Below are 72089 nucleotides of genomic sequence, written 5' to 3'. Positions count from 1 at the left end.
TGACACTAGTTATAGACTCCGATGCTTCACCTCAGGTTTACTGTATCCCTCTGACCCTCTTACTGACGGTGAAACACAGAAATTGCATCGGAATTAAATATAAAATGCACAATGCCGACTTCAGTACAAGAAGACTTACTCTTCTTACTGTCTATGCTGTGAACCATTCCTGTGACACTAGTTATAGATTCCGATGCTTCACTCCAGGTTTACTGTATCCCTTGGACCTTCTTATTGACGATGAAACACAGAAATTGCATCGGAAATAAATAGAATGGGCACAATGCCGACTTAAGTACAAGAAGACTCACTCTTCTCACTGACTATGATTTGAAACATTCCTGTGACACTAGTTATAGTTTCCGATGCTTCACTTCAGGTTTAGTGTATCCCTTGGACCTTGTTATGGACGATGAAACACAGAAATTGCTTCGGAATTAAATTGAAAAGGCACAATGCCGACTTGAGTACAAGAAGACTGACTCTTCCTACTGTCTATGTTTTGAACCATTTTTGTGACACTAGTTCTAGCTTCCGATGCTTCACTTCACGTTTACTGTATCCCTCTGACCTTCATATTGACGATGAAACACAGAAAATGCATCGGAATGAAATACAAACGGCACAATGCCGACTTAAGTACAAGAAGCCTGACTCTGACTTCTCACGATGTTTTGAACTATTCCTGTGACACTAGTTATAGATTCCGATGCTTCACTGCAGGTTTACTGTGTCCCTTGGACCTTCTTATTGACGGTGAAACATAGATACTGCCTCTGAATTAAATACAAAAGGCACAATGCCGACTTAAGTACAGGAAGACTGACTCTTCTTACTGACCATGTTTTGAACCATTCCTGTGACACTAGTTATAGATTCCGATGCTTCACTTCAGGTTTACTGTATCCCTTGGACATTCTTATTGACGATGAAACACAGAAATTGCATCGGAATTAAATACAAAAGGCACAATGCTGACTTAAGTACAAGAAGGCTGACTCTTCTTACTCTCTATGTTTTGAACCTTTCCTGTGTCACTAGTTACAGATTATGATGCTTCACTTCAGGTTCACTGTATCCCTTGGACCTTCTTATAGACGATGAAACACAGAAATGGCATCGGAATTAAATACAAAAGGCACAATGCCGACTTAAGGACAAGAAGACTGACTCTTCTTACTGCCTATGCTTTGAACCATTCCTGTGAAACTAGTTATGGATTCCGATGCTTCACTTCAGGTTTACTGTATCCCTCTGACCTTCTTACTGACGATGAAACACAGAAATTGTATCAGAATTAAATAGAAAAGGCACAATTCCGATGTAAGTGCAAGAAGACTGACTCTTCTTACTGACTATGTTTTGAACCATTCCTGTGACACTAGTTTTAGATTCCGATGCTTCACTTCACGTTTACTATATCCCTCTGACATTCTTATTGACGATGAAACACAGAAATTGCATCGGAATTAAATACAGACGGCATAATGCCGACTTAAGTACAAGAAGACTGACTCTTCCTACTGTCTATATTTTGAACCATTCCTGTGACACTATTTATAGATTCCGATGCTTCACTTCAGGTTTACTGAATCCCTTGAACCTACTTATTGACGATGAGACACAGTAATTGCATCGGAATTAAATACAAAATGCACAATGCCGAATTAAGTACAAGGCGACTGACTCATCTTACTTACTATGTTTTCATCCTTTCCTGTGACACTAGTTATAGATTCCGATGCTTCACTTCAGGTTTACTGTATCCCTCTGACCTTCTTATTGACGATGAAACACAGAAATTGCATCGGAATTAAATACAAAATTCACAATGCCGACTTAAGTACAAGAAGACTGACTCTTCTTACTGTCTATGCTGTGAACCATTCCTGTGACACTAGTTATAGATTCCGATGCATCACACCAGGTTTACTGTATCCCTTGGAACTTCTTGTTGACGATGAAACACAGAAATTGCATCGGAATTAAATACAAAAGGCACAATGCCGACTTAACTACAAGAAGACTGACTCTTCTCACTGACTATGATTTGAACCATTCCTGTGACACTAGTTATGGATTCCTATGCTTCACTTCAGGTTTACTGTATCCCTTGGACATTCTTATTGGCGATGAAACACAGAAATAGCACCGGAATTTAATACAAAATGCACAATGCCGACTTAAGTACAAGAAGCCTGACTCTTCCTACTGTGTACGTTTTGAACCATTCCTGTGACCCTAGTTTTAGATTCCGATGCCTCACTTCAGGTTTACTGTATCCCTCTGACCTTCTTATTGACGATGAAACACAGAAATTGCATCGGAATTAAATACAAACGGCACAATGCCGACTTAAGTACAAGAAGGCTGATTCTTCCTACTGTCAATGTTTTGAACCATTCCTGTGCACTAGTTATAGATTCCGATGCTTCACTTCAGATTTACTGTATCACGTGGGCCTTCTTATTGACGACGATTCACAGAAATTGCGCCGGAATTAAATAGAAGAAGCACAATGCCGACTTAAGTACAAGAAGACTATCTGTTCCTACTCTCTATGTTTTGAACCATTGCTGTGACTCTAGTTAAAGATTCCGATGCTTCACTTCAGGTTTACTGTATCCCTTGGACCTTCTTATTGACGATGAAACACAGAAATTGCATCGGAATTAAATACAAAAGGCACAATGCCGACTTAAGTACAAGGAGACTGACTGTTCCTACTGTCTATGTTTTGAACCATTCCTGTGACACTAGTTTTAGATTCCGATGCTTCACTTCAGGTTTACTGTATCCCTCTGACCTTCTTATTGACGATGAAACACAGAAATTGAATCGGAATTAAATACAAAAGGCACAATGCGGACATAAGTATAAGAAGACAAACTCTTTCTACTGTCTATGTTTTGAACCATTCTTGTGACACTAGTTACTGATTCCGATGCTTCTCTTCAGGTTTACTGTATCGCTTGGACCTTCTTATTGACGATGAAACACGGAAATTGCATGGGAATTAAATACAAAAGACACAATGCCGACTTAAGTACAAGAAGACAGACTCCTCTTACTGGCTATGTTTTGAACCATTCCTGTGACACTAGATATAGATTCCGATGCTTCACTTCAGGTTTGCTGAGCCCCTTGGACCTTCTTATTGACGATGAAACACAGAAATTGCATCGGGATTAAATACAAAAGGCACAGTGCCGACTTAAGTACAAGAAGACTGACTCTTCTTCCTGACTATGTTTTGAACCGTTCCTGTGATACTAATTATAGATTCCGATGTTTCACTTCAGGTTTACTGTACCCTTGGACCTTCTTATTGACGATGAAACACAGAAATTGCATCGGAATCAAATTAAAAAGGCACAATGCCGACCTAAGTACAAGAAGTCTGACTCTCCTTATTGACTATGTTTGGAACCATTCCTGTGACACTAGTTATAGACTCCGATGCTTCACCTCAGGTTTACTGTATCCCTCTGACCCTCTTACTGACGGTGAAACACAGAAATTGCATCGGAATTAAATAGAAAAGGCACAATGCCGACATCAGTACAAGAAGACTTACTCTTCTTACTGTCTATGCTGTGAACCATTCCTGTGACACTAGTCATAGATTCCGATGCTTCACTCCAGGTTTACTGTATCCCTTGGACCTTCTTGTTGACGATGAAACACAGAAATTGCATCGGAAATAAATAGAATGGGCACAATGCCGACTTAAATACAAGAAGACTCACTCTTCTCACTGACTATGATTTGAAACATTCCTGTGACACTAGTTATAGTTTCCGATGCTTCACTTCAGGTTTAGTGTATCCCTTGGACCTTCTTATGGACGATGAAACACAGAAATTGCTTCGGAATTAAATACAAAAGGCACAATGCCGACTTAACTACAAGAAGACTGACTCTTCTCACTGACTATGATTTGAACCATTCCTGTGACACTAGTTATGGATTCCTATGCTTCACTTCAGGTTTACTGTATCCCTTGGACATTCTTATTGGCGATGAAACACAGAAATAGCATCGGAATTTAATACAAAAGGCACAATGCCGACTTAAGTAAAAGAAGCCTGGCTCTTCCTACTGTGTATGCTTTTGAACCATTCCTGTGACCCTAGTTTTAGATTCCGATGCCTCACTTCAGGTTTACTGTATCCCTTGGACCTTCTTATTGACGATGAAACACAGAAATTGCATCGGAATTAAATACAAAAGGCACAATGCCGACTTAAGTACAAGAAGACTGACTCTTCTTACAACCTATGTTATGAACCATTCCTGTGACACTAGTTATAGATTCCGATGCTTCACTTCAGGTTTACTGAAACCCTTGGACCTTCTTATTGACGATGAAACACAGAAATTGCATCAGAATTAAATACAAAAGGTACAATGCCGACTTAAGTACAAGGAGACTGACTGTTCCTACTGTCTATGTTTTGAACCATTCCTGTGACACTAGTTTTAGATTCCGATGCTTCACTTCAGGTTTACTGTATCCCTCTGACCTTCCTATTGACGATGAGACACAGAAATTGAATCGGAATTAAATACAAAAGGCACAATGCGGACATAAGTATAAGAAGACAAACTCTTTCTACTGTCTATGTTTTGAACCATTCCTGTGACACTAGTTACTGATTCCGATGCTTCACTTCAGGTTTACTGTATCGCTTGGACCTTCTTATTGACGATGAAACACGGAAAATGCATGGGAATTAAATACAAAAGACACATTGCCGACTTAAGTACAAGAAGACAGACTCCTCTTACTGGCTATGTTTTGAACCATTCCTGTGACACTAGTTATAGATTCCGATGCTTCACTTCAGGTTTGCTGAGTCCCTTGGACCTTCTTATTGACGATGAAACACAGAAATTGCATCGGGATTAAATACTAAAGGCACAGTGCCGACTTAAGTACAAGAAGACTGACTCTTCTTACTGTCTATGTTTTGAACCACTCCTGTGACGCTAGTAATAGATTCCGATGCTTCACTTCAGGTTTACTGTACCACTTGGACCTTCTTATTGACGACGAAACACAAAAATGCGTCGGAATTAAATAGAAATGGCACAATGCCGACTTAAGTACTAGAAGACTATCTCTTCCTACTGTCTATGATTTGAACCATTCCTGTGACACTAGTTATAGATTCCGATATTCCACTTCAGGTTTACTGTATCCGTTGGACCTTCTTATTGACGATGAAGCACAGAAATTGCATCGGAATTAAATACAAAAGGCATAATGCCAACTTAAGTACAAGAAGTCTGACTCTTCTTCCTGACTATGTTTTGAACCGTTCCTGTTATACTAATTATAGATTCCGATGTTTCACTTCAGGTTTACTATATCCCTTGGACCTTCTCATTGACGATGAAACACAGAAATTGCATCGGAATTAAATAGAAAAGGCACAATGCCGACTTAAGTACAAGAGGACTGACTCTTCTTACTGTCTATGCTTTGAACCATTCCTGTGACGTTAGTTACAGATTCCGATGCTTCACTTCAGGTTTACTGTATCCCTTGGACCTTCTTATTGACGATGAAGCACAGAAATTGCATCGGAATCAAATTGAAAAGGCACAAGGCCGACCTAAGTACAAGAAGACTGACTCTCCTTACTGACTATGTTTGGAACCATTCCTGTGACACTAGTTATAGACTCCGATGCTTCACCTCAGGTTTACTGTATCCCTCAAACCTTCTTATTGACGGTGAAACACAGAAATGGCATCGGAATTAAACAGGAAAGGCACAATGCCGACTTCAGTACAAGTAGACTTACTCTTCTTACTGAGTATGTTTGAACAATTCCTGTGACACTAGTTCTAAATTCCGATGCTTCACTTCAGGTTTACTGTATCCCTTGGACCTTCGTATTGACGATGAAACACAGAAATTGCATCGGATATAAATACAAAAGGCACAAAGCCGACATAAGTACATGTAGACTGAATCTTCCTACTGTCTACGTTATGAACAATTCCTGTGACACTAGTTATAGATTCCGTTGCTTCATTTCAGGTTTGCTGTATCCCTTGGACCTTCTTATTGACGAAGAAACACAGATAGTGCACCGCAATTAAATACAAAAGGGACAATGCCAACCTAAGTACAAGAAGACTGACTCTCCCTACTGTCTATGTATTGAACCATTCCTGTGACACTAGTTATAGATTCCGATTATTCACTTCAGGTTTACTCTATCCCTCTGAACTTCTTTTTGACGATAAAACACAGAAATTGCATCGGAATTAAATACAAAAGGCACAATGCCGACTTAAGTACAAGAAGACTGACTCTTCTTTCTGTCTATGTTTTGAACCATTCCTGTGACACTAGTTATAGATTTCTATGCTTCAGTTCACGTTTACTGTATCCCTTGGACCTTCTTATTGACGATGAAACACAGAAATTGCATCGGAATTAAATACAAAAGGCACAATGCCGACTTAAGTACAAGAAGACTGACTCTTCTTACTGACTGTTTTGAACCATTCCTGTGACACTAGTTATAGAGGCCGATGTTTCACTTCAGGTTTACTGTATCCCTTGGACCTTCTTATTGACGACGAAACACAGGAATTGCATCGGAAGTAAATAGAAAAGGCACAATGCCGACTTAAGTACAAGAAGATTGACTCTTCCTACTGTCTATGTTTTGAACCTTTCCTGTGACACTAGTTATAGATTCCGATGCTTCACCTTAGGTTTACTGTATCCCTCTGACCTTCTTTTTGATGATGAAACACAGAAATTGCATAGGTATTAAATAGAAAAGGCACAATGCCGGCATATGTACAAGGAGACTGACTGTTCCTACTGTCTATGTTTTGAACCATTCCTGTGACACTAGTTCTAGATTTCGATGCTTCACTTCAGGTTTACTGTATCCGTCGGAACTTCTTTTTGACGATGAAACACAGAAATTGCATAGGAATTAAATAAAAAAGGCACAATGCCGACTTAAGTGCAAGAAGACTGACTCTTCCTACTGTCTATGTTTTGAACCTTTCCTGTGACACTAGTTATAGATTCCGATGCTTCACTTCAGGTTTACTGTATCCCTCTGACCTTCTTTTTGAAGATGAAACACCGAAATTCTATCGGATTTAAATAGAAAAGGCACAATGCCGACTTAAGTACAAGAAGACTGACTCTTCTTACTGACTATACCTTGATCCATTCCTGTGACACTAGTTATGGATTCCGATGCTTCACTTCAGGTATACTGTATCCCCTGGACCTACTTATCGACGATGAAACACAGAAATAGTATCAGAATTAAATACAAAAGGCACAATGCCGACTTAAGTACACGAAGACTGACTCTTCTTACTGACTATGTGTTGAACCATTCATGTGACACTAGTTAGAGATTCCGATGCTTCACTTCAGGTTTACTGTATCCCTCTGACCTTCTTATTGACGATGAAACACAGTAACCGCATCGGAATTAAATTGAAAAAGCACCATGCCGTCTTCAGTATAAGCAGTCTGACTCTTCTTAGTGTCTATGTTTAAACCATTCCTGTAACGCTAGTTACACATTCCGATGCTTCACTTCAGGTTTACTGTATCCCTTGGACCTTCTTATTGACGATGAAACACAGAAATTGCATCGGAATTAAATACAAAAGGCACAATGCCGACTTAAGTACAAGAAGACTGACTCTTCTTACTGACTAAGTGTTGAACCATTCATGTGACACTAGTTAGAGATTCCGATGCTTCACTTCAGGTTTACTGTATCCCTCCGACCTTCTTATTGATGATGAAACACAGTAATTGCATCGGAATTAAATTGAAATTGGCACAATGCCGACTTAAGTACAAGAAGACTGACTCTTCTTACTGTCTATGTTTTGAAACATTCCTGTGACACTAGTATAGATTCCGTTGCTCCACTTCAGGTTTACTGTATCCCTTGGACCTTCTTATTGACGATGAAACACAGAAATTGCATCGGAATTAAATACAAAAGGCACAATGCCGACTTAAGTACAAGAAGACTTACTCTTCTTACTGACTATGTGTTGAACCATTCATGTGACACTAGTTAGAGATTCCGATGCTTCATTTCAGGTTTACTGTATCCCTTGGATCTACTTATTGACGATGAAACAAAGTTAGTGCTTCGGAATTAAATACAAAAGGCACAATGCCGACTTAAGTCCAAGAAGACTGACTCTTCCTACTGTCTATGTTTTGAACCATTCCTGAGACACTAGTTATAGATTCCGATTATTCACTTCAGGTTTACTCTATCCCTCTGAACTTCTTTTTGACGATAAAACACAGAAATTGCATCGGAATTAAATACAAAAGGCACAATGCCGACTTAAGTACAAGAAGACTGACTCTTCTTTCAGTCTATGTTTTGAACCATTCCTGTGACACTACTTATAGATTTCTATGCTTCAGTTCACGTTTACTGTATCCCTTGGACCTTCTTATTGACGATGAAACACAGAAATTGCATCGGAATTAAATACAAAAGGCACAATGCCGACTTAAGTTCAAGAAGACTGACTCTTCTTACTGACTGTTTTGAACCATTCCTGTGACACTAGTTATAGAGGCCGATGTTTCACTTCAGGTTTACTGTATCCCTTGGACCTTCTTATTGACGACGAAACACAGGAATTGCATCGGAAGTAAATAGAAAAGGCACAATGCCGACTTAAGTACAAGAAGATTGACTCTTCCTACTGTCTATGTTTTGAACCTTTCCTGTGACACTAGTTATAGATTCCGATGCTTCACCTTAGGTTTACTGTATCCCTCTGACCTTCTTTTTGATGATGAAACACAGAAATTGCATAGGTATTAAATAGAAAAGGCACAATGCCGGCATATGTACAAGAAGACTGACTGTTCCTACTGTCTATGTTTTGAACCATTCCTGTGACACTAGTTCTAGATTTCGATGCTTCACTTCAGGTTTACTGTATCCGTCGGAACTTCTTTTTGACGATGAAACACAGAAATTGCATAGGAATTAAATAAAAAAGGCACAATGCCGACTTAAGTACAAGAAGACTGACTCTTCCTACTGTCTATGTTTTGAACCTTTCCTGTGACACTAGTTAGAGATTCCGATGCTTCACTTCAGGTTTACTGTATCCCTCTGACCTTCTTTTTGACGATGAAACACAGAAATTCTATCGGATTTAAATAGAAAAGGCACAATGCCGACTTAAGTACAAGAAGACTGACTCTTCTTACTGACTATACCTTGATCCATTCCTGTGACACTAGTTATGGATTCCGATGCTTCACTTCAGGTATACTGTATCCCCTGGACCTACTTATCGACGATGAAACACAGAAATAGTATCAGAATTAAATACAAAAGGCACAATGCCGACTTAAGTACAAGAAGACTGACTCTTCTTACTGACTATGTGTTGAACCATTCATGTGACACTAGATAGAGATTCCGATGCTTCACTTCAGGTTTACTGTATCCCTCTGACCTTCTTATTGACGATGAAACACAGTAACCGCATCGGAATTAAATTGAAAAAGCACCATGCCGTCTTCAGTATAAGCAGTCTGACTCTTCTTAGTGTCTATGTTTAAACCATTCGTGTAACGCTAGTTACACATTCCGATGCTTCACTTCAGGTTTACTGTATCCCTTGGACCTTCTTATTGACGATGAAACACAGAAATTGCATCGGAATTAAATACAAAAGGCACAATGCCGACTTAAGTACAAGAAGACTGACTCTTCTTACTGACTAAGTGTTGAACCATTCATGTGACACTAGTTAGAGATTCCGATGCTTCACTTCAGGTTTACTGTATCCCTCCGACCTTCTTATTGATGATGAAACACAGTAATTGCATCGGAATTAAATTGAAATTGGCACAATGCCGACTTAAGTACAAGAAGACTGACTCTTCTTACTGTCTATGTTTTGAAACATTCCTGTGACACTAGTATAGATTCCGTTGCTCCACTTCAGGTTCACTGTATCCCTTGGACCTTCTTATTGACGATGAAACACAGAAATTGCATCGGATATAAATACAAAAGGCACAAAGCCGACATAAGTACATGTAGACTGAATCTTCCTACTGTCTATGTTTTGAACCATTCCCGTGACACTAGTTATAGATTCCGTTGCTTCATTTCAGGTTTACTGTATCCCTTGGATCTTCTTATTGACGATGAAACAAAGTTAGTGCATCGGAATTAAATACAAAAGGCACAATGCCGACTTAAGTACAAGAAGACTGACTCTTCCTACTGACTATGGTTTGAACCATTCCCGTGACACTAGTTAGAGATTCCGATGCTTCACTTCAGGTTTACTGTATCCCTCTGACCTTCTTGTTGACGATGAAACACACTAATTGCATCGGAATTAAAATGAAAATGCACAATGCCGACTAATGTACAAAAAGACTGACATTTCTTACTGTCTATGTTTTCAATTATTCCTGTCACACTAGATATTGATTCCGATGCCCACTTCAGGTTTACTGTATCCCTTAGACCTTCTTATTGACGATGAAACACAGAAATTGCATCGGAATTAAATACAAAAGGCACAATGCCGACTTAAGTACAAGAAGACTTACTCTTCTTACTGACTATGTGTTGAACCATTCATGTGACACTAGTTAGAGATTCCGATGCTTCATTTCAGGTTTACTGTATCCCTTGGATCTACTTATTGACGATGAAACAAAGTTAGTGCTTCGGAATTAAATACAAAAGGCACAATGCCGACTTAAGTACAAGAAGACTGACTCTTCCTACTGTCTATGTTTTGAACCATTCCTGAGACACTAGTTATAGATTCCGATTATTCACTTCAGGTTTACTCTATCCCTCTGAACTTCTTTTTGACGATAAAACACAGAAATTGCATCGGAATTAAATACAAAAGGCACAATGCCGACTTAAGTACAAGAAGACTGACTCTTCTTTCTGTCTATGTTTTGAACCATTCCTGTGACACTAGTTATAGATTTCTATGCTTCAGTTCACGTTTACTGTATCCCTTGGACCTTCTTATTGACGATGAAACACAGAAATTGCATCGGAATTAAATACAAAAGGCACAATGCCGACTTAAGTACAAGAAGACTGACTCTTCTTACTGACTGTTTTGAACCATTCCTGTGACACTAGTTATAGAGGCCGATGTTTCACTTCAGGTTTACTGTATCCCTTGGACCTTCTTATTGACGACGAAACACAGGAATTGCATCGGAAGTAAATAGAAAAGGCACAATGCCGACTTAAGTACAAGAAGTTTGACTCTTCCTACTGTCTATGTTTTGAACCTTTCCTGTGACACTAGTTATAGATTCCGATGCTTCACTTCAGGTTTACTGTATCCCTCTGACCTTCTTTTTGATGATGAAACACAGAAATTGCATAGGTATTAAATAGAAAAGGCACAATGCCGGCATATGTACAAGAAGACTGACTGTTCCTACTGTCTATGTTTTGAACCATTCCTGTGACACTAGTTCTAGATTTCGATGCTTCACTTCAGGTTTACTGTATCCGTCGGAACTTCTTTTTGACGATGAAACACAGAAATTGCATAGGAATTAAATAAAAAAGGCACAATGCCGACTTAAGTACAAGAAGACTGACTCCTCCTACTGTCTATGTTTTGAACCTTTCCTGTGACACTAGTTATAGATTCCGATGCTTCACTTCAGGTTTTTCTGTATCCCTCTGACCTTCTTTTTGACGATGAAACAAAGAAATTCTATCGGATTTAAATAGAAAAGGCACAATGCCGACTTAAGTACAAGAAGACTGACTCTTCTTACTGACTATACCTTGATCCATTCCTGTGACACTAGTTATGGATTCCGATGCTTCACTTCAGGTATACTGTATCCCCTGGACCTACTTATCGACGATGAAACACAGAAATAGTATCAGAATTAAATAGAAAAGGCACAATGCCGACTTAAGTACAAGAAGACTGACTCTTCTTACTGACTATGTTTTGAACCATTCCTGTGACACTAGTTGTAAACTCCGATGCTTCACTTCAGCTTTACTGTAACCATTGGACCTTCTTATTGACGATGAAACACAGAAATTGCATCGGAACTAAATACGAAAGGCACAATGCCGACTTAAGTACAAGAAGACTGACTCTTCTTACTGACTATGTGTTGAACCATTCATGTGACACTAGTTAGAGATTCCGATGCTTCACTTCAGGTTTACTGTATCCCTCTGACCTTCTTATTGACGATGAAACACAGTAATCGCATCGGAATTAAATTGAAAAAGCACCATGCCGTCTTCAGTATAAGCAGTCTGACTCTTCTTAGTGTCTATGCTTAAACCATTCCTGTGACGCTAGTTACACATTCCGATGCTTCACTTCAGGTTTACTGTATCCCTTGGACCTTCTTATTGACGATGAAACACAGAAATTGCATCGGAATTAAATACAAAAGGCCCAATGCCGACTTAAGTACAAGAAGACTGACTCTTCTTATTGACTATGTGTTGAACCATTCATGTGACACTAGTTAGAGATTCCGATGCTTCATTTCAGGTTTACTGTATCCCTTGGATCTTCTTATTGACGATGAAACAAAGATAGTGCATCGGAATTAAATACAAAAGGCCAATGCCGACTTAAGTACAAGAAGACTGACTCTTCCTACTGTCTATGTTTTGAACCATTCCTGAGACACTAGTTATAGATTCCGATTATTAACTTCAGGTTTACTCTATCCCTCTGACCTTCTTTTTGACGATAAAACACAGAAATTGCATCGGAATTAAATAGAAAAGGCACAATGCCGACTCAAGTACAAGAAGACTGACTCTTCTTACTGTCTATGTTTTGAACCATTCCTGTGACACTAGTTATAGATTTCGATGCTTCAGTTCACGTTTACTGTATCCCTTGGACCTTCTTATTGACGATGAAACACAGAAATTGCATCGGAATTAAATACAAAAGGCACAATAGCGACTTAAGTACAAGAAGACTGACTCGTCTTACTGACTGTTTTGAACCATTCCTGTGACACTAGTTATAGAATCCGATGCTTCACTTCATGTTTACTGTATCCCTTGGACCTTCTTATTGACGACGAAACACAGGAATTGCATCGGAAGTAAACAGAAAAGGCACAATGACGACTTAAGTACAAGAAGATTGACTCTTCCTACTGTCTATGTTTTGAACCTTTCCTGTGACACTAGTTATTGATTCCGATGCTTCACTTCAGGTTTACTGTATCCCTCTGACCTTATTTTTGATGATGAAACACAGAAATTGCATAGGAATTAAATAGAAAAGGCACAATGCCGGCATATGTACAAGAAGACTGACTGTTCCTACTGTCTATGTTTTGAACCATTCCCGTGACACTACTTCCAGATTTCGATGCTTCACTTCAGGTTTATTGTATCCCTCGGAACTTCTATTTGACGATGAAACACAGAAATTGCATAGGAATTAAATAAAAAAGGCACAATGCCGACTTAAGTACAAGAAGACTGACTCTTCCTACTGTCTATGTTTTGAACCTTTCCTGTGACACTAGTTATAGATTCCGATGCTTCACTTCAGGTTTACTGTATCCCTTGGACCTTCGTATTGACGATGAAACACAGAAATTGGATCGGATATAAATACAAAAGGCACAAAGCCGACATAAGTACATGTAGACTGAATCTTCCTACTGTCTACGTTATGAACAATTCCTGTGACACTAGTTATAGATTCCGTTGCTTCATTTCAGGTTTGCTGTATCCCTTGGACCTTCTTATTGACGAAGAAACACAGATAGTGCATCGCAATTAAATACAAAAGGGACAATGCCAACCTAAGTACAAGAAGACTGACTCTCCCTACTGTCTATGTATTGAACCATTCCTGTGACACTAGTTATAGATCCCGATGCTTCACTTCAGGTTTACTGTATCCCTCTGATCTTCTTTTTGACGATGAAACACAGAAATTCTATCGGAATTAAATAGAAAAGGCACAATGCTGACTTAAGTACAAGAAGACTGACTCTTCTTACTGACTATGCTTTGAACCATTTCTGTGACTCTACTTGTAGATTCCGATGCTTCACGTCAAGTTTACTGTATCCCTAGGACCCTCTTATTGACGATGAAACACAGAAATTGCATCGGAACTAAATAGAAAAGGTACAATGCCAACATAAGTAAAAGAAGACTGACACTTCCTACTGTCTATGATTTGAACCATTCCTGTGACACTATTTATGGATTCCCATGCTTCACCTCAGGTTCACTGTGTCGCTCTGACCTTCTTATAGAAGATGAAACACAGAAATTGCATCGGAATTAAATAGAAAAGGCACAATGCTGTCTTAAGTACAAGCAGACTGACTCTTCTTAGTGTCTATGTTTTGAACCATTCCTGTGACGCTAGTTACAGATTCCGATGCTTCACGTCAGGTTTACTGTATCCCTTGGACCTTCGTATTGACGATCAAACACAGAAATTGCATCGGGATTAAATAGAATAGGCACAATGCCGACTTAAGTACAAGAAGACTGACTCTTCTTACTGACTATGTTTTGAACCATTCCTGTGACACTAGTTATAGATGCCGATGCTTCACTTCAGGTTTAGTGTATCCCTCTGACCTTCGTATTGACGATGAAACACAGAAATTGCATCGGAATTAAATACAAAAGGTACAATGCCGACTCAAGTGCAAGAGGACTGAATCTTCCTACTGTCGAGGATTTGAACCATTCCTGTGACACTAGTTATAGATTCCGATGCTTCATTTCAGGATTACTGTATCCCTCGCATCTTCTTATTGACGATGAAACAAAGATAGTGCATCGGAATTAAATATAAAAGGCACAATGCCGACTTAAGTACAAAAAGACTGACTCTTCCTACTGTCTATGTTTTGAACCATTCCTGAGACACTAGTTATAGATTCCGATTATTCACTTCAGGATTACTCTATCCCACTGACCTTCTTTTTGACGATGAAACACAGAAATTGCATCGGAATTAAATAGAAAATGCACAATGCCGACTTAAGTACAAGAAGACTGACTCTTCTTACTGCCTATGTTTTGAACCATTTCTGTGACACTAGTTATAGATTCCGATGCTTCAGTTCACGTTTACTGTATCCCTTGGACCTTCTTATTGACGATGAAACACAGAAATTGCATCGGAATTAAATACAAAAGACACAATGCCGACTTAATTACAAGAAGACTGACTCTTCTTACTGAATGTTTTGAACCATTCATGTGACACTAGTTATAGAGTCCGATGCTTCACTTCAGGTTTACATTATCCCTTGGACCATCTTATTGACGACGAAACACAGGAATTGCATCGGAAGTAAATAGAAAATGCACAATGCCGACTTAAGTACAAGAAGACTGACTCTTCCTACTATCTATGTTTTGAACCTTTCCTGTGACACTAGTTCTAGATTTCGATGCTTCACTTCAGGTTTACTGTATCCCTCTGAACTTCTTTTTGACGATGAAACACAGAAATTGCATAGGAATTAAATAAAAAAGCACAATGCCGACTTACGTACAAGAAGACTGACTCTTCCTACTGTCTATGTTTTGAACCTTTCCTGTGACACTAGTTATAGATTCCGATGCTTCACTTCAGGTTTACTGTATCCCTCTGAATATCTTATTGACGATGAAACGCACTAATTGCATCGGAATTAAATTGAAAATATCACAATGCCGACTTATGTACAAGAAGACTGACTCTTCTTACTGTCTAATTTTTGAACCATTCCTGTGACACTAGTTATAGATTCCGATGGTTCACTTCATGTTAACTGTATCCCTCTGACCTTCTTATTGACGATGAAACACTGAAATTGCATCGGATATAAATACAAAACGCACAATGCCGTCTTAAGTACATGTAGACTGAATCTTCCTACTGTCTATGATTTGAACCATTCCTGTGACACTAGTTACAGATTCCGATCCTTCATTTCAGGTTGACAGTATCCCTTGGACCTACTTATTGACGATGAAACACAGATAGTGCATCGGAATTAAATACAGAAGGCACAATGCCAACTTAAGTACAAGATGACTGACTATTCCTACTGTCTATGTTTTGAACCATTCTTGTGACACTAGTTATAGATTACGATGCTTTACTTCATGTTTACTGTATCCCTCTGACCTTCTTTTTGACGATGAAACACAGAAATTGAATCGGAATTAAATACAAAAGGCACAAGCCGACTTAAGTACAAGAAGACTGACTCTTCTTACTGACTATATCTTGCTCCATTCCAGTGACACTAGTTATAGATTCCGATGCTTCACTTCAGGTTTACTGTATCCCTTGGACCTTCTTATTGACGATGAAACACAGAAATTGCATCGGAATTAAATACAAAAGGCACAATTCCGACTTAAGTACAAGAAGACTGACTCTTCTTACTGACTATGTTTGAACCATTCCTGTGACACTAGTTGTAGATTCCGATGTTTCACTTCAGTTTTACTGTATCCCTAGGACCTTCTTATTGACTATGAAACACGGAAATTGCATCGGAACTAAATACAAGATGCACAATGCCGACTAAAGTACAAGAAGACTGACTCTTCCTACTGTCTATGATTTGAACGATTCCTGTGACATTAGTTATGGATTCCGATGCTTCACTTCAGGTTTACTCTATCCTTTGGACCTTCTTATTGGCGACGAAACACAGAAATTCCATCGGAATTAAGTAGGAAAGGCACAATGCCGACTTAAGCAAGAGAAGACTGCCTCTTCCTACTGTCTATGTTTTGAAACATTCCTGTGACACTAGTTATAGATTCCGATGCTTCACCTCAGGTTCACTGTATCCCTCTGACCTTCTTATTGAAGATGAAACACAGAAATTGCATCGGAATAAAATTGAATAGGCGCAATGCCGTCTTGAGTACAAGCAGACTGACTCTTCTTAGTGTCTATGCTTTGAACCATTCCTGTGACGTTAGTTACAGATTCCGATGCTTCACTTCGGGTTTACTGTATGCCTTGGACCTTCTTATTGACGATGAAACACAGAAATTGCATTGGAATTAAATACAAAAGGCACAATGCCGACTTAAGTACAAGATGACAGACTCTTCCTACCGACTATGCTTTGAACCATTCCTGTGACCCTAGTTAGAGATCCCGATGCTTCACTACAGGTTTACTGTATCCCTCTGACCTTCCTAATGACGATGAAACACACTAATTGCATCGGAATTAAATTGAAAATGGCACAATGCCGACTTAAGTACAAAAAGACTGACTATTCTTACTGTCTATGTTTGGAACCATTCCTGTGACACTAGTTATTGATTCCGATACTCCACTTCAGGATTACTGTATCCTTTGAACCTTCTTATTGACGATGAGACACAGAAATTGCATCGGAATTAAATGCAAAAGCCACAATGCCGACTTAAGTACAAGAAGACTGACTCTTCTTACTGACTATGTTGTGAAATATTCCTGTGACACTAGTTATAGATTCCGATGCATCACTTCAGGTTTACTGTATCCCTCTGACCTTCTTATTGACGATGAAACACAGAAATTGCATCGGAATTAAATAGAAAAGGCACAATGCCGACTTGAGAACAAGAAGACTGACTCCTCCAACTGTCTATGTTTTGAACCATTCCTGTGACACTAGTTATAGATTCCGATGCTTCACTTCAGGTTTACTGTATCCCTTGGACCTTCATATTGACGATGAAACACAGAAATTGCATCGGAATTAAATAGAAAAGGCACAATGCCGACTTAAGTACAAGAAGACTGACTCTTCCTACTGTCTATGTTTTGAACGATTCCTGTGACGCTAGTTACAGTTTCCGATGCTTCACTTCAGGTTTACAGTATCCCTTGGACCTTCTTATTGACGATGAAACACACTAATTGCATCGGAATTAAATTGAAAATGGCACAATGCCGGCTTAAGTACAAGAAGACTGACTCTTCTTACTGTCTATGTTTTGAACCATTCCTGTGACACTAGTTACAGATTCCGATGCTTCACATCAGATTTACTGTATCACTCTGACCTTCTTATTGACGATGAAACTCAGAAATTGCATCGAAAATAAATACAAAATGCACAATGCCGACTTACGTACATGTAGAGTGAATCTTCCTACTGTCTATGTTTTGAACCTTTCCTGTGACACTAGTTACAGATTCCGATGCTTCACTTCAGGTTTACTGTATCCCTAGGACCTTCTTATTGACGATGAAACACAGAAATTGCATAGGAATTAAATAAAAAAGGCACAATGCCAACTTAAGTACAAGAAGACTGACTTTTCTTTGTGACTATGCTTTGAACCATTCTTGTTACATTAGTTATAGATTCCGATGCTTCACCTCAGGTATACTCTATCCCTAGGACAATTCTTATTGACGATGAAACACAGAAATTGCATCGGAACTAAATACAAAAGGCACAATGCCGACTTAAGTACAAGAAGACTGACTGTTCCTACTGTCTATGTTTTGAACGATTCCTGTGACATTAGTTATAGATTCCGATGCTTCACTTCAGGTTTACTGTATCCTTTGGACCTTCTTATTGGCGACGAAATACAGAAATTGCATCGGAATTAAATGGACTAGGCACAATGCTGACTTATGTACAAGAAGACTGACACTTCTAACTGTCTATGATTTGAACCATTCCTGTGACACTATTTATAGATTCCTATGCTTCACTTCAGGTTTACTGTATCCCTCTGACCCTCTTAATGACGATGAAACACAGAAATTGCATTGGAATTCAATAGAAAAGGCACAATGCCGACTTAAGTACAAGAAGACTAACTCTTCCTACTGTCTATGTTTTAACCATTCCTGTGACACTAGTTATAGATTCCCATACTTCACTTCAGGTTTACTGTATATCTCGGACCTTCTTTTTGACGATGAAACACAGAAATTGCGTCGTAATTAAATACAAAAGGCAGAATGCCGACTTAAGTACAAGAAGACTCACTCTTCTTACTGACTATGTTTTGAACCATTCCTGTGACAATAGTTGTAGATTACGATGCTTAACTTCAAGTTTACTGTATCCATACGGCCTTCTTATTGACGATGAAACACAGAAATTGCATCGGAACTAAATACAAGAGGCACAATGCCGACTTAAGTACAAGAAGACTGACTCTTCCTACTGTCTATGATTGAACGATTCCTGGGACATTAGTTATAAATTCCGATGCTTCACTTCAGGATTACTGTATCCTTTGGACCTAGTTATTGGCGACGAAACACAGAAATTGCATCGGAATTAAATAGAAAAGGCACAATACCGACTTAAGTAAAGGAAGACTGACTCTTCCCACTGTCTATGTTTTGAACCATTCTTGTGACACTAATTATAGATTACGATGCTTTACTTCATGTTTACTGTATCCCTCTGACCTTCTTTTTGACGATGAAACACAGAAATTGAATCGGAATTAAATACAAAAGGCACAAGCCGACTTAAGTACAAGAAGACTGACTCTTCTTACTGACTATATCTTGCTCCATTCCAGTGACACTAGTTATAGATTCCGATGCTTAACTTCAGGTTTACTGTATCCCTTGGACCTTCTTATTGACGATGAAACACAGAAATTGCATCGGAATTAAATACAAAAGGCACAATTCCGACTTAAGTACAAGAAGACTTACTCTTCTTACTGACTATGTTTGAACCATTCCTGTGACACTAGTTGTCGATTCCGATGTTTCACTTCAGTTTTACTGTATCCCTAGGACCTTCTTATTGACTATGAAACACGGAAATTGCATCGGAACTAAATACAAGATGCACAATGCCGACTAAAGTACAAGAAGACTGACTCTTCTTACTGTCTATGATTTGAACGATTCCTGTGACATTAGTTATGGATTCCGATCCTTCACTTCAGGTTTACTCTATCCTTTGGACCTTCTTATTGGCGACGAAACACAGAAATTCCATCGGAATTAAGTAGGAAAGGCACAATGCCGACTTAAGCAAAAGAAGACTGCCTCTTCCTACTGTCTATGTTTTGAAACATTCCTGTGACACTAGTTATAGATTCCGATGCTTCACCTCAGGTTCACTGTATCCCTCTGACCTTCTTATTGAAGATGAAACACAGAAATTGCATCGGAATAAAATTGAATAGGCGCAATGCCGTCTTGAGTACAAGCAGACTGACTCTTCTTAGTGTCTATGCTTTGAACCATTCCTGTGACGTTAGTTACAGATTCCGATGCTTCACTTCGGGTTCACTGTATCCCTCTGACCTTCTTATTGAAGATGAAACACAGAAATTGCATCGGGAATAAATACAAAAGGCACAATGCCGACTTAAGTACAAGAAGACTGACTCTTCCTACTGTCTATGTTTTGAACGATTCCTGTGACGCTAGTTACAGATTCCGATGCTTCACTTCAGGTTTACAGTATCCCTTGGACCTTCTTATTGACGATGAAACACACTAATTGCATCGGAATTAAATTGAAAATGGCACAATGCCGGCTTAAGTACAAGAAGACTGACTCTTCTTACTGTCTATGTTTTGAACCATTCCTGTGACACTAGTTACAGATTCCGATGCTTCACTTCAGATTTACTGTATCACTCTGACCTTCTTATTGACGATGAAACTCAGAAATTGCATCGAAAATAAATACAAAATGCACAATGCCGACTTACGTACATGTAGAGTGAATCTTCCTACTGTCTATGTTTTGAACCTTTCCTGTGACACTAGTTACAGATTCCGATGCTTCACTTCAGGTTTACTGTATCCCTAGGACCTTCTTATTGACGATGAAACACAGAAATTGCATAGGAATTAAATAAAAAAGGCACAATGCCAACTTAAGTACAAGAAGTCTGACTCTTCCTACTGTCTATGCTTTGAAAAATTCCTGTGACACTAGTAATAGATTCCGATGCCTCGCTTCAGGTTTACTGTATCCCTTGGACATTCGTATTGACGATGAAACACAGAAATTGCTTTGGAGTTAAATACAAAAGGCACAATGCCGACTTAAGTACAAGAAGACTGACTTTTCTTTGTGACTATGCTTTGAACCATTCTTGTTACATTAGTTATAGATTCCGATGCTTCACCTCAGGTATACTCTATCCCTAGGACAATTCTTATTGACGATGAAACACAGAAATTGCATCGGAACTAAATACAAAAGGCACAATGCCGACTTAAGTACAAGAAGACTGACTGTTCCTACTGTCTATGTTTTGAACGATTCCTGTGACATTAGTTATAGATTCCGATGCTTCACTTCAGGTTTACTGTATCCTTTGGACCTTCTTATTGGCGACGAAATACAGAAATTGCATCGGAATTAAATGGACTAGGCACAATGCTGACTTATGTACAAGAAGACTGACACTTCTAACTGTCTATGATTTGAACCATTCCTGTGACACTATTTATAGATTCCTATGCTTCACTTCAGGTTTACTGTATCCCTCTGACCCTCTTAATGACGATGAAACACAGAAATTGCATTGGAATTCAATAGAAAAGGCACAATGCCGACTTAAGTACAAGAAGACTAACTCTTCCTACTGTCTATGTTTTAACCATTCCTGTGACACTAGTTATAGATTCCCATACTTCACTTCAGGTTTACTGTATATCTCGGACCTTCTTTTTGACGATGAAACACAGAAATTGCGTCGTAATTAAATACAAAAGGCAGAATGCCGACTTAAGTACAAGAAGACTCACTCTTCTTACTGACTATGTTTTGAACCATTCCTGTGACAATAGTTGTAGATTACGATGCTTAACTTCAAGTTTACTGTATCCATACGGCCTTCTTATTGACGATGAAACACAGAAATTGCATCGGAACTAAATACAAGAGGCACAATGCCGACTTAAGTACAAGAAGACTGACTCTTCCTACTGTCTATGATTGAACGATTCCTGTGACATTAGTTATAAATTCCGATGCTTCACTTCAGGATTACTGTATCCTTTGGACCTAGTTATTGGCGACGAAACACAGAAATTGCATCGGAATTAAATAGAAAAGGCACAATACCGACTTAAGTAAAGGAAGACTGACTCTTCCCACTGTCTATGTTTTGAACCATTCTTGTGACACTAATTATAGATTACGATGCTTTACTTCATGTTTACTGTATCCCTCTGACCTTCTTTTTGACGATGAAACACAGAAATTGAATCGGAATTAAATACAAAAGGCACAAGCCGACTTAAGTACAAGAAGACTGACTCTTCTTACTGACTATATCTTGCTCCATTCCAGTGACACTAGTTATAGATTCCGATGCTTAACTTCAGGTTTACTGTATCCCTTGGACCTTCTTATTGACGATGAAACACAGAAATTGCATCGGAATTAAATACAAAAGGCACAATTCCGACTTAAGTACAAGAAGACTGACTCTTCTTACTGACTATGTTTGAACCATTCCTGTGACACTAGTTGTCGATTCCGATGTTTCACTTCAGTTTTACTGTATCCCTAGGACCTTCTTATTGACTATGAAACACGGAAATTGCATCGGAACTAAATACAAGATGCACAATGCCGACTAAAGTACAAGAAGACTGACTCTTCTTACTGTCTATGATTTGAACGATTCCTGTGACATTAGTTATGGATTCCGATGCTTCACTTCAGGTTTACTCTATCCTTTGGACCTTCTTATTGGCGACGAAACACAGAAATTCCATCGGAATTAAGTAGGAAAGGCACAATGCCGACTTAAGCAAAAGAAGACTGCCTCTTCCTACTGTCTATGTTTTGAAACATTCCTGTGACACTAGTTATAGATTCCGATGCTTCACCTCAGGTTCACTGTATCCCTCTGACCTTCTTATTGAAGATGAAACACAGAAATTGCATCGGAATAAAATTGAATAGGCGCAATGCCGTCTTGAGTACAAGCAGACTGACTCTTCTTAGTGTCTATGCTTTGAACCATTCCTGTGACGTTAGTTACAGATTCCGATGCTTCACTTCGGGTTCACTGTATCCCTCTGACCTTCTTATTGAAGATGAAACACAGAAATTGCATCGGGAATAAATACAAAAGGCACAATGCCGACTTAAGTACAAGAAGACTGACTCTTCCTACTGTCTATGTTTTGAACGATTCCTGTGACGGTAGTTACAGATTCCGATGCTTCACTTCAGGTTTACAGTATCCCTTGGACCTTCTTATTGACGATGAAACACACTAATTGCATCGGAATTAAATTGAAAATGGCACAATGCCGGCTTAAGTACAAGAAGACTGACTCTTCTTACTGTCTATGTTTTGAACCATTCCTGTGACACTAGTTACAGATTCCGATGCTTCACTTCAGATTTACTGTATCACTCTGACCTTCTTATTGACGATGAAACTCAGAAATTGCATCGAAAATAAATACAAAATGCACAATGCCGACTTACGTGCATGTAGAGTGAATCTTCCTACTGTCTATGTTTGAAACATTCCTGTGACACTAGTTATAGATTCCGATGCTTCACTTCAGGTTTGCTGTATCCCTCTGACCTTCTTTTTGACGATGAAACACAGAAATTGAATATCAATTAAATAGAAAAGGCACAATGCCGGCATATGTTCAAAAAGACTGACTGTTCCTACTCTCTATGCTTTGAAACATTCCTGTGACTCTAGTTCTAGATTTCGATGCTTCACTTCAGGATTACTGTATCCCTCTGAACTTCTTTTTGTCGATGAAACACAGAAATTGCATAGGAATTAAATAAAAAAGGCACAATGCCAACTTAAGTACAAGAAGACTGACTCTTCCAACTGTCTATGTTTTGAACCTTTCCTGTGACACTAGTTATAGATTCCGATGCTTCACTTCAGGTTTACTGTATCCCTAGGACCTTCTTATTGACGATGAAACACAGAAATTGCATAGGAATTAAATAAAAAAGGCACAATGCCAACTTAAGTACAAGAAGTCTGACTCTTCCTACTGTCTATGCTTTGAACCATTCCTGTGACACTAGTAATAGATTCCGATGCCTCGCTTCAGGTTTACTGTATCCCTTGGACATTCGTATTGACGATGAAACACAGAAATTGCTTTGGAGTTAAATACAAAAGGCACAATGCCGACTTAAGTACAAGAAGACTGACTTTTCTTTGTGACTATGCTTTGAACCATTCTTGTTACATTAGTTATAGATTCCGATGCTTCACCTCAGGTATACTCTATCCCTAGGACAATTCTTATTGACGATGAAACACAGAAATTGCATCGGAACTAAATACAAAAGGCACAATGCCGACTTAAGTACAAGAAGACTGACTGTTCCTACTGTCTATGTTTTGAACGATTCCTGTGACATTAGTTATAGATTCCGATGCTTCACTTCAGGTTTACTGTATCCTTTGGACCTTCTTATTGGCGACGAAATACAGAAATTGCATCGGAATTAAATGGACTAGGCACAATGCTGACTTATGTACAAGAAGACTGACACTTCTAACTGTCTATGATTTGAACCATTCCTGTGACACTATTTATAGATTCCGATGCTTTACTTCAGGTTTACTGTATCCCTCTGACCCTCTTAATGACGATGAAACACAGAAATTGCATTGGAATTCAATAGAAAAGGCACAATGCCGACTTAAGTACAAGAAGACTAACTCTTCCTACTGTCTATGTTTTAACCATTCCTGTGACACTAGTTATAGATTCCCATACTTCACTTCAGGTTTACTGTATATCTCGGACCTTCTTTTTGACGATGAAACACAGAAATTGCGTCGTAATTAAATACAAAAGGCAGAATGCCGACTTAAGTACAAGAAGACTCACTCTTCTTACTGACTATGTTTTGAACCATTCCTGTGACAATAGTTGTAGATTACGATGCTTAACTTCAAGTTTACTGTATCCATACGGCCTTCTTATTGACGATGAAACACAGAAATTGCATCGGAACTAAATACAAGAGGCACAATGCCGACTTAAGTACAAGAAGACTGACTCTTCCTACTGTCTATGATTGAACGATTCCTGTGACATTAGTTATAAATTCCGATGCTTCACTTCAGGATTACTGTATCCTTTGGACCTTGTTATTGGCGACGAAACACAGAAATTGCATCGGAATTAAATAGAAAAGGCACAATACCGACTTAAGTAAAGGAAGACTGACTCTTCCCACTGTCTATGTTTTGAACCCTTCCTGTGACACTACTTACAGATTCCGATGCTTCACCTGAGGTTCACTGTATCCCTCTGACCTTCTTATTGAAGATGAAACACAGAAATTGCATCGGAATTAAATACAAAAGGCACAATGCCGACTTAAGTACAAGAAGACTGACTCTTCTTACTACCTATGATTTGAACCATTCCTGTTACACTAGTTACAGTTTCCGATGCTTCACTTCAGGTTTACTGTATCCCTCTGACCTTCTTATCGACGATGAAATACAGAAATTGCATCGGATATAAATACAAAAGGCACAATGCCAACTTAAGTACATGTAGACTGAATCTTCCTACTGTCTATGATTCGAACCATTCCTGTGACACTAGTTACAGATTCCGATCCATCATTTCAGGTTGACAGTATCACTTGGACCTACTTATTGACGATGAAACACAGATAGTGCATCGGAATTAATACAGAAGGCACAATGCCAACTTAAGTACAAGATGACTGACTATTCCTACTATCTATGTTTTGAACCATTCCTGTGACGCTAGTTATAGATTACGATGCTTTACTTCAGGTTTACTGTATCCCTCTGACCTTCTTATTGAAGATGAAACACAGAAATTGCATCGGAGTTAAATAGAAAAGGCGCAATGCCGACTTAAGTACAAGAAGACTGACTCTTCCTACTGTCTATGTTTTGAACCATTCCTGTGACGCTAGTTACAGATTGCGATGCTTCACATCGGGTTTACTGTATCCCTTGGACCTTCTTATTGACGATGAAACACAGAAATTGCATCGGAATTTAATACATACGGCACAATGCCGACTTAAGTACAAGAAGACTCACTCTTCTTACTGACTATGTTTTGAACCATTCCTGTGACACTAGTTATAGATTCCGATGCTTCACTTCAGATTTACTGTATCACTCTGACCTTCTTATTGACGATGAAACACAGGAATTGCATCGAAAATAAATACAAAAGGCACAATGCCGACTTACGTACATGTAGAGTGAATCTTCCTACTGTCTATGTTTGAACCATTCCTGTGACACTAGTTATAGATTTCGATGCTTCACTTCAGGTTTACTGTATCCCTCTGACCTTCTTTTTGACGATGAAACACAGAAATTGCATAGGAATTAAATAGAAAAGGCACATTGCCGGCATATGTACAAGAATACTGACTGTTCCTACTGTCTATGTTTTGAACCATTCCTGTGACACTAGTTCTAGATTTCGATGCTTCACTTCAGGTTTACTGTATTCCTCTGAACTTTTTGTCGATGAAACACAGAAATTGCATAGGAATCAAATAAAAAAGGCACAAAGCGACTTAAGTACAAGAAGACTGACTCTTCCTACTGTCTATGTTTGAACCTTTCTTGTGACACTAGTTATAGATTCCGATGCTTCACTTCAGGTTTACTGTATCCCTAGGACCTTCTTATTGACGATGAAACACAGAAATTGCATCGGAATTAAATAGAAAAGGCACAATGGCGACTTAAGTACAAGAAGAGTGACTCTTCCTACTGTCTATGTTTTAACCATTCCTGTGACACTAGTTATAGATTTCTATGCTTCACTTCAGGTTTACTGTATATCTCGGACCTTCTTTTTGACGATGAAACACAGAAATTGCGTCGGAATTAAATACAAAAGGCACAATGCCGACTTAAGTACAAGAAGACTGACTCTTCCTACTGTCTATGTTTTAACGATTCCTGTGACATTAGTTATGGATTCCGATGCTTCACTTCACGGTTACTGTATCCCTCTGACCTTCTTATTGACGATGGAACACAGAAATAGCATCGGAATTAAATCTAAAAGGCACAATGCTGACTTATGTACAAGAAGACTGACACTTCTAACTGTCTATGTTTTGAACCATTCCTGTGACACTAGTTATAGATTCCGATGCCTCACTTCAGGTTTACTGTATCCCTGTGACCTCTAATGACGTTGAAACACAGAAATTGCATCGGAATTTAATAGAAAAGGCACAATGCCGACTTAAGTACAAGAAGACTGACTCTTCCTACTGTCTATGTTTTAACCATTCCTGTGACACTAGTTATAGATTCCTACGCTTCACTTCAGGTTTACTGTATATCTCGGACCTTCTTTTTGACGATGAAACACAGAAATTGCATCGGAACTAAATACAAAAGGCACAATGCCGACTTAAGTACAAGAAGACTGACTCTTCCTACTGTCTATGATTGAACGATTCCTGTGACATTAGTTATAAATTCCGATGCTTCACTTCAAGATTACTGTATCGTTTGGACCTTGGTATTGGCGACGAAACACAGAAATTGCATCGGAATTAAATAGAAAAGGCACAATGACGACTTTAGTAAAAGAAGACTGACTCTTCCAACTGTCTATGTTTTGAACCCTTCCTGTGACACTACTTATAGATTCCGATGCTTCACCTGAGGTTCACTGTATCCCTCTGACCTTCTTATTGACGATGAAACGCACTAATTGCATCGGAATTAAATTGAAAATGGCACAATGCCGACTTAAGTACAAGAAGACTGACTCTTCTTACTGTCTAATTTTTGAACCGTTCCTGTGACACTAGTTATAGTTTCCGATGGTCCACTTCAGGTATACTGTATCCCTCTGACCTTCTTATTGACGATGAAACACAGAAATTGCATCGGATATAAGTACAAAGAGCACAATGCCAACATAAGTACATGTAGACTGAATCTTCCTACTGTCTATGATTTGAACCATTCCTGTGACACTAGTTACAGATTCCGATCCTTCATTTCAGGTTGACAGTATCCCTTGGACCTACTTATTGACGATGAAACACAGATAGTGCATCGGAATTAAATACAGAAGGCACAATGCCAACTTAAGTACAAGATGACTTACTATTCCTACTGTCTATGTTTTGAACCATTCCTGTGACACTAGTTATAGATTACGATGCTTTACTTCAGGTTTACTGTATCCCTCTGACCTTCGTTTTGACGATGAAACACAGAAATTGAATCGGAATTAAATACAAAAGGCACAATGCCGACTTCAGTACAAGAAGACTGACTCTTCTTACTGACTATATCTTGCTCCATTCCTGTGACACTAGTTATAGATTCCGATGCTTCACTTCAGTTTTACTGTATCCCTTGGACCTTCTTATTGACGATTAAACACAGAAATTGCATCGGAATTAAATACAAGAGGTACAATGCCGACTTAAGTACAAGAAGACTGACTCTTCTTACTGACTATGTTTGAACCATTCCTGTGACACTAGTTGTAGATTCCGATGCTTCACTTCAGTTTTACTGTATCCCTAGGACCTTCTTATTGACGATGAAACACAGAAATTGCATCGGAACTAAATACAAGATGCACAATAGCGACTACAGTACAAGAAGACTGACTCTTCCTACTGTCTATGTTTTGAACGATTCCTGTGACATTAGTTATTGATTACGATGCTTAACTTCAGGTTTACTGTATAGTTTGGACCTTCTTATTGGCGACGAAAAACAGAAATTGCATCGGAATTAAATAGGAAAGGCACAATGCCGACTTAAGCAAAAGAAGACTGCCCCTTCCTACTGTCTATGTTTTGAACCATTCCTGTGACACTAGTTATAGATTCCGATGCTTCACCTCAGGTTCACTGTATCCCTCTGACCTTCTTATTGAAGATGAAACACAGAAATTGTATCGGAATTAAATAGAAAAGGCGCAATGCCGACTTGAGTACAAGCAGACTGACTCTTCTTAGTGTCTATGTTTGAACCATTCCTGTGACGCTAGTTACAGATTCCGATGCTTCACTTCAGGTTTACTGTATCACTCTGACCTTCTTATTGACGATGAAACCCAGAAATTGCATCGAAAATAAATACAAAAGGCACAATGCCGACTTACGTACATGTAGAGTTAATCTTCTTACTGTCTATGTTTGAACCATTCCTGTGACACTAGTTATAGATTCCGATTATTCACTTCAGGTTTACTCTATCCCTCCGACCTCCTATTTGACGATGTAACACAGAAATGGCATCGGAATTGAATAGAAAATGCACAATGCCGACTTAAGTACAAGAAGACTGACTCTTCTTACTCTCTATGTTTTGAACCATTCCTGTGACACGAGTTGTAGATTCCGATGCTTCACTTCACGTTTACTGTATCCCTTGGACCTTCTTATTGACGATGAAGCACTGAAATTGCATCGGAATTAAATACAAAAGGCACAATGCCGACTTAAGTACAAGAAGACTGACTCTTCTTACTGACCGTTTTGAACCATTCCTGTGACACTAGTTATAGAATCTGATGCTTCACTTCAGGTTTACTGTATCCCCCTGACCTTCTTATTGACGATGAAACACAGAAATCGGATAGGAATTAAAAACAAAAGGCACAATGCCGACTCAAGTACAAGGATACTGACTCTTCTTCCTGTCTATGTTTTGAACCATTCCTGTGACACTAGTTATAGATTCCGATGCTTCCCTTCTGGTTTACTGTATCCCTTGGTTCTTCTTATTGACGATGAAACACAGAAATTGCATCGGAATTAAATACAAAAGGCCCAATACCGACATAACTACAAGAAGACTGACTCTCCTTACTGGCTATGTTTCGAACCATTCCTGTGACACTAGTTATAGATTCCGATGCTTCACTTCAGGTTTACTGTATCCTTTGGACCTTCTAATTGGCGACGAAACACAGAAATTGCATCGGAATTAAATTGAAAATGCACAATGCCGACTTAAGTACAAGAAGACTGACTCTTCCTAATGTCTATGCTTTGAACCATTCCTGTGACACTAGTTATAGATTCCGATGCTTCACCTCAGGTTCACTGTATCCCTCAGACCTTCTTATTGACGATGAAACACAGAAATTGCATCGGAATTAAATACAAAAGGCACAATGCAGACTTAAGTACAAGAAGACTGACTCTTCCTACTGTCTATGTTTTGAACCATTCCTGTGACACAATTAATAGATTCCGATGCTTCACTACAGGTTTACTGTATCCCTTGGACCTTCTTATTGACGATGAAACACAGAAATTGCATCGGAATTCAATACAAAAGGCACAATGCCGACTTAAGTACAAGAAGACTGACTCTTTATACTGACTATGTTTTGAACTGTTCCTGTGACACTAGTTCGAGATTCCGATGCTTCACTTCAGGTTTACTGTATCCCTCTGACCTTCTTATTGACGATGAAACACAGAAATTGCATCCAAAATAAATACAAAAGACACAATGCCGGTTTACGTACATGTAGAGTGAATCTTCCTACTGTCTATGTTTGAACCATTCCTGTGACACTAGTTATAGGTTCCGATGCTTCATTTCAGGTTTACTGTATCCCTTGGATCTTCTTATTGACGATGGAACACAGATAGTGCATCCGAAATAAATACAAAACGCACAATGCCGACTAAAGTACAAGAAGACTGACTCTTCTTACTGTCTATGTTTTGAACCATTCCTGTGACACTAATTTTTGATTCCGATGCTTCACTTCATGTTTACTGTATGCCTCGGACCTTCTTATTGACGATGAAACACAGAAATTGCATCGGAATTAAATAGAAAATGCACAATGCCGACTTCAGTACAAGAAGACTGACTCTTCTTACTGACTGTTTTGAACCATTCCTGTGACACTAGTTATAGATTCCGATGCTTCACTTCAGGATTACTGAATCCCTCTGACCTTCTTATTGACGATGAAACACAGAAATTGCATCGGAATTAAATACAAAAAGCACAATGCCAACTTAAGTACAAGAAGACTGACTCTTCTTACTGACTATGTTTCGAACCATTCCTGTGACACTAGTTATAGATTACGATGCTTCACTTCAGGTTTACTGTATCCTTTGGACCTTCTTATTGGCGACGAAACACAGAAATTGCATTGGAATTAAATAGAAAAGGCATAATGCCGACTTAAGTAAAAGAAGACTGACTCTTCTCACTGTCTATGTTTTGAACCATTCCTGTGACACTAGTTATAGATTCCGATGCTTCAACTCAGGTTCACTGTATCCCTCTGACCTTTTTGTTGACGATGAAACACAGAAATTGCATTGGAATTAAATCGAAAAGGCACAATGACGTCTTAAGTACAAGCTCACTGACTCTTCTTAGTGTCTATTATTGAACCATTCCTCTGACGCTAGTTACACATTCCGATGCTTCACTTCCGGTTTACTGTATCCCTTGGACCTTCTTATTGACGATCAAACACACAAATTGCTTCGGAATTAAATACAAAACGCACAATGCCGACTTCAGTACAAGAAGACAGACTCTTCTTACTGACTATATCTTGCTCCATTCCTGTGACACTAGTTACAGATTCCGATGCTTCACTTCAGTTTTACTGTATCCCTTGGACCTTCTTATTGACGATGAAACACAGAAATTGCATCGGAATTAAATACAAGAGGTACAATGCCGACTTAAGTACAAGAAGACTGACTCTTCTTACTGACTATGTTTGAACCATTCCTGTGACACTAGTTGTAGATTCCGTTGCTTCATTTCAGTTTCACTGTATCCCTAGGACCTTCTTATTGACGATGAAACACAGAAATTGCATCGGAACTAAATACAAGATGCACAATACCGACTAAAGTACAAGAAGACTGACTCTTCCTACTGTCTATGTTTTGTACGATTCCTGTGACATTAGTTATTGATTACGATGCTTCACTTCAGGTTTACTGTATCCTTTGGACCTTCTTATTGGCGACGAAACACAGAAATTGCATCGGAATTAAATAGGAAAGGCACAATGCCGACTTAAGAAAAGAAGACTGCCCCTTCCTACTGTCTATGTTTTGAACCATTCCTGTGACACTAGTTATAGATTCCGATGCTTCACCTCAGGTTCACTGTATCCCTCTGACCTTCTTATTGAAGATGAAACACAGAAATTGCATCGGAATTAAATAGAAAAGGCGCAATGCCGTCTTGAGTACAAGCAGACTGACTCTTCTTAGTGTCTATGTTTTGAACCATTCCTGTGACGCTAGTTACAGATGCCGATGCTTCACTTCAGGTTTACTGTATCCCTTGGACCTTTATATTGACGATGGAACACACTAATTGCATCGTAATTAAATTGAAAATGGCACAATGCCGACCTAAGTACAAAAAGACTGACTCTTCTTACTGTCTATGTTTTCAACTATTCCTGTGACACTAGTTATAGATTCCGATGCTTCACTTCAGGTTTACTGTATCACTCTGACCTTGTTATTGACGATGAAACACAGAAATTGCATCGAAAATAAATAAAAAAGGCACAATGCCGACTTACGGACATGTAGAGTGAAACTTCCTACTGTCTATGTTTGAACCATTCCTGTGACACTAGTTATAGATTCCGATTATTCACTTCAGGTTCACTCTATCCCTCCGACCTTCTTTTTGACGATGTAACACAGAAATGGTATCGGAATTGAATAGAAAATGCACAATGCCGACTTAAGTACAAGAAGACTGACTCTTCTTACTCTCTATGTTTTGAACCATTCCTGTGACACGAGTTATAGATTCCGATGCTTCACTTCACGTTTACTGTATCCCTTGGACCTTCTTATTGACGATGAAGCACAGAAATTGCATCGGAATTAAATACAAAAGGCACAATGCCGACTTAAGTGCAAGAAGACTGACTCTTCTTACTGACTGCTTTGAACCATTCCTGTGACACTAGTTATAGAATCTGATGCTTCACTTCAGGTTTACTGTATCCCCCTGACCTTCTTATTGACGATGAAACACAGAAATCGGATAGGAATTAGAAACAAAAGGCACAATGCCGACTCAAGTACAAGGACACTGACTCTTCTTCCTGTCTATGTTTTGAACCATTCCTGTGACACTAGTTATAGATTCCGATGTTTCCCTTCTGATTTACTGTATCCCTCGGTTCTTCTTATTTACGATGAAACACAGAAATTGCATCGGAATTAAATACAAAAGGCACCATACCGACTTAACTACAAGAATACTGACTTTTCTTACCGATTATGTTTTGAACCATTCCTGTGACACTAGTTATAGATTTCGATGCTTCACCTGAAGTTCACTGTATCCCTCTGTCCTTCTTATTGAAGATGAAACACAGAAATTGCATCGGAATTCAATACAAAAGGCACAATGCCGACTTAAGTACAAGAAGACTGACTCTTTATACTGACTATGATTTGAACTGTTCCTGTGACACTAGTTCGAGATTCCGATGCTTCACTTCAGGTTTACTGTATCCCTCTGACCTTCTTATTGACGATGAAACACAGAAATTGCATCGAAAATAAATACAAAAGCACAATGCCGACTTACGTACATGTAGAGTGAATCTTCCTACTGTCTATGTTTGAACCATTCCTGTGACAGTAGTTATAGATTCCGATGCTTCATTTCAGGTTTACTGTATCCCTTGGATCTTCTTATTGGCGATGGAACACAGAAATTGCATCGGAATTAAATAGAAAATGCACAATGCCGACTTCAGTACAAGAAGACTGACTCTTCTTACTGACTGCTTTGAACCATTCCTGTGACACTAGTTATAGATTCCGATGCTTCACTTCAGGATTACTGTATCCCTCTGACCTTCTTATTGACGATGAAACACAGAAATTGCATCGGAATTAAATACAAAAAGCACAATGCCTACTTAAGTACAAGAAGACTGACTCTTCTTACTGACTATGTTTCGAACCATTCCTGTGACACTAGTTATAGATTCCGATGCTTCACTTCAGGTTTACTGTATCCTTTGGACCTTCTAATTGGCGACGAAACACAGAAATTGCATTGGAATTAAATTGAAAAGGCACAATGCCGACTTAAGTACAAGAAGACTGACTCTTCCTAATGTCTATGTTTTGTACCATTCCTGTGACACTAGTTGTAGATTCCGATGCTTCACCTCAGGTCCACTGTATCCCTCTGACCTTTTTATTGACGATGAAACACAGATATTGCATTGGAATTAAATAGAAAAGGCACAATGACGTCTTAAGTACAAGCAGACTGACTCTTCTTAGTGTCTATTTTTTGAACCATTCCTCTGACGCTAGTTACACATTCCGATGCTTCACTTCCGGTTTACTGTATCCCTTGGACCTTCTTATTGACGATGAAACACACATATTGCATCGGAATTAAATACAAAACGCACAATGCCGACTTAAGTACAAGAAGACTAACTCTACTTACTGACTATGTGTTGAACCATTCCTGTGACACTAGTTAGAGATTCCGATGCTTCACTTCAGGTTTACTGTATCCCTCTGACCTTCTTATTGACGATGATACACAGTAATTGCGTCGGAATTAAATTGAAAAGCTCACAATGCTGACTTAAGTACAAGAAGACTGACTCTTCTTACTGTCTAATATTTGAACCATTCCTGTGACACTAGTTATAGATTCAGATGGTCCACTTCAGGTTTACTGTATCCCTTGGACCTTCTAATTGACGATGAAACACAGAAATTGCATCGAATAAATTACAAAAGGCACAATAACGACTTAAGTACAAGAAGACTGACTCTTCTTACTGACTGTGTTTTGAACCATTCCTGTGACACTAGTTATGGATTCCGATGCTTCACTTCAGGTCTACTGTATCCCTCTGACCTTCATATTGACGAAGAAACTCAGAAATTGCATCGGAATTAAATACAAAAGGCACAATGCCGACTTAGGTACAAGAAGACTGACTCTTCCTACTGTCTATGTTTTAACGATTCCTGTGACATTAGTTATGGATTCCGATGCCTCACTTCACGTTTACTGTATCCCTTGGACCTTCTTATTGACGATGAAGCACAGAAATTGCATCCGAAATAAATACAAAAGGCACAATGCCGACTAAAGTACAAGAAGACTGACTCTTCTTACTGTCTATGTTTTGAACCATTCCTGTGACACTAATTATTGATTCCGATGCTTCACTTCATGTTTACTGTATCCCTCGGACCTTCATATTGACGATGAAACACAGAAATTGCATGGGAATTAAATAGAAAATGCACAATGCCGACTTCAGTACAAGAAGACTGACTCTTCTTACTGACTGCTTTGAACCTTTCCTGTGACACTAGTTATAGATTCCGATGCTTCACTTCAGGATTACTGTATCCCTCTGACCTTCTTGTTGACGATGAAACACAGAAATTGCATCGGAATTAAATACAAAAAGCACAATGCCAACTTAAGTACAAGAAGACTGACTCTTCTTACTGACTATGTCTCGAACCATTCCTGTGACATTAGTTATAGATTCCGATGCTTCACTTCAGGTTTACTGTATCCTTTGGACCTTCTAATTGGCGACGAAACACAGAAATTGCATTGGAATTAAATTGAAAAGGCACAATGCCGACTTAAGTACAAGAAGACTGACTCTTCCTAATGTATATGCTTTGAACCATTCCTGTGACACTAGTTGTAGATTCCGATGCTTTACCTCAGGTCCACTGTATCCCTCTGAACTTCTTATTGGCGACGAAATACAGAAATTGCATCGGAATTAAATAGAAAAGGCACAATGCCGACTTAAGTAAAAGAAGACTGACTCGACCTACTGTCTATGTTTTGAACCATTCCTGTGACACAATTAATAGATTCCGATGCTTCACTTCAGGTTTACTGTATCCCTTGGACCTTCTTATTGACGATGAAACACAGAAATAGCATCGGAAGTATATAGAAAAGGCACAATGCTGACTTAACTACAAGAAGACTGACTTTTCTTACTGACTATGTTTTGAACCATTCCTGTGACACTAATTATAGAATCCGATGCTTCACTTCTGGTTTACTCTATCCCTAGGACTTTCTTATTGACGATGAAACACAGAAATTGCATCGGAACTAAATACAAAAGGCACAATGCCGACTTAAGTACAAGAAGACTGACTCTTCCTACTGTTTATGTTTCGAACGATTCCTGTGACATTAGTTATACATTCCGATGCTTCACTTCAGGTTTACTGTAACCCGCTGACCTTCTTTTTGACGATGAAACACAGAAATTGCATCGGAATAAAATACAAAAGGCACAATGCCGACTAAAGTACAAGAAGACTGACTCTTCTTACTGTCTATGTTTTGAACCATTCCTGTGACACCAATTATTGATTCCGATGCTTCACTTCATGTTTACTGTATCCCTCGGACCTTCTTATTGACGATGAAACACAGAAATTGCATCGGAATTAAATAGAAAACTGTGTGCCCGACCGAGACTCGAACTCGGGACGTTTGCCTTTCGCGGGCAAGTGCTCTACCAACTGAGCTACCGGAGCACGACTCACGCCCGGTACTCACAGCTTTACTTCTGCCAGTGTCTCGTTTCCTACCTTCCAAACTTTACAGAAGCTCTCCTGCGAACCTTGCAGTACTAGCACTCCTGAAAGAAAGGATATAGCGGAGACATGGCTTAGCCACAGCCTGGGGGATGTTTCCAGAATGAAATTTTCACTCTGCAGCGGAGTGTGCGCTGATATGAAACTTCCTGGCAGATTAAAACTGTGTGCCCGACCGAGACTCGAACTCGGGACCTTTGCCTTTCGCGGGCAAGTGCTCTACGAACTGAGCTACCGGAGCACGACTCACGCCCGGTACTCACAGCTTTACTTCTGCCAGTATCTCGTCTCCTACCTTCCAAACTTTACAGAAGCTCTCCTGCGAACCTTGCAGAACTAGCACTCCTGAAAGAAAGGATATAGCGGAGACATGGCTTAGCCACAGCCTGGGGGATGTTTCAAGAATGAGATTTTCACTCTGCAGCGGAGTGTGCGCTGATATGAAACTTCCTGGCAGATTAAAACTGTGTGCCCGACCGAGACTCGAACTCGGGATTTTTGCCTTTCGCGGGCAAGTGCTCTACCAACTGAGCTACCGGAGCACGACTCACGCCCGGTACTCACAGCTTTACTTCTGACAGTATCTCGTCTCCTACCTTCCAGACTTTACAGAAGCTCTCCTGCGAAACTTGCAGAACTAGCACTCCTGAAAGAAAGGATATAGCGGAGACATTGCTTAGCCACAGCCTGTGGGATGTTTCCAGAATGAGAATTTCACTCTGCAGCGGAGTGTGCGCTGATATGAAACTTCCTTTCAGATTAAAACTGTGTGCCTGACCGAGACTCGAACTCGGGACCTTTGCCTTTCGCGGGCAAGTGCTCTACCAACTGAGCTACCGGAGCACGACTCACGCCCGGTACTCACAGCTTTACTTCTGCCAGTATCTCGTCTCCTACCTTCCAAACTTTACAGAAGCTCTCCTGCGAACCTTGCAGTACTAGCACTCCTGAAAGAAAGGATATAGCGGAGACATGGCTTAGCCACAGCCTGGGGGATGTTTCCAGAATGAGATTTTCACTCTGCACCGGAGTGTGCGCTGATATGAAACTTCCTGGCAGATTAAAACTGTGTGCCCGACCGAGACTCGAACTCGGGACCTTTGCCTTTCGCGGGCAAGTGCTCTACCAACTGAGCTACCGGAGCACGACTCACGCCCGGTACTCACAGCTTTACTTCTGCCAGTATCTCGTCTCCTACCTTCCAAACTTTACAGAAGCTCTCCTGCGAACCTTGCAGTACTAGCACTCCTGAAAGAAAGGATATAGCGGAGACATGGCTTAGCCACAGCCTGGGGGATGTTTCCAGAATGAGATTTTCACTCTGCAGCGGAGTGTGCGCTGATATGAATCTTCCTGGCAGATTAAAACTGTGTGCCCGACCGAGACTCGAACTCGGGACCTTTGCCTTTCGCGGGCAAGTGCTCTACCAACTGAGCTACCGGAGCACGACTCACGCCCGATACTCACAGCTTTACTTCTGCCAGTATCTCGTCTCCTACCTTCCAAACTTTACAGAAGCTCTCCTGCGAACCTTGCAGTACTAGCACTCCTGAAAGAAAGGATATAGCGGAGACATGGCTTAGCCACAGCCAGGGGGATGTTTCCAGAATGAGATTTTCACTCTGCAGCGGAGTGTGCGCTGATATGAAACTTCCTGGCAGATTAAAACTGTGTGCCCGACCGAGACTCGAACTCGGGACCTTTGCCTTTCGCGGGCAAGTGCTCTACCAACTGAGCTACCGGAGCACGACTCACGCCCGGTACTCACAGCTTTACTTCTGCCAGTATCTCGTCTCCTACCTTCCAAACTTTACAGATGCTCTCCTGCGACCCTTGCAGTACTAGCACTCCTGAAAGAAAGGATATAGCGGAGACATGGCTTAGCCACAGCCTGGGGGATGTTTCCAGAATGAGATTTTCACTCTGCAGCGGAGTGTGCGCTGATATGAAACTTCCTGGCAGGTTAAAACTGTGTGCCCAACCGAGACTCGAACTCGGGACCTTTGCCTTTCGCGGGCAAGTGCTCTACCAACTGAGCTACTGGAGCACGACTCACGCCCGGTACTCACAGCTTTACTTCTGCCAGTATCTCGTCTCCTACCTTCCAAACTTTACAGAAGCTCTCCTGCGAACCTTGCAGTACTAGCACTCCTGAAAGAAAGGATATAGCGGAGACATGGCTTAGCCACAGCCTGGGGGATGTTTCCAGAATGAGATTTTCACTCTGCAGCGGAGTGTGCGCTGATATGAAACTTCCTGGCAGATTAAAACTGTGTGCCCGACCGAGACTCGAACTCGGGACCTTTGCCTTTCGCGGGCAAGTGCTCTACCAACTGAGCTACCGGAGCACGACTCACGCCCGGTACTCACAGCTTTACTTCTGCCAGTATCTCGTCTCCTACCTTCCAAACTTTACAGAAGCTCTCCTGCGAACCTTGCAGAACTAGCACTCCTGAAAGAAAGGATATAGCGGAGACATGGCTTAGCCACAGCCTGGGGGATGTTTCCAGAATGAGATTTTCACTCTGCAGCGGAGTGTGCGCTGATATGAAACTTCATGGCAGATTAAAACTGTGTGCCCGACCGAGACTCGAACTCGGGACCTTTGCCTTTCGCGGGCAAGTGCTCTACCAACTGAGCTACCGGAGCACGACTCACGCCCGGTACTCACAGCTTTACTTCTGCCAGTATCTCGTCTCCTACCTTCCAAACTTTACAGAAGCTCTCCTGCGAACCTTGCAGAACTAGCACTCCTGAAAGAAAGGATATAGCGGAGACATGGCTTAGCCACAGCCTGGGGGATGTTTCCAGAATGAGATTTTCACTCTGCAGCGGAGTGTGCGCTGATATGAAACTTCCTGGCAGATTAAAACTGTGTGCCCGACCGAGACTCGAACTCGGGACCTTTGCCTTTCGCGGGCAAGTGCTCTACCAACTGAGCTACCGGAGCACGACTCACGCCCGGTACTCACAGCTTTACTTCTGCCAGTATCTCGTCTCCTACCTTCCAAACTTTACAGAAGCTCTCCTGCGAACCTTGCAGTACTAGCACTCCTGAAAGAAAGGATATAGCGGAGACATGGCTTAGCCACAGCCTGGGGGATGTTTCCAGAATGAGATTTTCACTCTGCAGCGGAGTGTGCGCTGATATGAAACTTCCTGGCAGTTTAAAACTGTGTGCCCGACCGAGACTCGAACTCGGGACCTTTGCCTTTCGCGGGCAAGTGCTCTACCAACTGAGCTACCGGAGCACGACTCACGCGCGGTACTCACAGCTTTACTTCTGCCAGTATCTCGTCTCCTACCTTCCAAACTTTACAGAAGCTCTCCTGCGAACCTTGCAGTACTAGCACTCCTGAAAGAAAGGATATAGCGGAGACATGGCTTAGCCACAGCCTGGGGGATGTTTCCAGAATGAGATTTTCACTCTGCAGCGGAGTGTGCGCTGATATGAAACTTCCTGGCAGATTAAAACTGTGTGCCCGACCGAGACTCGAACTCGGGACCTTTGCCTTTCGCGGGCAAGTGCTCTACCAACTGAGCTACCGGAGCACGACTCACGCCCGGTACTCACAGCTTTACTTCTGCCAGTATCTCGTCTCCTACCTTCCAAACTTTACAGAAGCTCTCCTGCGAACCTTGCAGAACTAGCACTCCTGAAAGAAAGGATATAGCGGAGACATGGCTTAGCCACAGCCTGGGGGATGTTTCCAGAATGAGATTTTCACTCTGCAGCGGAGTGTGCGCTGATATGAAACTTCCTGGCAGATTAAAACTGTGTGCCCGACCGAGACTCGAACTCGGGACCTTTGCCTTTCGCGGGCAAGTGCTCTACCAACTGAGCCACCGGAGCACGACTCACGCCCGATACTCACAGCTTTACTTCTGCCAGTATCTCGTCTCCTACCTTCCAAACTTTACAGAAGCTCTCCTGCGAACCTTGCAGAACTAGCACTCCTGAAAGAAAGGATATAGCGGAGACATGGCTTAGCCACAGCCTGGGGGATGTTTCCAGAATGAGATTTTCACTCTGCAGCGGAGTGTGCGCTGATATGAAACTTCCTGGCAGATTAAAACTGTGTGCCCGACCGAGACTCGAACTCGGGACCTTTGCCTTTCGCGGGCAAGTGCTCTACCAACTGAGCTACCGGAGCACGACTCACGCCCGGTACTCACAGCTTTACTTCTGCCAGTATCTCGTCTCCTACCTTCCAAACTTTACAGAAGCTCTCCTGCGACCCTTGCAGTACTAGCACTCCTGAAAGAAAGGATATAGCGGAGACATGGCTTAGCCACAGCCTGGGGGATGTTTCCAGAATGAGATTTTCACTCTGCAGCGGAGTGTGCGCTGATATGAAACTTCCTGGCAGGTTAAAACTGTGTGCCCGACCGAGACTCGAACTCGGGACCTTTGCTTTTCGCGGGCAAGTGCTCTACCAACTGAGCTACTGGAGCACGACTCACGCCCGGTACTCACAGCTTTACTTCTGCCAGTATCTCGTCTCCTACCTTCCAAACTTTACAGAAGCTCTCCTGCGAACCTTGCAGTACTAGCACTCCTGAAAGAAAGGATATAGCGGAGACATGGCTTAGCCACAGCCTGGGGGATGTTTCCAGAATGAGATTTTCACTCTGCAGCGGAGTGTGCGCTGATATGAAACTTCCTGGCAGATTAAAACTGTGTGCCCGACCGAGACTCGAACTCGGGACCTTTGCCTTTCGCGGGCAAGTGCTCTACCAACTGAGCTACCGGAGCACGACTCACGCGCGGTACTCACAGCTTTACTTCTGCCAGTATCTCGTCTCCTACCTTCCAAACTTTACAGAAGCTCTCCTGCGAACCTTGCAGAACTAGCACTCCTGAAAGAAAGGATATAGCGGAGACATGGCTTAGCCACAGCCTGGGGGATGTTTCCAGAATGAGATTTTCACTCTGCAGCGGAGTGTGCGCTGATATGAAACTTCCTGGCAGATTAAAACTGTGTGCCCGACCGAGACTCGAACTCGGGACCTTTGCCTTTCGCGGGCAAGTGCTCTACCAACTGAGCTACCGGAGCACGACTCACGCCCGGTACTCACAGCTTTACTTCTGCCAGTATCTCGTCTCCTACCTTCCAAACTTTACAGAAGCTCTCCTGCGAACCTTGCAGAACTAGCACTCCTGAAAGAAAGGATATAGCGGAGACATGGCTTAGCCACAGCCGGGGGGATGTTTCCAGAATGAGATTTTCACTCTGCAGCGGAGTGTGCGCTGATATGAAACTTCCTGGCAGATTAAAACTGTGTGCCCGACCGAGACTCGAACTCGGGACCTTTGCCTTTCGCGGGCAAGTGCTCTACCAACTGAGCTACCGGAGCACGACTCACGCCCGGTACTCACAGCTTTACTTCTGCCAGTATCTCGTCTCCTACCTTCCAAACTTTACAGAAGCTCTCCTGCGAACCTTGCAGTACTAGCACTCCTGAAAGAAAGGATATAGCGGAGACATGGCTTAGCCACAGCCTGGGGGATGTTTCCAGAATGAGATTTTCACTCTGCAGCGGAGTGTGCGCTGATATGAAACTTCCTGGCAGATTAAAACTGTGTGCCCGACCGAGACTCGAACTCGGGACCTTTGCCTTTCGCGGGCAAGTGCTCTACCAACTGAGCTACCGGAGCACGACTCACGCGCGGTACTCACAGCTTTACTTCTGCCAGTATCTCGTCTCCTACCTTCCAAACTTTACAGAAGCTCTCCTGCGAACCTTGCAGTACTAGCACTCCTGAAAGAAAGGATATAGCGGAGACATGGCTTAGCCACAGCCTGGGGGATGTTTCCAGAATGAGATTTTCACTCTGCAGCGGAATGTGCGCTGATATGAAACTTCCTGGCAGATTAATACTGTGTGCCCGACCGAGACTCGAACTCGGGACCTTTGCCTTTCGCGGGCAAGTGCTCTACCAACTGAGCTACCGGAGCACGACTCACGCCCGGTACTCACAGCTTTACTTCTGCCAGTATCTCGTCTCCTACCTTCCAAACTTTACAGAAGCTCTCCTGCGAACCTTGCAGAACTAGCACTCCTGAAAGAAAGGATATAGCGGAGACATGGCTTAGCCACAGCCTGGGGGATGTTTCCAGAATGAGATTTTCACTCTGCAGCGGAATGTGCGCTGATATGAAACTTCCTGGCAGATTAAAACTGTGTGCCCGACCGAGACTCGAACTCGGGACCTTTGCCTTTCGCGGGCAAGTGCTCTACCAACTGAGCTACCGGAGCACGACTCACGCCCGGTACTCACAGCTTTACTTCTGCCAGTATCTCGTCTCCTACCTTCCAAACTTTACAGAAGCTCTCCTGCGAACCTTGCAGTACTAGCACTCCTGAAAGAAAGGATATAGCGGAGACATGGCTTAGCCACAGCCTGGGGGATGTTTCCAGTATGAGATTTTCACTCTGCAGCGGAGTGTGCGCTGATATGAAACTTCCTGGCAGATTAAAACTGTGTGCCCGACCGAGACTCGAACTCGGGACCTTTGCCTTTCGCGGGCAAGTGCTCTACCAACTGAGCTACCGGAGCACGACTCACGCCCGGTACTCACAGCTTTACTTCTGCCAGTATCTCGTCTCCTACCTTCCAAACTGTACAGAAGCTCTCCTGCGACCCTTGCAGTACTAGCACTCCTGAAAGAAAGGATATAGCGGAGACATGGCTTAGCCACAGCCTGGGGGATGTTTCCAGAATGAGATTTTCACTCTGCAGCGGAGTGTGCGCTGATATGAAACTTCCTGGCAGGTTAAAACTGTGTGCCCGACCGAGACTCGAACTCGGGACCTTTGCCTTTCGCGGGCAAGTGCTCTACCAACTGAGCTACTGGAGCACGACTCACGCCCGGTACTCACAGCTTTACTTCTGCCAGTATCTCGTCTCCTACCTTCCAAACTTTACAGAAGCTCTCCTGCGAACCTTGCAGTACTAGCACTCCTGAAAGAAAGGATATAGCGGAGACATGGCTTAGCCACAGCCTGGGGGATGTTTCCAGAATGAGATTTTCACTCTGCAGCGGAGTGTGCGCTGATATGAAACTTCCTGGCAGATTAAAACTGTGTGCCCGACCGAGACTCGAACTCGGGACCTTTGCCTTTCGCGGGCAAGTGCTCTACCAACTGAGCTACCGGAGCACGACTCACGCCCGGTACTCACAGCTTTACTTCTGCCAGTATCTCGTCTCCTACCTTCCAAACTTTACAGAAGCTCTCCTGCGAACCTTGCAGAACTAGCACTCCTGAAAGAAAGGATATAGCGGAGACATGGCTTAGCCACAGCCTGGGGGATGTTTCCAGAATGAGATTTTCACTCTGCAGCGGAGTGTGCGCTGATATGAAACTTCCTGGCAGATTAAAACTGTGTGCCCGACCGAGACTCGAACTCGGGACCTTTACCTTCCGCGGGCAAGTGCTCTACCAACTGAGCTACCGGAGCACGACTCACGCCCGGTACTCACAGCTTTACTTCTGCCAGTATCTCGTCTCCTACCTTCCAAACTTTACAGAAGCTCTCCTGCGAACCTTGCAGAACTAGCACTCCTGAAAGAAAGGATATAGCGGAGACATGGCTTAGCCACAGCCGGGGGGATGTTTCCAGAATGAGATTTTCAATTTGCAGCGGAGTGTGCGCTGATATGAAACTTCCTGGCAGGTTAAAACTGTGTGCCCGACCGAGACTCGAACTCGGGACCTTTGCCTTTCGCGGGCAAGTGCTCTACCAACTGAGCTACCGGAGCACGACTGACGCCCGGTACTCACAGCTTTACTTCTGCCAGTATCTCGTCTCCTACCTTCCAAACTTTACAGAAGCTCTCCTGCGAACCTTGCAGTACTAGCACTCCTGAAAGAAAGGATATAGCGGAGACATGGCTTAGCCACAGCCTGGGGGATGTTTCCAGAATGAGATTTTCACTCTGCAGCGGAGTGTGCGCTGATATGAAACTTCCTGGCAGATTAAAACTGTGTGCCTGACCGAGACTCGAACTCGGGACCTTTGCCTTTCGCGGGCAAGTGCTCTACCAACTGAGCTACCGGAGCACGACTCACGCCCGGTACTCACAGCTTTACTTCTGCCAGTATCTCGTCTCCTACCTTCCAAACTTTACGGAAGCTCTCCTGCGACCCTTGCAGTACTAGCACTCCTGAAAGAAAGGATATAGCGGAGACATGGCTTAGCCACAGCCTGGGGGATGTTTCCAGAATGAGATTTTCACTCTGCAGCGGAGTGTGCGCTGATATGAAACTTCCTGGCAGGTTAAAACTGTGTGCCCGACCGAGACTCGAACTCGGGACCTTTGCCTTTCGCGGGCAAGTGCTCTACCAACTGAGCCACCGGAGCACGACTCACGCCCGGTACTCACAGCTTTACTTCTGCCAGTATCTCGTCTCCTACCTTCCAAACTTTACAGAAGCTCTCCTGCGAACCTTGCAGTACTAGCACTCCTGAAAGAAAGGATATAGCGGAGACATGGCTTAGCCACAGCCTGGGGGATGTTTCCAGAATGTGATTTTCACTCTGCAGCGGAGTGTGCGCTGATATGAAACTTCCTGGCAGATTAAAACTGTGTGCCCGACCGAGACTCGAACTCGGGACCTTTGCCTTTCGCGGGCAAGTGCTCTACCAACTGAGCTACCGGAGCACGACTCACGCCCGGTACTCACAGCTTTACTTCTGCCAGTATCTCGTCTCCTACCTTCCAAACTTTACAGAAGCTCTCCTGCGAACCTTGCAGAACTAGTACTCCTGAAAGAAAGGATATAGCGGAGACATGGCTTAGCCACAGCCTGGGGGATGTTTCCAGAATGAGATTTTCACTCTGCAGCGGAGTGTGCGCTGATATGAAACTTCCTGGCAGATTAAAACTGTGTGCCCGACCGAGACTCGAACTCGGGACCTTTGCCTTTCGCAGGCAAGTGCTCTACCAACTGAGCTACCGGAGCACGACTCACGCCCGGTACTCACAGCTTTACTTCTGCCAGTATCTCGTCTCCTACCTTCCAAACTTTACAGAAGCTCTCCTGCGAACCTTGCAGAACTAGCACTCCTGAAAGAAAGGATATAGCGGAGACATGGCTTAGCCACAGCCTGGGGGATGTTTCCAGAGTGAGATTTTCACTCTGCAGCGGAATGTGCGCTGATATGAAACTTCCTGGCAGATTAAAACTGTGTGCCCGACCGAGACTCGAACTCGGGACCTTTGCCTTTCGCGGGCAAGTGCTCTACCAACTGAGCTACCGGAGCACGACTCACGCCCGGTACTCACAGCTTTACTTCTGCCAGTATCTCGTCTCCTACCTTCCAAACTTTACAGAAGCTCTCCTGCGAACCTTGCAGTACTAGCACTCCTGAAAGAAAGGATATAGCGGAGACATGGCTTAGCCACAGCCTGGGGGATGTTTCCAGAATGAGATTTTCACTCTGCAGCGGAGTGTGCGCTGATATGAAACTTCCTGGCAGATTAAAACTGTGTGCCCGACCGAGACTCGAACTCGGGACCTTTGCCTTTCGCGGGCAAGTGCTCTACCAACTGAGCTACCGGAGCACGACTCACGCCCGGTACTCACAGCTTTACTTCTGCCAGTATCTCGTCTCCTACCTTCCAAACTTTACAGAAGCTCTCCTGCGACACTTGCAGTACTAGCACTCCTGAAAGAAAGGATATAGCGGAGACATGGCTTAGCCACAGCCTGGGGGATGTTTCCAGAATGAGATTTTCACTCTGCAGCGGAGTGTGCGCTGATATGAAACTTCCTGGCAGGTTAAAACTGTGTGCCCGACCGAGACTCGAACTCGGGACCTTTGCCTTTCGCGGGCAAGTGCTCTACCAACTGAGCTACTGGAGCACGACTCACGCCCGGTACTCACAGCTTTACTTCTGCCAGTATCTCGTCTCCTACCTTCCAAACTTTACAGAAGCTCTCCTGCGAACCTTGCAGTACTAGCACTCCTGAAAGAAAGGATATAGCGGAGACATGGCTTAGCCACAGCCTGGGGGATGTTTCCAGAATGAGATTTTCACTCTGCAGCGGAGTGTGCGCTGATATGAAACTTCCTGGCAGATTAAAACTGTGTGCCCGACCGAGACTCGAACTCGGGACCATTGCCTTTCGCGGGCAAGTGCTCTACCAACTGAGCTACCGGAGCACGACTCACGCCCGGTACTCACAGCTTTACTTCTGCCAGTATCTCGTCTCCTACCTTCCAAACTTTACAGAAGCTCTCCTGCGAACCTTGCAGAACTAGCACTCCTGAAAGAAAGGATATAGCGGAGACATGGCTTAGCCACAGCCTGGGGGATGTTTCCAGAATGAGATTTTCACTCTGCAGCGGAGTGTGCGCTGATATGAAACTTCCTGGCAGATTAAAACTGTGTGCCCGACCGAGACTCGAACTCGGGACCTTTGCCTTTCGCGGGCAAGTGCTCTACCAACTGAGCTACCGGAGCACGACTCACGCCCGGTACTCACAGCTTTACTTCTGCCAGTATCTCGTCTCCTACCTTCCAAACTTTACAGAAGCTCTCCTGCGAACCTTGCAGAACTAGCACTCCTGAAAGAAAGGATATAGCGGAGACATGGCTTAGCCACAGCCGGGGGGATGTTTCCAGAATGAGATTTTCACTCTGCAGCGGAGTGTACGCTGATATGAAACTTCCTGGCAGATTAAAACTGTGTGCCCGACCGAGACTCGAACTCGGGACCTTTGCCTTTCGCGGGGAAGTGCTCTACCAACTTTTTTTTTTTTTTTTTTTTTTTTTTTTTTTTTTTTTTTTTTTTTTTTTTTTTTGGGTCTCCTTCCTCCCCTTCAACCCGTCCTTTACGCTCGCCAAGTGTTGCCTTCTCGGCCTGGCTTCTCCGCCTTTAAAAAATGAATGTAACTTGATGATGTGGAATCACGCTTCTTCTGAACGACAAACGAAGTATGCCCCTTCTGTTGCCTTTGTTTGCAACATGGCTTGGATAAAAATAAATGTAATTTCCATTGAGAAGGCAGTCACCTAATTGTTATGGAAATGTGACTGCATTTGTAAATTTCGTTCTCCGGGCGTGGAAAAACAGAAAGAAGCAAACTCATTATTGCTGATAAGTAAAATTCTCTTCTTTAGAAAGGTAATGAATTAAAGTAGGCTACTGCTGCTTGATTTTACACATAAATAACATAAATACGTCTTCCTGTGAAAGTAGGAGTGAAAGAAAGAAACTAAATAAAGGGTAGATACCAGTTTCATCACTGTGTCGTATGCTTCCCTCAAAAGAAAGTAATATATACATAGAGGCCTAACTGATTTATATTTATGATCTTCTCTGATTACTTGCTGTTAGATATCCTCCTCTTGCTACGTGATACAGTAAACCTGAAATGAAGCATCGGATTCTATAACTAGTGTCACAGGAATGGTTGAAAACATAGACAGTAGGAAGAGTCAGTCTTCTTGTACGTAAGTCGGCATTGTGTATTTTGTATTTAATTCAGATGCAATGTCTGTATTTCATCGTCAATAGGAAGGTCCAAGAGGAACAGTAAACCTGAAGTGAAGCATCGGAATCTATAACTAGTGTCACAGGAATGGTTCAAAACATAAACAGTAGGAAGAGTCGGTCTTCTTGTACTTAAGTCGGCATTGTGCCTTTTCTATATAATATTCCGATGCAATTTCTGTGTTTCGTCGTCAATAAGAAGATGCAAGGGATACAGTAAACCTGAAGTGAAGCATCGGAATCTATAACTAGTGTCACAGGAATGGTTCAAAACATAGACAGTAAGAAGAGTCAGTCTTCTTGTACTTAAGTCGGCATTGTGCCATTTGTATTTAAATCCGATGCCATTTCTGTGTTTCGTCCTCAGTAAGTAGGTCCAAGGGATACAGTAAACCTGAAGTGAAGCATCGGAATCTGTAACTAGTGTCACAGGAATGGTTCAAAACATAGACAGTAAGAAGAATCAGTCTTCTTGTACTTAAGTCGGCATTGTGCCTTTTGTATTTAATTCCGATGCAATTTCTGTGTTTCATCGTCACTAAGAAACTCAGAGGGATACAGTAGTCCTGAAGTGAAGCATCGGAATCTATAACTAGTGTCACAGGAATGGTTCAAAACATAGACAGTAGGATGAGTCAGTCATCTTGTACTTAAGTCGGCATTGTGCCTTTTCTATTTAATTTCGATGCAATTTCTGTGTTTCTTCGTCAATAAGAAGATCCAATGGGTACAGTAAACCTGAAGTGAAGCACCGGAATCTTTAAGTAGTGTCACAGGAATAGTTCAAACATAGACATTAAGATGAGTCAGTCTTCTTGTACTTAACACGGCATTGTGCCTTTTGTATTTAACTCCGATGTAATTTCTGTGGTTCATTGTCAATAAGAAGGTCCAAGGGATACAGTAATTCTGAAGTGAAACGTCGGAATCTATAACTAGTGTCACAGGAATGTTCCAAAACATAGACAGTAAGAAGAGTCTGTCTTCTTGTACTTAAGTCGGCATTGTGCCTTTTCTATATAATTCCGATGCAATTTCTGTGTTTCATCGTCAATAAGAAGGTCAGAGGGATACAGTAAACCAGAAGTGAAGCATCGGAATCTATAACTAGTGTCACAGGAATGGTTCAAAACATAGACAATAGGAAGGGTCAGTCTTCTTGTACTCAAGTCGGCATGGTGCTTTTTCTATTTAATTAAGTTGCAATTTCTGTGTTTCGTCGTCAATAAGAAGGTCCAAGGGATACAGTAAACCTGAAGTGAAAGATCGGAATCTATAACTAGTTTCACAGGAATGGTTCAAAACATAGACAGTAAGAAGAGTCGGTCCTCTTGTACTGAGGTCGGCATTGTGCTTTTTGTATCTATTTCGAATGCAATTTCTGTGTTTCATCGTCAATAAGAAGGTCAGAGAGATACAGTAAGTATGACGTGAAGGATCGGAATCTATAACTAGTGTCACAGGAATGGTTCAAATCATAGACAGTAAGATGAGTCAGTCTTTTGTACATAAGTCGGCATTGTGCCTTTTGTATTTAATTCGGATGCAATTTCTGTGTTTCATCGTCAATAAGAAGGTCCAAGGGATACAGTAAACCTGAAGTGAAGCATCGGATTCTACAACTAGTGTCACAGGAATGGTTCAAAACATAGACAGTAAGAAGAGTCAGTCTTCTTGTACTTAAGTCGGCATTGTGCCATTTATATTTAATTCCGATGCCATTTCTGTGTTTCGTCCTCAATAAGAAGGTCCAAGGGATACAGTAAACCTGAAGTGAAGCATCGGAATCTATAACTAGTGTCACAGGAATGGTTCAAAACATTGACAGTAGGAAAAATCAGTCTTCTTGTACTTAAGTAGGCATTGTGCCTTTTGTATTTAATTCCGATGCAATTTCTGCGTTTCATCGTCACTAAGAAAGTCAGAGGGATACAGTAAACCTGAAATGAAGCATCGGAATCTGTAACTAGTGTGACAGGAATGGTTCAAACATAGACAGAAGGATGAGTCAGTCTTCTTGTACTTAAGTTGGCATTGTGCCATTTATATTTAATTCCGATGCCATTTCTGTGTTTCGTCCTCAATAAGAAGGTCCAAGGGATACAGTAAACCTGAAGTGAAGCATCGGAATCTATAACTAGTGTCACAGGAATGGTTCAAAACATAGTCAGTAGGAAGAGTCAGTCTTCTTGTACTTAAGTCGGCATTGTGCCTTTTGTATTTAATTCCGATGCAATATCTGTGTTTCGTCGTCAATAAGAAGGTCCAAGGAATACGGTAAATCTGAAGTGAAGCATCGGATTCTACAACTAGTGTCACAGGAATGGTTCAAAACATAGACAGTAAGAAGAGTCAGTCTTCTTGTACTTAAGTCGGCATTGTGCCATTTATATTTAATTCCGATGCCATTTCTGTGTTTCGTCCTCAATAAGAAGGTCCAAGGGATACAGTAAACCTAAAGTGAAGCATCGGAATCTATAACTAGTGTCACAGGAATGGTTCAAAACATTGACAGTAGGAAAAATCAGTCTTCTTGTACTTAAGTAGGCATTGTGCCTTTTGTATTTAATTCCGATGCAATTTCTGCGTTTCATCGTCACTAAGAAAGTCAGAGGGATACAGTAAACCTGAAATGAAGCATCGGAATCTGTAACTAGTGTCACAGGAATGGTTCAGACATAGACAGTAGGATGAGTCAATCTTCTTGTACTTAAGTTGGCATTGTGCCTTTTCAATTTAATTCCGACGCAATTTCTGTGTTTCTTCGTCAATAAGAAGGTTTAACAGATACAGTAAACCTGAAGTGAAGCATCGGAATCTATAACTAGTGTCACAGGAACAGTTCAATCATAGACATTAAGATGAGTCAGTCTTCTTGTACTTAAGTCGGCATTGTGCTTTTTGTATTTAACTCCGATGTAATTTCTGTGGTTCATCGTCAATAAGAAGGTCCAATGGATACAGTAAACCTGAAGTGAAGCATCGGAATCTATAACTAGTGTCACCGGAATGGTTCAAATCATAAACAGTAAGAAGAGTCAGCCTTCTTGTACGTAAGTCAGCATTGTGCCCTTTCTATTTAATTCCGAAGCAATTTCTGTGTTTCATCGTCAATAAGAAGGTCCAAGGGATACAGTACACCTGAAGTGAAGCATCGGAACCTCTAACTAGTGTCAAAGGAATGGTTCAAATCATAGACAGTAAGAAGAGTCAGTCTTCTTGTACTTTAGTCAGCATTGTGCCTTTTCTATTTAATTCCGATGCAACTTCTGTGTTACATCGTCAATACGAAGGTCAGAGGGATACACTAAACCTGATGTGAAGCATCGGAATCTATAACTAGTGTCACAGGAATGGTTCAAAACATAGACTGTGGGAAGAGTCACTCTTCTTGTATTTAAGTCGGCATTGTGCTTTTGTATTTAATTCCGATGCAATTTCTGTGTTTAATCGTCAATAAGAAGGTCAGAGGGATACAGTAAACCTGAAGTGAAGCATCAGAATCTATAACTAGTGTCACAGGAATGATTCAAAACATAGACAGTAGGAAGAGTCAGTCTTCTTGTATTTAATCGGCATTGTGCCATTTATATTTAATTCCGATGCCATTTCTGTGTTTCGTCCTCAATAAGAAGGTCACATCGTTACAGTAAACCTGAAGTGAACCATCGGAATCTATAACTAGTGTCACAGGAATGGTTCAAAACATAGACAGTAGGAAGAGTCAGTCTTCTTGTACTTAAATCGGCATTGTGCCTTTTGTATTTAATTCCGATGCAATTTCTGTGTTTCATCGTCAATATGAAGGTCCAAGGGATACAGTAAACCTGAAGTGAGGCATCGGAATCTATAACTAGTGTCACAGGAATGGTTGAAAACATAGTCAGTAAGAAGAGTCAGTCTTCTTGTACATAAGTCGGCATTGTGCCACTTCTATTTAATTCCGATGCAATTTCTGTGTTTCATCATCAATAAGAAGGACCAAGGGATGCAGTACACCTGAAGTGAAGCATCGGAATTTATAACTAGTGTTACAGGAATGGTTCAAAACATAGAGAGTAAGAAGAGTCAGTCTTCTTGTACTTAAGTCGGCATTGTGCCTTTTCTATTTAATTCCGATGCAATTTCTGTGTTTCGTCGTCAATAAGAAGGTCAGAGGGATACAGTAAACCTGAAGTGAAGCATCGGAATCTATAAGTGGTGTCACAGGAATGGTTCAAAACATAGTCAGTAAGAAGACACAGTCTTCTTGTACTTAAGTCGGTATTGTGCCTTTCGTATTTAATTCCGATGTAGTTTCGGTGTTTCATCGTCAATAAGAAGGTCCAAGGGATACAGTAAACCTGAAGTGAAGCATCGGAATCTATAACTAGTGTCACAGGATCGGTTCAAAACATAGACAGTAAGAAGAGTCAGACTTCTTGTACTTAAGTAGGCATTGTGCCTTTTCTATTTAATTCGGATGCAATTTCTGTGTTTCATCGTCAATAAGAAGGTCAGAGGGATACAGTAAACCTGAAGAGAAGCATCGGAGGCTATAACTAGTGTCACAGACATGGTTCAAACCATAGTCAGTAGGAAGAGTCAGTCTTCTTGTACTTAAGTCGGCATTGTGCCTTTTCTATTTAATTCCGATGCAATTTCTGTGTTTCACTGTCAATTAGAAGGTCAGAGGGATACAGTAAACCTGAAGTGAAACATCAGAATCTTTAACTAGTGTCACAGGAATGATTCAAAACATAGACAGTAGGAAGAGTCAGTCTTCTTGTATTTAAATCGGCATTGTGCCTTTTCTATTTAATTCCGATGCAATTTCTGTGTTTCATCGTCAATAAGAAGGTCACATGGATACAGTAAACCTGAAGTGAAGCATCGGAATGTATAACTAGTGTCACAGGAATGGTTCAAAACATAGACAGTAGGAAGAGTCAGTCTTCTTGTACTTAAGTCGGCATTGTGCCTTTTGTATTTAATTCCGATGCAATTTCTGTGTTTCATCGACAATATGAGGGTCCAAGGAATACAGTAAACCTGAAGTGATGCATCGGAATCTATAACTAGTGTCACAGGAATGGTTGGAAACATAGTCAATAAGAAGAGTCAGTCTTCATGTACTTAAGTCGCCATTGTCCCTTTTCCATGTAAATCCGATGCAATTTCTGTGTTTCATCATCATTAAGAAGGTCCAAGGGATGCAGGACACCTGAAGTGAAGCATGGGAATCTATAACTAGTGTCACAGGAATGGTTCAAAACATAGAGAGTAAGAAGAGTCAGTCTTCTTGTACTTAAGTCGGCATTGTGCCTTTTCTATTTAATTCCGATGCAATTTCTGTGTTTCATCGTCAATAAGAAGGTCAGAGGGATACAGTAAACCTGAAGTGAAGCATCGGACTCTATAACTAGTGTCACAGGATCGGTTCAAAACATAGACAGTAAGAAGAGTCAGACTTCTTGTACTTAAGTAGGCATTGTGCCTTTTCTATTTAATTCCGATGCAATTTCTGTGTTTCCTCGTCAATAAGAAGGTCAGAGGGATACAGTAAACCTGAAGTGAAGCATCGGAGGCTATAACTTGTGTCACAGGAATGTTTCAAAACATAGACAGTAAGAAGAGTCAGTCTTCTTGTACTTAAGTCGGCATAGTGCCTTTTGTATTTAATTCCGATGCAATTTCTGTGTTTCATCGTCACTAAGAAACTCAGAGGGATACAGTAATCCTGAAGTGAAGCATCGGAATCTTTAACTAGTGTCACAGGAATAGTTCAAACATAGACATTAAGATAAGTCAGTCTTCTTGTACTTAAGACGGCATTGTGCCTTTTGTATTTAACTCCGATGTAATTTCTGTGGTTCATTGTCAATAAGAAGGTCCAAGGGATACAGTAATTCTGAAGTGAAACGTCGGAATCTATAACTAGTGTCACAGGAATGTTACAAAACATAGACAGTAAGAAGAGTCTGTCTTCTTGTACTTAAGTCGGCATTGTGCCTTTTCTATTTAATTCCGATGCAATTTCTGTGTTTCATCGTCAATAAGAAGGTCAGAGGGATACAGTAAACCTGAAGTGAAGCATCGGACTCTATAACTAGTGTCACAGGATCGGTTCAAAACATAGACAGTAAGAAGAGTCAGACTTCTTGTACTTAAGTAGGCATTGTGCCTTTTCTATTTAATTCCGATGCAATTTCTGTGTTTCCTCGTCAATAAGAAGGTCAGAGGGATACAGTAAACCTGAAGTGAAGCATCGGAGGCTATAACTTGTGTCACAGGAATGGTTCAAAACATAGACAGTAAGAAGAGTCAGTCTTCTTGTACTTAAGTCGGCATAGTGCCTTTTGTATTTAATTCCGATGCAATTTCTGTGTTTCATCGTCACTAAGAAACTCAGAGGGATACAGTAATCCTGAAGTGAAGCATCGGAATCTTTAACTAGTGTCACAGGAATAGTTCAAACATAGACATTAAGATGAGTCAGTCTTCTTGTACTTAAGACGGCATTGTGCCTTTTGTATTTAACTCCGATGTAATTTCTGTGGTTCATTGTCAATAAGAAGGTCCAAGGGATACAGTAATTCTGAAGTGAAACGTCGGAATCTATAACTAGTGTCACAGGAATGTTGCAAAACATAGACAGTAAGAAGAGTCTGTCTTCTTGTACTTAAGTCGGCATTGTGCCTTTTCTATATAATTCCGATGCAATTTCTGTGTTTCATCGTCAATAAGAAGGTCAGAGGGATACAGTAAACCTGAAGTGAAGCATCGGAATCTATAACTAGTGTCACAGGAATGGTTCAAAACATAGACTATAGGAAGGGTCAGTCTTCTTGTACTCAAGTCGGCATGGTGCTTTTTCTATTTAATTCCGTTGCAATTTCTGTGTTTCGTAGTCAATAAGAAGGTCCAAGGGATACAGTAAACCTGAAGTGAAAGATCGGAATCTATAACTAGTTTCACAGGAATGGATCAAAACATAGACAGTAAGAAGAGTCGGTCCTCTTGTACTGAGGTCGGCATTGTGCTTTTTGTATCTATTTCCAATGCAATTTCTGTGTTTCATCGTGAATAAGAAGGTCAGAGAGATACAGTAAGTATGAGGTGAAGGATCGGAATCTATAACTAGTGTCACAGGAATGGTTCAAATCATAGACAGTAAGATGAGTCAGTCTTTTGTACATATGTCGGCATTGTGCCTTTTGTATTTAATTCGGATGCAATTTCTGTGTTTCATCGTCAATAAGAAGGTCCAAGGGATACAGTAAACCTGAAGTGAAAGATCGGAATCTATAACTAGTGTCACAGGAATGGTTCAAAACATAGTCAGTAGGAAGAGTCAGTCTTCTTGTACTTAAGTCGGCATTGTGCCTTTTCTATTTAATTCCGATGCAATTTCTGTGTTTCATCGTCAATATGTAGGTCAGAGGGATACAGTAAACCTGAAGTGAAGCATCGGAATCTATAACTAGTGTCACAGGATCGGTTCAAAACATAGACAGTAAGAAGAGTCAGACTTCTTGTACTTAAGTAGGCATTGTGCCTTTTCTATTTAATGCCGATGCAATTTCTGTGTTTCATCGTCAATAAGAAGGTCAGAGGGTTACAGTAAACCTGAAGTGAAGCATCGGAGGCTATAACTAGTGTCACAGGAATGGTTCAAACCATAGTCAGTAGGAAGAGTCAGTCTTCTTGTACTTAAGTCGGCATTGTGCCTTTTCCATTTAATTCCGATGCAATTTCTGTGCTTCACTGTCAATTAGAAGGTCAGAGGGATACAGTAAACCTGAGGTGAAGCATCGGAATCTATAACTAGTGTCACAGGGATGGTTCAAAATATAGTAAGTAAGAAGAGTCAGTCTTCTTGTACATAAGTCGGCATTGTGCCACTTCTATTTAATTCCGATGCAATTTCTGTGTTTCATCATCAATAAGAAGGTTCAAGGGATGCAGTACACCTGAAGTGAAGCATCGGAATTTATAACTAGTGTCACAGGAATGGTTCAAAACATAGAGAGTAAGAAGAGTCAGTCTTCTTGTACTTAAGTCGGCATTGTGCCTTTTCTATTTAATTCCGATGCAATTTCTGTGTTTCGCCGTCAATAAGAAGGTCAGAGGGATACAGTAAACCTGAAGTGAAGCATCAGAATCTTTAACTAGTGACACAGGAATGATTCAAAACATAGACAGTAGGAAGAGTCAGTCTTCTTGTATTTAAATCGGCATTGTGCCTTTTCTATTTAATTCCGATGCAATTTCTGTGTTTCATCGTTAATAAGAAGGTCACATGGATACAGTAAACCTGAAGTGAAGCATCGGAATGTATAACTAGTGTCACAGGAATGGTTCAAAACATAGACAGTAGGAAGAGTCAGTCTTCTTGTACTTAAGTCGGCATTGTGCCTTTTGTATTTATTTCCGATGCAATTTCTGTGTTTCATCGACAATATGAGGGTCCAAGGAATACAGTAAACCTGAAGTGATGCATCGGAATCTATAACTAGTGTCACATGAATGGTTGAAAACATAGTCAATAAGAAGAGTCAGTTTTCATGTACTTATGTCGCCATTGTCCCTTTTCCATTTAAATCCGATGCAATTTCTGTGTTTCATCATCATTAAGAAGGTCCAAGGGATGCAGGACACCTGAAGTGAAGCATGGGAATCTATAACTAGTGTCACAGGAATGGTTCAAAACATAGAGAGTAAGAAGAGTCAGTCTTCTTGTACTTAAGTCGGCATTGTGCCTTTTCTATTTAATTCCGATGCAAATTCTGTGTTTCATCGTCCATAAGAAGGTCAGAGGGATACAGTAAACCGGAAGTGAAGCATCGGAATCCATAACTAGTGTCAAAGGAATGGTTTAAACATAGACAGTAGGAAGAGTCAGTCTACTTGTACTTAAGTCGGAGTTGTGAATTTTCTATTTACTTCCGTTGCACTATCTGCGTTTCATCGTCAATAAGAAGGTCCAAGGGATACAGTAAACCTGAAATGAAGCATCGGATTCTATAACTAGTGTCACAGGAATGGTTCAAAACATAGACAGTAGGAAGAGTCAGTCTTCTTGTACGTAAGTCGGCATTGTGTATTTTGTATTTAATTCCGATGCAATATCTGTGTTTCATCGTCAATAAGAAGGTCCAAGAGATACAGTAAACCTGAAGTGAAGCTTTGGAATCTATAACTAGTGTCACAGGAATGGTTCAAAACATAAACAGTAAGAAGAGTCAGTCTTCTTGTACTTAAGTCAACATTGTGAACTTTCCATTTTATTCCGATGCAATTTCTGTGTTTCACCGTCAATAAGAAGGTCAGAGGGATACAGTAAACCTGAAGTGAAGCATCGGTATCTATAACTAGTGTCACAGGAATGGTTCAAATCATAGACAGTGGGAAGAGTCAGTCTTCTTGTACTTGAGTCAGCATTGTGCCTTTTGCATTTAATTCCGATACAATTTCTGTGTTTCATCGTCAATAAGAAGGTCACAGGGATACAGTAGACCTGAAGTGAAGCATCGGAATCTATAACTAGAGTCACAGGAACGGTTCAAAACATAGACAGTAGGAAGAGTCGGACTACTTGTAGTTAAGTCGGCATTGTGCTTTTCGTATTTTATTCCAATGGAATTTCTGTGTTTCATCGTCAATAAGAAGGTCCAAGGGATACAGTAAACCTGAAGTGATACATCGGAATCTATAACTAGTGTCACAGGAATAGTTCAAAACAGGGTCAGTCTTCTTGTACTTAAGTCGGCATAGTGCCTTTTCTATTTAATTCCGATGCAATTTCTGTGTTTCTTCATCAATGAAAATGTCAGAGGGATACAGTAAACCTGAAGTGAAGCATCGGAATCTATAACTAGTGTCACAGGAATGGTTCAAAACATAGACAATAGGAAGGGTCAGTCTTCTTGTACTCAAGTCGGCATTGTGCCCTTTCTATTTAATTCCAATGCAATTTCTGTGTTTCGTCGTCAATAAGAAGGTCCAAGGGATACAGTAAACCTGAAGTGAAACATCGGAATCTATAACTAGTGTCACAGGAATGGTTCAAAACATAGACAGTAAGAAGAGTCGGTCCTCTTGTACTGAGGTCGCCATTGTGCTTTTTGTATCTAATTCCAATGCAATTTCTGTGTTTCGTCATCAATAAGAAGGTCAGAGAGATACAGTAAGTATGAGGTGAAGGATCGTAATCTCTAACTAGTGTCAGAGGAATGGTTCAAATCATAGACAGTAAGATGAGTCAGTCTTTTTGTACATAAGTCGGCATTGTGCCTTTTGTATTTAATTCGGATGCAATTTCTGTTTTTCATCGTCAGTAAGAAGGTCCAAGAGATACAGTAAACCTGAAGTGAAGCATCGGAAGCTATTACTAGTGTCAGAGGAATGTCTCAAAACATGAACAGTAATAAGAGTCAGACTTCTTGTACTTAAGTTGGCATTGTGCCTTTTGTATTTAATTCCGATGCTATTTCTGTGTTTCATCGTCAATAAGAAGGTCAGAGGGATACGGTTAACCTGAAGTGAAGCATCGGAATCTATAACTAATGTCACAGGAATGGTTCAAAACATACTCAGTAAGAAGAGTCAGTCTTCTTGTACGTAAGTCATCATTGTGCCTTTTGTATTTAATTCCGATGCAATATCTGTGTTTCGTCGTCAATAAGAAGGTCCAAGGGATACGGTAAATCTGAAGTGAAGCATCGGAATCTACAACTAGTGTCACAGGAATGGTTCAAAACATAGACAGTAAGAAGAGTCAGTCCTCTTGTACTTAAGTCGGCATTGTGCCATTTGTATCTAATTCCGATGCCATTTCTGTGTTACGTCCTCAATAAGAAGGTCCAAGGGATACAGTAAACCTGAAGTGAAGCATCGGAATCTATAACTAGTGTCACAGGAATGGTTCAAAACATAGACAGTAGGAAAAATCAGTCTTCTTGTACTTAAGTAGGCATTGTGCCTTTTGTATTTAATTCCGATGCAATTTCTGTGTTTCTTCGTCACTAAGATAGTCAGAGGGATACAGTAAACCTGCAATGAAGCATCGTAATCTATAACTAGTGTCACAGGAATGGTTCAAACTTAGACAGTAGGATCAGTCAGTGTTCTTGTACTTAAGTTTGCATTGTGCCTTTTCTATTTAATTCCGATGCAATTTCTGTGTTTCCTCGTCAATAAGAAGGTCAGAGGGATACAGTAAACCTGAAGTGAAGCATCGGAGGCTATAACTTGTGTCACAGGAATGGTTCAAAACAAAGACAGTAAGAAGAGTCAGTCTTCTTGTACTTAAGTCGGCATAGTGCCTTTTGTATTTAATTCCGATGCAATTTCTGTGTTTCATCGTCACTAAGAAACTCAGAGGGATACAGTAATCCTGAAGTGAAGCATCGGAATCTTTAACTAGTGTCACAGGAATAGTTCAAACATAGACATTAAGATGAGTCAGTCTTCTTGTACTTAAGACGGCATTGTGCCTTTTGTATTTAACTCCGATGTAATTTCTGTGGTTCATTGTCAATAAGAAGGTCCAAGGGATACAGTAATTCTGAAGTGAAACGTCGGAATCTATAACTAGTGTCACAGGAATGTTGCAAAACATAGACAGTAAGAAGAGTCTGTCTTCTTGTACTTAAGTCGGCATTGTGCCTTTTCTATATAATTCCGAAGCAATTTCTGTGTTTCATCGTCAATAAGAAGGTCAGAGGGATACAGTAAACCTGAAGTGAAGCATCGGAATCTATAACTAGTGTCACAGGAATGGTTCAAAACATAGACTATAGGAAGGGTCAGTCTTCTTGTACTCAAGTCGGCATGGTGCTTTTTCTATTTAATTCCGTTGCAATTTCTGTGTTTCGTAGTCAATAAGAAGGTCCAAGGGATACAGTAAACCTGAAGTGAAAGATCGGAATCTATAACTAGTTTCACAGGAATGGATCAAAACATAGACAGTAAGAAGAGTCGGTCCTCTTGTACTGAGGTCGGCATTGTGCTTTTTGTATCTATTTCCAATGCAATTTCTGTGTTTCATCGTGAATAAGAAGGTCAGAGAGATACAGTAAGTATGAGGTGAAGGATCGGAATCTATAACTAGTGTCACAGGAATGGTTCAAATCATAGACAGTAAGATGAGTCAGTCTTTTGTACATATGTCGGCATTGTGCCTTTTGTATTTAATTCGGATGCAATTTCTGTGTTTCATCGTCAATAAGAAGGTCCAAGGGATACAGTAAACCTGAAGTGAAAGATCGGAATCTATAACTAGTGTCACAGGAATGGTTCAAAACATAGTCAGTAGGAAGAGTCAGTCTTCTTGTACTTAAGTCGGCATTGTGCCTTTTCTATTTAATTCCGATGCAATTTCTGTGTTTCATCGTCAATATGTAGGTCAGAGGGATACAGTAAACCTGAAGTGAAGCATCGGAATCTATAACTAGTGTCACAGGATCGGTTCAAAACATAGACAGTAAGAAGAGTCAGACTTCTTGTACTTAAGTAGGCATTGTGCCTTTTCTATTTAATGCCGATGCAATTTCTGTGTTTCATCGTCAATAAGAAGGTCAGAGGGTTACAGTAAACCTGAAGTGAAGCATCGGAGGCTATAACTAGTGTCACAGGAATGGTTCAAACCATAGTCAGTAGGAAGAGTCAGTCTTCTTGTACTTAAGTCGGCATTGTGCCTTTTCCATTTAATTCCGATGCAATTTCTGTGCTTCACTGTCAATTAGAAGGTCAGAGGGATACAGTAAACCTGAGGTGAAGCATCGGAATCTATAACTAGTGTCACAGGGATGGTTCAAAATATAGTAAGTAAGAAGAGTCAGTCTTCTTGTACATAAGTCGGCATTGTGCCACTTCTATTTAATTCCGATGCAATTTCTGTGTTTCATCATCAATAAGAAGGTTCAAGGGATGCAGTACACCTGAAGTGAAGCATCGGAATTTATAACTAGTGTCACAGGAATGGTTCAAAACATAGAGAGTAAGAAGAGTCAGTCTTCTTGTACTTAAGTCGGCATTGTGCCTTTTCTATTTAATTCCGATGCAATTTCTGTGTTTCGCCGTCAATAAGAAGGTCAGAGGGATACAGTAAACCTGAAGTGAAGCATCAGAATCTTTAACTAGTGTCACAGGAATGATTCAAAACATAGACAGTAGGAAGAGTCAGTCTTCTTGTATTTAAATCGGCATTGTGCCTTTTCTATTTAATTCCGATGCAATTTCTGTGTTTCATCGTTAATAAGAAGGTCACATGGATACAGTAAACCTGAAGTGAAGCATCGGAATGTATAACTAGTGTCACAGGAATGGTTCAAAACATAGACAGTAGGAAGAGTCAGTCTTCTTGTACTTAAGTCGGCATTGTGCCTTTTGTATTTATTTCCGATGCAATTTCTGTGTTTCATCGACAATATGAGGGTCCAAGGAATACAGTAAACCTGAAGTGATGCATCGGAATCTATAACTAGTGTCACATGAATGGTTGAAAACATAGTCAATAAGAAGAGTCAGTCTTCATGTACTTATGTCGCCATTGTCCCTTTTCCATTTAAATCCGATGCAATTTCTGTGTTTCATCATCATTAAGAAGGTCCAAGGGATGCAGGACACCTGAAGTGAAGCATGGGAATCTATAACTAGTGTCACAGGAATGGTTCAAAACATAGAGAGTAAGAAGAGTCAGTCTTCTTGTACTTAAGTCGGCATTGTGCCTTTTCTATTTAATTCCGATGCAAATTCTGTGTTTCATCGTCCATAAGAAGGTCAGAGGGATACAGTAAACCGGAAGTGAAGCATCGGAATCCATAACTAGTGTCAAAGGAATGGTTTAAACATAGACAGTAGGAAGAGTCAGTCTACTTGTACTTAAGTCGGAGTTGTGAATTTTCTATTTACTTCCGTTGCACTATCTGCGTTTCATCGTCAATAAGAAGGTCCAAGGGATACAGTAAACCTGAAATGAAGCATCGGATTCTATAACTAGTGTCACAGGAATGGTTCAAAACATAGACAGTAGGAAGAGTCAGTCTTCTTGTACGTAAGTCGGCATTGTGTATTTTGTATTTAATTCCGATGCAATATCTGTGTTTCATCGTCAATAAGAAGGTCCAAGAGATACAGTAAACCTGAAGTGAAGCTTTGGAATCTATAACTAGTGTCACAGGAATGGTTCAAAACATAAACAGTAAGAAGAGTCAGTCTTCTTGTACTTAAGTCAACATTGTGAACTTTCCATTTTATTCCGATGCAATTTCTGTGTTTCACCGTCAATAAGAAGGTCAGAGGGATACAGTAAACCTGAAGTGAAGCATCGGTATCTATAACTAGTGTCACAGGAATGGTTCAAATCATAGACAGTGGGAAGAGTCAGTCTTCTTGTACTTGAGTCAGCATTGTGCCTTTTGCATTTAATTCCGATGCAATTTCTGTGTTTCATCGTCAATAAGAAGGTCACAGGGATACAGTAGACCTGAAGTGAAGCATCGGAATCTATAACTAGAGTCACAGGAACGGTTCAAAACATAGACAGTAGGAAGAGTCGGACTACTTGTAGTTAAGTCGGCATTGTGCTTTTCGTATTTTATTCCAATGGAATTTCTGTGTTTCATCGTCAATAAGAAGGTCCAAGGGATACAGTAAACCTGAAGTGATACATCGGAATCTATAACTAGTGTCACAGGAATAGTTCAAAACAGGGTCAGTCTTCTTGTACTTAAGTCGGCATAGTGCCTTTTCTATTTAATTCCGATGCAATTTCTGTGTTTCTTCATCAATGAAAATGTCAGAGGGATACAGTAAACCTGAAGTGAAGCATCGGAATCTATAACTAGTGTCACAGGAATGGTTCAAAACATAGACAATAGGAAGGGTCAGTCTTCTTGTACTCAAGTCGGCATTGTGCCCTTTCTATTTAATTCCAATGCAATTTCTGTGTTTCGTCGTCAATAAGAAGGTCCAAGGGATACAGTAAACCTGAAGTGAAACATCGGAATCTATAACTAGTGTCACAGGAATGGTTCAAAACATAGACAGTAAGAAGAGTCGGTCCTCTTGTACTGAGGTCGCCATTGTGCTTTTTGTATCTAATTCCAATGCAATTTCTGTGTTTCGTCATCAATAAGAAGGTCAGAGAGATACAGTAAGTATGAGGTGAAGGATCGTAATCTCTAACTAGTGTCAGAGGAATGGTTCAAATCATAGACAGTAAGATGAGTCAGTCTTTTTGTACATAAGTCGGCATTGTGCCTTTTGTATTTAATTCGGATGCAATTTCTGTTTTTCATCGTCAGTAAGAAGGTCCAAGAGATACAGTAAACCTGAAGTGAAGCATCGGAAGCTATTACTAGTGTCAGAGGAATGTCTCAAAACATAAACAGTAATAAGAGTCAGACTTCTTGTACTTAAGTTGGCATTGTGCCTTTTGTATTTAATTCCGATGCTATTTCTGTGTTTCATCGTCAATAAGAAGGTCAGAGGGATACGGTTAACCTGAAGTGAAGCATCGGAATCTATAACTAATGTCACAGGAATGGTTCAAAACATACTCAGTAAGAAGAGTCAGTCTTCTTGTACTTAAGTCATCATTGTGCCTTTTGTATTTAATTCCGATGCAATATCTGTGTTTCGTCGTCAATAAGAAGGTCCAAGGGATACGGTAAATCTGAAGTGAAGCATCGGAATCTACAACTAGTGTCACAGGAATGGTTCAAAACATAGACAGTAAGAAGAGTCAGTCCTCTTGTACTTAAGTCGGCATTGTGCCATTTGTATCTAATTCCGATGCCATTTCTGTGTTACGTCCTCAATAAGAAGGTCCAAGGGATACAGTAAACCTGAAGTGAAGCATCGGAATCTATAACTAGTGTCACAGGAATGGTTCAAAACATAGACAGTAGGAAAAATCAGTCTTCTTGTACTTAAGTAGGCATTGTGCCTTTTGTATTTAATTCCGATGCAATTTCTGTGTTTCTTCGTCACTAAGATAGTCAGAGGGATACAGTAAACCTGCAATGAAGCATCGTAATCTATAACTAGTGTCACAGGAATGGTTCAAACTTAGACAGTAGGATCAGTCAGTGTTCTTGTACTTAAGTTTGCATTGTGCCTTTTCTATTTAATTCCGATGCAATTTCTGTGTTTCCTCGTCAATAAGAAGGTCAGAGGGATACAGTAAACCTGAAGTGAAGCATCGGAGGCTATAACTTGTGTCACAGGAATGGTTCAAAACAAAGACAGTAAGAAGAGTCAGTCTTCTTGTACTTAAGTCGGCATAGTGCCTTTTGTATTTAATTCCGATGCAATTTCTGTGTTTCATCGTCACTAAGAAACTCAGAGGGATACAGTAATCCTGAAGTGAAGCATCGGAATCTTTAACTAGTGTCACAGGAATAGTTCAAACATAGACATTAAGATGAGTCAGTCTTCTTGTACTTAAGACGGCATTGTGCCTTTTGTATTTAACTCCGATGTAATTTCTGTGGTTCATTGTCAATAAGAAGGTCCAAGGGATACAGTAATTCTGAAGTGAAACGTCGGGATCTATAACTAGTGTTACAGGAATGTTACAAAACATAGACAGTAAGAAGAGTCTGTCTTCTTGTACTTAAGTCGGCATTGTGCCTTTTCTATTTAATTCCGATGCAATTTCTGTGTTTCATCGTCAATAAGAAGGTCAGAGGGATACAGTAAACCTGAAGTGAAGCATCGGACTCTATAACTAGTGTCACAGGATCGGTTCAAAACATAGACAGTAAGAAGAGTCAGACTTCTTGTACTTATGTAGGCATTGTGCCTTTTCTATTTAATTCCGATGCAATTTCTGTGTTTCCTCGTCAATAAGAAGGTCAGAGGGATACAGTAAACCTGAAGTGAAGCATCGGAGGCTATAACTTGTGTCACAGGAATGGTTCAAAACATAGACAGTAAGAAGAGTCAGTCTTCTTGTACTTAAGTCGGCATAGTGCCTTTTGTATTTAATTCCGATGCAATTTCTGTGTTTCATCGTCACTAAGAAACTCAGAGGGATACAGTAATCCTGAAGTGAAGCATCGGAATCTTTAACTAGTGTCACAGGAATAGTTCAAACATAGACATTAAGATGAGTCAGTCTTCTTGTACTTAAGACGGCATTGTGCCTTTTGTATTTAACTCCGATGTAATTTCTGTGGTTCATTGTCAATAAGAAGGTCCAAGGGATACAGTAATTCTGAAGTGAAACGTGGGAATCTATAACTAGTGTCACAGGAATGTTGCAAAACATAGACAGTGAGAAGAGTCTGTCTTCTTGTACTGAAGTCGGCATTGTGCCTTTTCTATATAATTCCGATGCAATTTCTGTGTTTCATCGTCAATAAGAAGGTCAGAGGGATACAGTAAACCTGAAGTGAAGCATCGGAATCTATAACTAGTGTCACAGGAATGGTTCAAAACATAGACTATAGGAAGGGTCAGTCTTCTTGTACTCAAGTCGGCATGGTGCTTTTTCTATTTAATTCCGTTGCAATTTCTGTGTTTCGTAGTCAATAAGAAGGTCCAAGGGATACAGTAAACCTGAAGTGAAAGATCGGAATCTATAACTAGTTTCACAGGAATGGATCAAACATAGACAGTACGAAGAGTCGGTCCTCTTGTACTGAGGTCGGCATTGTGCTTTTTGTATCTATTTCCAATGCAATTTCTGTGTTTCATCGTCAATAAGAAGGTCAGAGAGATACAGTAAGTATGAGGTGAAGGATCGGAATCTATAACTAGTGTCACAGGAATGGTTCAAATCATAGACAGTAAGATGAGTCAGTCTTTTGTACATATGTCGGCATTGTGCCTTTTGTATTTAATTCGGATGCAATTTCTGTGTTTCATCGTCAATAAGAAGGTCCAAGGGATACAGTAAACCTGAAGTGAAGCATCGGAATCTATAACTAGTGTCACAGGAATGGTTCAAAACATAGTCAGTTGGAAGAATCAGTCTTCTTGTACTTAAGTCGGCATTGTGCCTTTTCTTTTTAATTCCGATGCAATTTCTGTGTTTCATCGTCAATATGTAGGTCAGAGGGATACAGTAAACCTGAAGTGAAGCATCGGAATCTATAAGTGGTGTCACAGGAATGGTTCAAAACATAGTCAGTAAGAAGAAACAGTCTTCTTGTACTTAAGTCGGCATTGTGCCTTTCGTATTTAATTCCGATGCAATTTCGGTGTTTCATCGTCAATAAGAAGGTCCAAGGGATACAGTAAACCTGAAGTGAAGCATCGGAATCTATTACTAGTGTCACAGGATCGGTTCAAAACATAGACAGTAAGAAGAGTCAGACTTCTTGTACTTAAGTAGGCATTGTGCCTTTTCTATTTAATGCCGATGCAATTTCTGTGTTTCATCGTCAATAAGAAGGTCAGAGGGTTACAGTAAACCTGAAGTGAAGCATCGGAGGCTATAACTAGTGTCACAGGAATGGTTCAAACCATAGTCAGTAGGAAGAGTCAGTCTTCTTGTACTTAAGTCGGCATTGTGCCTTTTCCATTTAATTCCGATGCAATTTCTGTGCTTCACTGTCAATTAGAAGGTCAGAGGGATACAGTAAACCTGAGGTGAAGCATCGGAATCTATAACTAGTGTCACAGGAATGGTTCAAAATATAGTAAGTAAGAAGAGTCAGTCTTCTTGTACATAAGTCGGCATTGTGCCACTTCTATTTAATTCCGATGCAATTTCTGTGTTTCATCATCAATAAGAAGGTTCAAGGGATGCAGTACACCTGAAGTGAAGCATCGGAATTTATAACTAGTGTCACAGGAATGGTTCAAAACATAGAGAGTAAGAAGAGTCAGTCTTCTTGTACTTAAGTCGGCATTGTGCCTTTTCTATTTAATTCCGATGCAATTTCTGTGTTTCGCCGTCAATAAGAAGGTCAGAGGGATACAGTAAACCTGAAGTGAAGCATCGGAATCTATAAGTGGTGTCACAGGAATGGTTCTAAACATAGTCAGTAAGAAGACACAGTCTACTTGTACTTAAGTCGCTATTGTGCCTTTCGTATTTAATTCCGATGTAGTTTCGGTGTTTCATCGTCAATAAGAAGGTCCAAGGGATACAGTAAACCTGAAGTGAAGCAACGGAATCTATAACTAGTGTCACAGGATCGGTTCAAAACATAGACAGTAAGAAGAGTCAGACTTCTTGTACTTAAGTAGGCATTGTGCCTTTTCTATTTAATTCGGATGCAATTTCTGTGTTTCATCGTCAATAAGAAGGTCAGAGGGATACAGTAAACCTGAAGTGAAGCATCGGAGGCTATAACTAGTGTCACAGACATGGTTCAAACCATAGTCAGTAGGAAGTGTCAGTCTTCTTGTACTTAAGTCGGCATTGTGCCTTTTCTATTTAATTCCGATGCAATTTCTGTGTTTCACTGTCAATTAGAAGGTCAGAGGGATACAGTAAACCTGAAGTGAAGCATCAGAATCTTTAACTAGTGTCACAGGAATGATTCAAAACATATACAGTAGGAAGAGTCAGTCTTCTTGTATTTAAATCGGCATTGTGCCTTTTCTATTTAATTCCGATGCAATTTCTGTGTTTCATCGTTAATAAGAAGGTCACATGGATACAGTAAACCTGAAGTGAAGCATCGGAATGTATAACTAGTGTCACAGGAATGGTTCAAAACATAGACAGTAGGAAGAGTCAGTCTTCTTGTACTTATGTCGGCATTGTGCCTTTTGTATTTAATTCCGATGCAATTTCTGTGTTTCATCGACAATATGAGGGTCCAAGGAATACAGTAAACCTGAAGTGATGCATCGGAATCTATAACTAGTGTCACAGGAATGGTTGAAAACATAGTCAATAAGAAGAGTCAGTCTTCATGTACTTAAGTCGCCATTGTCCCTTTTCCATTTAAATCCGATGCAATTTCTGTGTTTCATCATCATTAAGAAGGTCCAAGGGATGCAGGACACCTGAAGTGAAGCATGGGAATCTATAACTAGTGTCACAGGAATGGTTCAAAACATAGAGAGTAAGAAGAGTCAGTCTTCTTGTACTTAAGTCGGCATTGTGCCTTTTCTATTTAATTCCGATGCAAATTCTGTGTTTCATCGTCCATAAGAAGGTCAGAGGGATACAGTAAACCGGAAGTGAAGCATCGGAATCCATAACTAGTGTCAAAGGAATGGTTTAAACATAGACAGTAGGAAGAGTCAGTCTACTTGTACTTAAGTCGGAGTTGTGAATTTTCTATTTACTTCCGTTGCACTATCTGCGTTTCATCGTCAATAAGAAGGTCCAAGGGATACAGTAAACCTGAAATGAAGCATCGGATTCTATAACTAGTGTCACAGGAATGGTTCAAAACATAGACAGTAGGAAGAGTCAGTCTTCTTGTACGTAAGTCGGCATTGTGTATTTTGTATTTAATTCCGATGCAATATCTGTGTTTCATCGTCAATAAGAAGGTCCAAGAGATACAGTAAACCTGAAGTGAAGCTTTGGAATCTATAACTAGTGTCACAGGAATGGTTCAAAACATAAACAGTAAGAAGAGTCAGTCTTCTTGTACTTAAGTCAACATTGTGAACTTTCTATTTAATTCCGATGCAATTTCTGTGTTTCACCGTCAATAAGAAGGTCAGAGGGATACAGTAAACCTGAAGTGAAGCATCGGTATCTATAACTAGTGTCACAGGAATGGTTCAAATCATAGACAGTGGGAAGAGTCAGTCTTCTTGTACTTGAGTCAGCATTGTGCCTTTTGCATTTAATTCCGATGCAATTTCTGTGTTTCATCGTCAATAAGAAGGTCAGAGGGATACAGTAGACCTGAAGTGAAGCATCGGAATCTATAACTAGAGTCACAGGAACGGTTGAAAACATAGACAGTAGGAAGAGTCGGACTACTTGTAGTTAAGTCGGCATTGTGCTTTTCGTATTTTATTCCAATGGAATTTCTGTGTTTCATCGTCAATAAGAAGGTCCAAGGGATACAGTAAACCTGAAGTGAAACATCGGAATCTATAACTAGTGTCACAGGAATAGTTCAAAACAGGGTCAGTCTTCTTGTACTTAAGTCGGCATAGTGCCTTTTCTATTTAATTCCGATGCAATTTCTGTGTTTCTTCATCAATGAAAATGTCAGAGGGATACAGTAAACCTGAAGTGAAGCATCGGAATCTATAACTAGTGTCACAGGAATGGTTCAAAACATAGACAATAGGAAGGGTCAGTCTTCTTGTACTCAAGTCGGCATTGTGCCTTTTCTATTTAATTCCAATGCAATTTCTGTGTTTCGTCGTCAATAAGAAGGTCCAAGGGATACAGTAAACCTGAAGTGAAACATCGGAATCTATAACTAGTGTCACAGGAATGGTTCAAAACATAGACAGTAAGAAGAGTCGGTCCTCTTGTACTGAGGTCGCCATTGTGCTTTTTGTATCTAATTCCAATGCAATTTCTGTGTTTCGTCGTCAATAAGAAGGTCAGAGAGATACAGTAAGTATGAGGTGAAGGATCGGAATCTCTAACTAGTGTCAGAGGAATGGTTCAAATCATAGACAGTAAGATGAGTCAGTCTTTTTGTACATAAGTCGGCATTGTGCCTTTTGTATTTAATTCGGATGCAATTTCTGTTTTTCATCGTCAATAAGAAGGTCCAAGAGATACAGTAAACCTGAAGTGAAGCATCGGAAGCTATTACTAGTGTCAGAGGAATGTCTCAAAACATAAACAGTAATAAGAGTCAGACTTCTTGTACTTAAGTTGGCATTGTGCCTTTTGTATTTAATTCCGATGCTATTTCTGTGTTTCATCGTCAATAAGAAGGTCAGAGGGATACGGTTAACCTGAAGTGAAGCATCGGAATCTATAACTAGTGTCACAGGAATGGTTCAAAACATACTCAGTAAGAAGAGTTAGTCTTCTTGTACTTAAGTCATCAGTGTGCCTTTTGTATTTAATTCCGATGCAATATCTGTGTTTCGTCGTCAATAAGAAGGTCCAAGGGATACGGTAAATCTGAAGTGAAGCATCGGAATCTACAACTAGTGTCACAGGAATGGATCAAAACATAGAGAGTAAGAAGAGTCAGTCCTCTTGTACTTAAGTCGGCATTGTGCCATTTGTATCTAATTCCGATGCCATTTCTGTGTTACGTCCTCAATAAGAAGGTCCAAGGGATACAGTAAACCTGAAGTGAAGCATCGGAATCTATAACTAGTGTCACAGGAATGGTTCAAAACATAGACAGTAGGAAAAATCAGCCTTCTTGTACTTAAGTAGGCATTGTGCCTTTTGTATTTAATTCCGATGCAATTTCTGTGTTTCTTCGTCACTAAGATAGTCAGAGGGATACAGTAAACCTGCAATGAAGCATCGTAATCTATAACTAGTGTCACAGGAATGGTTCAAACTTAGACAGTAGGATCAGTCAGTGTTCTTGTACTTAAGTTTGCATTGTGCCTTTTCTATTTAATTCCGATGCAATTTCTGTGTTTCTTCGTCAATATGAAGGTCCAACGGATACAGTAAACCTGAAGTGAAGCATCGGAATCTATAACTAGTGTCACAGGAACAGTTCAAACATAGACATTAAGGTGAGTCAGTCTTCTTGTACTTAAGTCGGCATTGTGCTTTTTGTATTTAACTCCGATGTAATTTCTGTGGTTCATCGTCAATAAGAAGGTCCAATGGATACAGTAAACCTGAAGTGAAGCATCGGATTCTCTAACTAGTGTCACAGGAATGGTTCAAAACATAGACTGTAAGAACAGTCAGTCTTCTTGTACTTAAGTCGGCATTGTGCCTTTTCTATTTAATTCTGATGCAATTTCTGTGTTTCATCATCCATAGGAATGTCAGAGGGATACAGTAAGTCTGAAGTGAAACGTCGTAATCCATAACTAGTGTCACAGGAATGGTTCAAAACATAGACAGTAAGAAGAGTCAGTCTTCTTGTACTTAAGTCAACATTGTGAACTTTCTATTTAATTCCGATGCAATTTCTGTGTTTCACCGTCAATAAGAAGGTCAGAGGGATACAGTAAACCTGAAGTGAAGCATCGGTATCTATAACTAGTGTCACAGGAATGGTTCAAATCATAGACAGTGGGAAGAGTCAGTCTTCTTGTACTTGAGTCGGCATTGTGAATTTTCTATTTTAATCCGTTGCACTATCTGTGTTTCATCGTCAATAAGAAGGTCCAAGGGATACAGTAAACCTGAAATGAAGCATCGGATTCTATAACTAGTGTCACAGGAATGGTTCAAAACATAGACAGTAGGAAGAGTCAGTCTTCTTGTACGTAAGTCGGCATTGTGTATTTTGTATTTAATTCCGATGCAATATCTGTGTTTCATCGTCAATAAGAAGGTCCAAGGGATACAGTAAACCTGCAGTGAAGCATCGCAATCTATAACTAGTGTCACAGGAAGGGTTCAAAACATAGTCAGTAAGAAGAGTAAGTCTTCTTGTACTTTAGTCGGCATTGTGCCTTTTCTATTTACTTTCGATGCAAATTCTGTGTTTCATCGTCAATAAGAAGGTCAGAGGGATGCAGTAAACCGGAAGTGAAGCATCGGAATCCATAACTAGTGTCAAAGGAATGGTTTAAACATAGACAGTAGGAAGAGTCAGTCTACTTGTACTTAAGTCGGCATTGCGCCTTTTGTATTTAATTCCGATGCAATTTCTGTGATTCATCGTCAATAAGAAGGTCAGAGGGATACAGTAAACCTGAAGGGAAGCATCGGAATCTATAACTAGTGTCACAGGAATGGTTCAAATCATAGACAGTAGGAAGCGTCACTCTTCTTGTACTTAAGTTGGCATTGTGCCTTTTGCATTTAATTCCGATGCAATTTCTGTGTTTCATTGTCAATAAGAAGTTCAGAGGGATACAGTAAACCTGAAGTGAAGCATCGGAATCTATAACTAGTGTC

The 72089-nt window shown here is 40.7% G+C and overlaps 26 non-coding genes across 26 annotated transcripts; all 26 read right to left on the bottom strand.

The window, feature by feature from the left end:
- Positions 1-37722: 37722 nt before the first annotated feature.
- Trnas-cga lies at positions 37723-37797 on the bottom strand. Its single transcript has one exon. It is a non-coding gene; the product is annotated as a tRNA-Ser (tRNA).
- A 226-nt stretch (positions 37798-38023) lies between these two features.
- On the bottom strand, positions 38024-38098 carry Trnas-cga. The gene has a single exon. It is a non-coding gene; the product is annotated as a tRNA-Ser (tRNA).
- Positions 38099-38324: 226 nt separating this feature from the next.
- Trnas-cga lies at positions 38325-38399 on the bottom strand. The gene has a single exon. It is a non-coding gene; the product is annotated as a tRNA-Ser (tRNA).
- Positions 38400-38625: 226 nt separating this feature from the next.
- On the bottom strand, positions 38626-38700 carry Trnas-cga. Its single transcript has one exon. It is a non-coding gene; the product is annotated as a tRNA-Ser (tRNA).
- A 226-nt stretch (positions 38701-38926) lies between these two features.
- Positions 38927-39001, bottom strand: Trnas-cga. Its single transcript has one exon. It is a non-coding gene; the product is annotated as a tRNA-Ser (tRNA).
- Positions 39002-39227: 226 nt separating this feature from the next.
- Positions 39228-39302, bottom strand: Trnas-cga. Its single transcript has one exon. It is a non-coding gene; the product is annotated as a tRNA-Ser (tRNA).
- A 226-nt stretch (positions 39303-39528) lies between these two features.
- Positions 39529-39603, bottom strand: Trnas-cga. Its single transcript has one exon. It is a non-coding gene; the product is annotated as a tRNA-Ser (tRNA).
- A 226-nt stretch (positions 39604-39829) lies between these two features.
- Trnas-cga lies at positions 39830-39904 on the bottom strand. Its single transcript has one exon. It is a non-coding gene; the product is annotated as a tRNA-Ser (tRNA).
- A 226-nt stretch (positions 39905-40130) lies between these two features.
- Trnas-cga lies at positions 40131-40205 on the bottom strand. Its single transcript has one exon. It is a non-coding gene; the product is annotated as a tRNA-Ser (tRNA).
- Positions 40206-40431: 226 nt separating this feature from the next.
- Positions 40432-40506, bottom strand: Trnas-cga. The gene has a single exon. It is a non-coding gene; the product is annotated as a tRNA-Ser (tRNA).
- A 226-nt stretch (positions 40507-40732) lies between these two features.
- On the bottom strand, positions 40733-40807 carry Trnas-cga. Its single transcript has one exon. It is a non-coding gene; the product is annotated as a tRNA-Ser (tRNA).
- A 527-nt stretch (positions 40808-41334) lies between these two features.
- Positions 41335-41409, bottom strand: Trnas-cga. The gene has a single exon. It is a non-coding gene; the product is annotated as a tRNA-Ser (tRNA).
- A 226-nt stretch (positions 41410-41635) lies between these two features.
- Trnas-cga lies at positions 41636-41710 on the bottom strand. Its single transcript has one exon. It is a non-coding gene; the product is annotated as a tRNA-Ser (tRNA).
- Positions 41711-41936: 226 nt separating this feature from the next.
- On the bottom strand, positions 41937-42011 carry Trnas-cga. The gene has a single exon. It is a non-coding gene; the product is annotated as a tRNA-Ser (tRNA).
- A 226-nt stretch (positions 42012-42237) lies between these two features.
- On the bottom strand, positions 42238-42312 carry Trnas-cga. Its single transcript has one exon. It is a non-coding gene; the product is annotated as a tRNA-Ser (tRNA).
- Positions 42313-42538: 226 nt separating this feature from the next.
- On the bottom strand, positions 42539-42613 carry Trnas-cga. Its single transcript has one exon. It is a non-coding gene; the product is annotated as a tRNA-Ser (tRNA).
- A 226-nt stretch (positions 42614-42839) lies between these two features.
- On the bottom strand, positions 42840-42914 carry Trnas-cga. Its single transcript has one exon. It is a non-coding gene; the product is annotated as a tRNA-Ser (tRNA).
- Positions 42915-43140: 226 nt separating this feature from the next.
- Positions 43141-43215, bottom strand: Trnas-cga. The gene has a single exon. It is a non-coding gene; the product is annotated as a tRNA-Ser (tRNA).
- Positions 43216-43742: 527 nt separating this feature from the next.
- Trnas-cga lies at positions 43743-43817 on the bottom strand. The gene has a single exon. It is a non-coding gene; the product is annotated as a tRNA-Ser (tRNA).
- Positions 43818-44344: 527 nt separating this feature from the next.
- Trnas-cga lies at positions 44345-44419 on the bottom strand. The gene has a single exon. It is a non-coding gene; the product is annotated as a tRNA-Ser (tRNA).
- A 527-nt stretch (positions 44420-44946) lies between these two features.
- Positions 44947-45021, bottom strand: Trnas-cga. The gene has a single exon. It is a non-coding gene; the product is annotated as a tRNA-Ser (tRNA).
- Positions 45022-45247: 226 nt separating this feature from the next.
- On the bottom strand, positions 45248-45322 carry Trnas-cga. The gene has a single exon. It is a non-coding gene; the product is annotated as a tRNA-Ser (tRNA).
- Positions 45323-45849: 527 nt separating this feature from the next.
- On the bottom strand, positions 45850-45924 carry Trnas-cga. The gene has a single exon. It is a non-coding gene; the product is annotated as a tRNA-Ser (tRNA).
- Positions 45925-46150: 226 nt separating this feature from the next.
- Positions 46151-46225, bottom strand: Trnas-cga. Its single transcript has one exon. It is a non-coding gene; the product is annotated as a tRNA-Ser (tRNA).
- A 527-nt stretch (positions 46226-46752) lies between these two features.
- On the bottom strand, positions 46753-46827 carry Trnas-cga. The gene has a single exon. It is a non-coding gene; the product is annotated as a tRNA-Ser (tRNA).
- Positions 46828-47053: 226 nt separating this feature from the next.
- Positions 47054-47128, bottom strand: Trnas-cga. Its single transcript has one exon. It is a non-coding gene; the product is annotated as a tRNA-Ser (tRNA).
- Positions 47129-72089: the final 24961 nt, after the last annotated feature.

This window comes from Schistocerca piceifrons, chromosome 9, assembly GCF_021461385.2.
Source record: "Schistocerca piceifrons isolate TAMUIC-IGC-003096 chromosome 9, iqSchPice1.1, whole genome shotgun sequence".
Taxonomy (NCBI): Eukaryota; Metazoa; Arthropoda; class Insecta; order Orthoptera; family Acrididae; genus Schistocerca; species Schistocerca piceifrons.
The sequence above is the reverse complement of the archived record's forward strand: the minus strand, read 5'-3'. Positions and strand labels throughout refer to the sequence as shown.